The sequence below is a fragment of the Diabrotica virgifera genome, chromosome 2 (genome assembly GCF_917563875.1).
Source record: "Diabrotica virgifera virgifera chromosome 2, PGI_DIABVI_V3a".
NCBI classification, from domain to species: Eukaryota; Metazoa; Arthropoda; class Insecta; order Coleoptera; family Chrysomelidae; genus Diabrotica; species Diabrotica virgifera.
Window position 1 is genome coordinate 2692881 of NC_065444.1, and position 72089 is coordinate 2764969.

Genomic DNA, 72089 nt, shown 5'->3' on the forward strand with positions numbered 1-72089 from the left:
ATTTATTAGTAGAATTGTTTATTATAGTAGTACATATTAGTTTTAGGATAAGATACGAAAAAATGACTAATAAAATAAAAAATAGTAAAATTGGCGAATAGATTTAGTGTCCGCAGTCATATAGTCTAAGAGCTAGTGAACCCTCCGACTAACGGTCGTCCTGTAAGGCTAAAAATTTTTCTAGTGATAACTCATAGCACACCAAGGCTAAAAACCATGACCTGGCAGGCCTCAGCAGTGCACGTGTATCTACCAGGTGAATCGAATAGTGCAAATTTAGGGGGTAAAATAAACTTTCTCCTGTAAGGTTTAAATTTAAGTATGTGTTTGAGTAAGTCATTTAGAAGAAATGTGTACAATGACAGGCGATTCTGAAGAGCATAAGACCTTGCCAGGCGAGGGGAAAGATTATGGGTCTTTCCTAAAATTATTCTTTTTGCATCGAAGAAATTTTTTTTAGGTTTTTTGAATCATTTTAAACAGAAAACGTCTTTTGTGATTTTTCTCTTAAGTTAATGGTTTTTGTTATATGAGCGATTGAAAATGTTCAAAATTGAGAAATCGGCCATTTTTAACCCTAAATCGGACATTTATCTAAAAATTTCAATGTTGCCAAGATACGTAGATATTCTTTAAACATTGATTGATGAAATCTCGAAGAGTTTTTTGCAATAAAATATCGAAAACCCCTTTGTTTTTTTAATGGCTAATCAAGAGTGTGCGACACTGTAGTATAAGTGAGGACGTTTGAGTTTGCATAAATTCATTATCTCGAGAATGGGCAAATTTCAAGAGAAATCCTCAGATAGGTCGATTTTTATTTTTGAATTAGGACTTTTTGGCATATATATAATACTAGTGACGTCATCCATCTGGGCGTGCTGACGTAATCGATGATTTTTTTAAATAAGAGTAGGGGTTGTGTGATAGCTTATTGGAAAGGTTATTTAATTCTCTATTCAGTAATATAAACATTAACATAATTATTTATACAGGGTGTACAAAAAAAATGTTTCTTCTATTTGTCAAATTTAATCAAAGTTAATTTAATAAAAAATTTTTTTGTGCACCCTATATAAATAATTAAGTTAATGTTTATATCAGTGAATAGAAAATTCGATAACCTTTCAAATGAGCTATCACACAACCCCCACTCTCATTTAAAAAATCATCGATTACGTCATCACGCTCAGATGGATGACATCACTAGTATTATATATATGCCAAAAAGTTCTAATTTAAAAATAAAAATCGACCTGTCTGAGGATTTCTTTTGAAATTTTCCCATTCTCGAGATAATGAATTTATGCAAACTCAAACGTCCTCACTTAAACTACAGTGTCGCACCTGCTTGATTAGCAATTAAAAAAACAAAGGGGGTTTTCGATATTTTATTGCAAAAAACTCTTCGGCATTTCATCAATAAATGTTTAAAGAATATCTACGTATCTTGGCAATATGGAAATTTTTAGATAAATGTCCGATTTAGGGTTAAAAATGGCCGATTTCGCAATTTTCAAAATTTTCAATCGCTTATATTACAAAAACTATTAACTTAAGAGAAATATCAATAAAGACGTTTTCTGTTTGGAATGTATCAAAAAACCTAAAAAAAATTGTTCGATGCAAAAAGAATAATTTTAGGAAACACCCCTAATCTTTCCCCTCGCCTGGCAAGGTCTTATGCTCTTCAGAATCGCCTGTCATTGTACACATTTCTTCTAAATGACTTACTCAAACACATACTTAAATTTAAACTTTACAGGAGAAAGTTTATTTTACCCCCTAAATTTGCACTTTTCGATTTACCTGGTAGATACAAGTGCACCACTGAGGCCTGCCAGGTCATGGGTTTTAGTCTTGGTGTGCTATGAATTATCACTATAAAAATTTCTAGCCTTACAGGACGACCGTTAGTCGTTGGGTTCACTAGCTCTTAGACTAATATAAACCCAAACAAACAACAACAATCATTCTCATAAATATACTTAACAGTCACTTCGCATTTTGGTAGATTTACTAAGATTTGTTTGCCATCTTTTTGCCAAGTATGAAATTTTTTACATATTTCGTATAGAGTTTTTACCTTAATAATAGGCTTGTAGAACGGAGATTTGTAAATTAATTCATAGAAAAGGAGTTTTATAAACTTACTGAAAATATTGTTGACAACTTGTGAGTTTTCATATTTTAAAATAAATATTTATTCTTCTTTGCGATATATTTTGTTGGTGTTTCATTAGTGCAGTAAAACCTCGATATAACGGACTAATTGGGGGGACGGGATGTCCGTTAAACCCGAAAGTCCGTTGTATAAAAATAGGTTTAAAATCAATCAAATTTTTTTTTAAAATATGTACTGTATTTAGATAGTGTGTACAAATCTGTATTAAAAAAAGGAATCAAGTTCTTTTACTACTTACTTACTTTTCTACTTCTACTTCATCTAAAAACTTTCTGCAATATACCTACTCGTTTGGTTATTGGTTGCCAAAATTATTCACTGATCCATGGGTTGAATAAACGAAGATTTGTTTGGCAAAAAGATACAATTTAAGTTGCCGTCTTCTGAATGTCGAATATTATCAAGGAGTATTAGCAGGAGCGTTGTCTAATAAACATTTTACCTCTTTAGGTGGTATTTCCAATTTTTTCTCTTGAAATTTCTCACTGCTGGTACAAATTCTTTAAAAAATATTTTTTGAAAATATCTGTGGTGAGCCATGCTTATTAGATTTATATTATGAATCGGACAGATTATGCATTATATCTTTGACAACTCTAGGTTTACGAGATTTGACAACAATTATAACAGTCAATCCATGTGATCCATCGGCGTTAGCACAAAGCAGTGCCGAGATCCTGTCCTTGCTGATTTTTTGTCCGTTATATCCGAAGTCCCTTAAATAGAGGTCCGTTCTATCGAGGTTTTAGTGTACTGTAGAATTCACTCTATAGAATTGATGCACATATTAAAATTTTGTAAATTTTTGTTTTGAAACTATGCGTATAGACTTAGCCTTCCTTTTGTTTCAGCATCCAGTGCCGTGACGTTACTACGGGGTCGTTATAATCGGGAAAGGTAGGAGCAGTAGGAGTATATTTCTGGTGGGGATTTTTGAGATTTATTTTTAATTTAAAATATAGTACTTACGTAAAATAATATTATAAAATTAATTAGAAAATTACTTATATAATAATTTAAGATGAAATATTGAAATATGTATTCTAGTTAGGGGACTCCACAGAGTAAGAGTGAGTGTGATATAATATGTGATTGTTAAATGGGATCACAGATAGTTTCTGAGTGGTCAATAAGCGCAACTAATCCTTGAGGTAAGTTGTTCAAGACTGATGCGAGTTCTTCCTAAAGGTTGTCTAAACAAGGAATTTTAATATGAAAAAAGAAGCGAAAATGAAGAAACTGGAGAAAAGTGATCAATAATGAACATAAGAAGGGGGGTAGCACTAAAGTGCAAGCAAGTTTATTTTTTATTGTTTAGGAAACATTAACATTTTTTCTTTAGACAACCTGAAGGGTGGATTATAGGAACTGTTTTGTGATGGCGTGGACATATGTCAGAATGAGTTGGTCTCCGCCGGGATCAGAAGATGTCCGGAGTGATTCGTCCAATCGCGGGTCGAAAAGGATGCAGAGAAAAATCTGTTTAATGGAAATGGTATATATGGATGCAATTGCCGAGTACCTGAATAGAAGATCGAGCTTCGCCCAGATCTTAATAAAGGTTAGTGTAAATGCCCTTTTTTATATCTTAAACTGATGTTGTATACAGTGGAGGTGTTAAATTTAGCGATAGTAACTTATAGATTGACATTATATTGATTGGTTCCCACCTTTAGACGTATCAGCGGAGTATGTCAACTAAAACTGTCACTGTGACAGTGGCATTTCTCAAACTCGTCTGATACGGTTAAAGGTGGGAAACAATCAATATAATGTCAATCTATGAGTTACTATCGCTAAATTTAACACCTTCACTCGGTTCATCTCGTTTTATCTCACAACTTAATATGTTTTCCATCTTTTGCGCTATTTTGCCAGTTATTAGTGCGCTCATCACTGTATATGCAAGCTATAATTAAATATATACAAGGTGTAACAAAAAGGTAGGTCATAAATTAAATCACATTTTCTGGGACTAAAAATAGTTCGATTGAACCTACCTTGCCTTAGTACAAATGTGGACATAAAAAAAGTTACGGATCTTTGTAGTTACAAAATGAAAATAGTTTTTTTCCAATATATCGAAAACTGTAGAGATTTTATATTGAAAATGGACATCTTTATAACGAAATAACACAGAAATTTGTGCAGCCCATAGGTATTTTATGGGGGTTTGTTCCCTTAACCCCCCCCCCGAAATTATATATGTACCTACATGTACATATTATGTAACATCAGTTAAACACAATTAAAACTTTTTTGCTTTCTAAATTTTGCTTTTGCTAAATTTCTGAATAGGTAAAATTATAGGTGCTACTATAGTATGTGGTCTCCCGTCGCCTTTTTACTATAGCTTGCGGTCTACCAAGGGATGCGGTGTATAACCTGTAGTATATTACAGTGCCGTCAAAACAATCTTTACAAAGTGAATAAAATCCATAAATCATGCGAATTATTATTTTAATTTTATAAATTAATACTTTGTCATATCAATATTCTGTGTTAGTAAGGATTAAGGCAATTTTGTGGCATATTCTCAACTCAAATAGTGAAGTATTAATTTGTAAAATTAAAATAATAATTCTTGTGATTTATGCGTTTTATTCACTTTGGAGTAAATAGTTTTTTTGCCAGCACTGTATACTTGTGGGGCTAAATACCATAATTTTTTTGCACAGGGTTTGCACACAACAATTAAAGGCAACAAACTTTTTCTATCTTAAATTAAAGTTCATGAATTGTTTCTTTAGCTGAATCGTTTTGCAGATAATTAGGTTACATCTAATTTTTTTTTGTAAATAGTTGGGGCGCATTTTTTTGTTAATAATTGTTAGAGTCCTCTTTCATTGGACATTTATTTTCCACCAAATGTTTATTACTTCTGAATAAATATATTTTTTTACAAGTTTACTTACATTTCATTATATTCCGCAAATCCTTCAGGAATTTTCAGATTGCGATCGGTAGACTGAACACTATACTATAATATACAGGTGTTTGGTAAAGAATGGGCCATAGCTTAACCTTAGATTCCCGAGGTTAAAATAGGTCGATTTAAGCTAACTTACTTTAGTACAAAAGTTGATAATAACCGAAATACAGGGTGTCAAAGTTAAACTTTTATTTTATTTATTCTTGAATATTTTCTAACAGGCATGGGATAATAACACGAAAGGTAAGCGGTGGTTTTTTGGGATGAGAAATCTAAATTTGCCACCAAAAATGATGTATTGCCCAGAGGGCGCCACATACGCCTTTCATCGCTCATTAAATAGGTTCAATTTTTTTTATTACCCACTCTATATATACTTCTTGAATAAAAACTTTTATTCTCTTAATATTTTTACTTAAAAAAGGTAAACTACATTCATCTCGTTAAACTCGACGGTTTTTGAGGTAAACGTATTTTAAATCTGCGAGGCAACATAATTTTTTGCATATTATCATTGTAGTTACACCCGAAATAGTTATTTATGATATAAGTGTTAAAAATACAATTTTAAGGCACTCATGTGAAGGTTTGAGTCAGAATAAGCGAAACGAATTCTGCAATTCACATGAGTGCCTTAAAATGTAATTTTAACACGTAGGTATATCATACAATATTTTTTCTGCAAAACGTCTTATACATCAACAATTATAATTTATTCATTCTCAATTACAGGACAATACCTACAAAAACTTTTACTTGAACTTGACTGACATTCCATTTTTATATTTTTCTTGACATTACATCAAAACTGCCTATACTGTCAATACGTAAATCATAACAACTATAGAATAACATCCACTTTTATTGTTGTATATTCTAACAAATTTTAATAGTTTTTTTCTGCAAACATGTTAAAAATGCAATAATGCAGTTTAAATTAAATTTTAAAAAACTTTCTAAAAAACCTTTTTCAAATTGCGCAAGTTGTACTGTTAATATTATTGTTAATAAATGAAACATAAAAAATATGTTGACGTTTGTTTTCAAAATTTGACATTTCAATTTTAACTGCAGTGCCTTAAAATTTTTAAAGCACTATTGCTTTAAAGTAACATTTTTAACGTTCCTGGAGTGCCAAAAGTTGCATTTTTAACACGTTTGTAGAAAAAATAACTTAAAAGCATAAAAATTTATAAAAGTGTATCGCAAATTTCTTCAAATGGAATTTGCGATGTAATGACATAAATATGAGAACTGGCACAATTATTATGGTTTCAAGTTTATCTTTCTGGTCTAATTACAATGATATTATGCACAAAAATATGTTGTATCGCAGATTTAAAATGCGTTTATCTCGAAAACTGTTGAGTTTAGCGAGATGAATATAGTATACCTTTTTTTAAGTAAAAATATTAAGAGAATGTGGGGGATAAAAAAACTGAACGTATTAAATGAGGACTGAAAGACGTATGTGGCGCCCTCTGGGTAATACATAATTTTTGGTGGCGAATTTAGATTTAGCATCCCAAAAAATGCGTTTACCAAATTTCGTGTTGTTATGCCATGCCTGTCAGGAAATATTCAAGAAATAAATAAAATAAAAGTGTAACTTTGATACCCTGTATTTCGGTTATTATCAACTTTTGTACTAAGGTAAGTTAGCTTAAATCGACCTATTTTAACTTCAGGAACCTAAGGTTAAGCTATGGTCCATTCTTTACCAAACACCCTGTATATGCACAGGTAGACCTCATCCTCGGGGTAGACCGTATACTATAGTTTCACCAAATTATGCTATTATAAAATTATAAATTTTTAATGCATCAATAAACGAAAATATATTTTCCCGTTTTTACCTTTATAAAATCTGTCCTGTAACTGTTACAAAAGTTAGATTACATGTACCTAAAAACCTGCACCTCTAATTCCCGTAGAAAATAATGTTAATTTTTCTTCATACAATTATTTATGTACAGCATTACCTGTATCCCTTCATTTCTACCTCAGATTTCAAATACCACTCCATACATACCAAGAAAAAATCAGGGCCTGGATTCCGTGCACTGTAGATATCTACATGTCGCTTTCTATTGGTGTCAATTTTCGTAAAAATATGTGAATTTTAGCTTTAATTGAATTATTTTCTAGTTTTGCTAGGTTATACTCTAATTGATGCTGAAGTGAGACTTAGTAAAACAAGAAAATATTTGAATTAAAACTAAAAATTCAAATATATTGACATTAATAGAAAGCGATATGCGCAGTGTCAATATATTTTAATTTTTAGTTTTAATTCAAATATTTTCTTGTTTTACTAAGTCTCACTTCAGCATCAATTAGCGTATAACCTAGCAAAACTAGAAAATAATTCAATTAAAGCTAAAATTCAAATATTTTTACGAAAATTGACATCGATAGAAAGCGACATGTAGATATCTACAGTGCACGGAATCCTGGCCCAGGCTATACAAACATTTTCTCCTTGGATTATAAACATAATACCCTTCTGCTACTTAGTAAAATAAAAGATACCTGCTCAACGGTATTCCAGTCAGTGTTTAGCTGGTCTGCTGCAAATACCTACCTGTTCTTCTACAGGTAGAGGGACCCCTGCAGTAATCTTTGGGTAAAAATTTTGTGGAACAAGTTATATTGACATACCTGCACTGTACATTGTACATATTCAAGACCATAATAGGCAGTAAAGTGGTTGAAAACCAAATTTTTTAATTTAAATTTTATTGGACATTGATATTTTAATATGTTTTGTGTTTATGTACAAAACATTTTAAAATACTTGTCACTTTTTTCTGTTTTTTTTAACTTTTTGTCAATAGTCAAAAAAAAGCAATTGTTTAGCTCGTTTAATTTTTTTTCTAGATTTAAATTTGACTGGCAGGTATAATATTAACATTTTTTTTGTTTTGTGCAAGATACTTTTAATGCTATTCAAATTTTTGATGTTTTATTGTAAATTCGGAAAATAATTTTAAACAAAAAACCAATTTTTAATTTATATTTGAAAAATTATTTTTTGTTTAAAATTATTTTCTTCATTATAAAAAGGGTTCTGAAGCTATTTTTTTGTGACATCTGAATGTAATTTATTATTTTAGTTGGGAATAAGCCACAATTTTACTTTGAAATTAAGTTTATTTGAAATTTTTTTTCTCACTTAATAAATGATAAATTTCAAAGTAAAATTGTCGCTTATTGCCAAATAAAACAGTAAATGTGTACCTGAAAATTCAAAAAAAAAGAAAAGACAACATGTTACTATTAAAATAAAATTTATTTTTTCTTAAACTCTACTGGAAGACATCATTTTACAATATAAAAAAATCAATTAAAGCTCTCAATCACACTCAGATAAAAAATCTGAAAATATAAACATTTAAAACTACAATATCACATTTGACAATCAGTCAACAATAAAAAAATATAATTTGAGCAAAACCATCACATGAAATGTTTTTAAAGGCACTGGTCAATCACAGAACGAACCATTTAACGTGTAGATTGATTAAGCTTGAGCCCATCTATCATTAGGTACTTGCCTTTGTGGTACTTGGTAGTTTGAGATGGCGTTCTTGTCACCGTGATAGCAGATATCTTGATCGGGAGTGGTGATTGATGTCCAGAAGAATGTGCCCGCTTCAGTTCTTGCGAAATGCACTGGGATGTATCTCTGTCCTCTCGTAACGGGTAGGAAGTCCATTTCGCCGTTCTCGTACACAGGTACAGCGGAGAAATCTTCGCAGTTGTCGATGTCTTCGAAAATCTCGTTCTCGAGGATTTCATTAGCGAGGTTATCGCTAATTTCTTCATCGAAGTAGTAATCGGGCTGCGGATTCTTCACGTAAGTGTGCTTGTTCTTCTTGATTATGCATTTGATCAGCTTCTTGATCTGGTGCATCGTCGACTTGGATTTCTTGTCGTTGACCTTGTTGTCATTGACGGAATTGTTGAAAACTTCGGCGTCGTATAAACTCATGTTGATAATAATAACGTACTAACTTGTCGTTAACGAACTCGAAAAATGAATGAAGTTTCCAAGGTACGTGCGTTTTTATATCTTCGAGCCAGCGACGTCACAGGCCCTTAGGACGTGTATAGAGGGGTTCCACCCTCGACAAATGAAAATCGAGTATAAGGACAGGTGTTTCTTAACGCTGAGATGATGTCGGGCCTCGGTTCGGCGTATGTGGTTTTAGAAAGCAGGACAGAGATGGAAGGTTGTGTGTATAGGGTGTAGGAGCCGTGAGAATCGCGATCTAGTCCAAGTTCCCACGATTTTGACAAAGGCAGATGGTATACGTAGGGGTGTTTGAAAAAGATTTGCGCCTAGCTATATGCGAGGGAGGCATTTAACCCATTTTACTTCTTCTTTTTTCTTTATGAGCGTGTTTGGTCGACTAGAAATGTTTGAAAAGGGTTTTTAAAATATTCCATACAGGTTGATACGGTCAGTTACATTTATATATATGTATAGATATACGCACACATTAGGTCCGAGATGGGTTTTGAGGATATAATGGGGTTGAGGTATTTTTACCTGACATGTTATGTTGATTATTCGACAGAATAGGATATTTTTGTGCAAAATTTGATACTGTACTCTTTACGGTTATTGGTAAGGGTTCTTTCGAAATAACAATCCTTTTTGAAAGGATTTCAGGAAGAGGGAAGGATTTCTTAAAGAAAAACTGTTTTGAAGATATTTTTGACAGCGCAGCTGCTTATGGTTATGATTAATTGAGTAAGATTGTTAAAATATGTATTGAACTAGTTTTTGCTTTTGTAAATACTTTGATTCTGAATATTGCATACCTCAATATGATCAGCATTAAGCATTAAAATTGAAGATGTCGTTAAGTACTTACTACGATTGAGTCATACGATTAGTAATTTAATTAGTTTTTCTTTTTCTTCTTACAAATAAATGCACGAGTGCAAAATACATATCTAAAATATTTATCAATCTAACAATGATAATACTTCCGATTAGAAGATAATTAATGAAAAAGAGAAAAAATGGTGCGAAACAAAAATGTTGTAGCCTTAAGAATGTGTGACACGTGTAGACTGGCAATATACTTCATGAAAAACATTAAATCGTGGAGGCGTTTTGTAGCTTTAAAATTGGGTTAGTTAGTCCTTTTTCTACTTTTACTTTTATTTTGTTTTTCTGGTAGATAAGATATTTATGATGTGTTTTGATTATTCCCAGAGGTATCTCTCTTGCCTATAAAAAGTGGTTAATGTCCTTTAATTTAACGCTGTCAAATTCTTTTTTAAGGTCCACGAAACGACGAAACATAAATATGCCGGTTTGTTGTATTCTAATGATTTCTCTTGAACTTGTCTCATTATAAATGTAGCGTTGGTGCATAATCTTCCAGATTAAAACTTTGTTATTCTTCTGCTAATGCTTGTTACCACTTTGGTTGTTAATTTTAGTGTTTTGGTTAATAAATTAATTTCTCTATAATTCTCCAGGTCCGATTTGCCTCCCTTTTGGAGAGAGGTATTAGGATGCTTGATGTTTGTGAATCTATCACAAAACTAATGAAGCAGCTTAGAATATAACAACAGAATACATGTTGAAAATACAGTAAAAAACACCCAGAAAAACTTCAAATGTTTTGGAGTGACGACATTATAAAAAATGTGCACGATCAAGTGGATTTGACTAACATGCAATAAACATGAATAATGAAACCTGGGAGATGCATTCAAAAAAACGAATAGAGGAGGTACTAAAAATATCTTCTGTGCTTACAGTTGAGTCCACGAGTCTTTACCCGTGCGTCTATTACGGGTTAAATTTTGAGTTATCAAAAATATGTGTTTTATCTCGCTAGGTATTAATGACGAACGGGTAAGGACTCGCGGATTCAACTGTACATAAGTATAGAAATGTGGACTCCGTTCAAATCTGATGGATTATCTTTATTTGCAATTTAACGAAAAATAGAGGATGAATATTTATACATACCTAATTGAGGTAATTTGAATTGCTGAATAAATCTATGACTGTCGAAAATTGAGACCATTGAAACTAAGCTTAACGCTTTTATGGGTACTTAATGGTACCCGTAATATATTAAAAACAATAAACTCAATGTGCAGAGATAGACATTTTGTACCACCTTTTCAAAGGTCTGGAGCAAGCTGTCAAGCAAGTCAAAGATGGCAGAGCTACAGTGGCTATTTGGTATTAAATTTTTTGGTCACAGGCACGTTCTAGATATTCTAGAAAGTACATGACAAGATTTTATTTTTGGAAGAGATTTCAATGCGAAGAACACAGACTAGGGCTCTAGAATAAGTACCACTAGGAGTAAGGAGCTTTTATTAACTATTAAAGAACATGGGTCTGAATCACTATCAACTGGTAGACCAACCTACTGACCTACGGATAGAAATTAGACACCCGATCTAATAAACTTGACCATAAGTGCCAAGGTGATTAAAAAAGAAAGTAACCCTACATTAACAAATTGACAGATTGGGAAAGTTTTAAGTTTAGCGTGAAGAAATAATAAATCTAAGAATTCCACTACCACAGCAGAACAATTAGATAAAGAAGCAGAGTTGTTGATAAATAATATTCAGCAAGCTGCATGGGAAACCATTCCTATACTGAAATCTAGGTTAAAAGGAAAAAATTATCTAAAGGAAGTAAGGAACATGATCATTGAGAAAAGAAAGATGAGAAGAATTTTGCAACTTGTTCTGCTTTTGATATTTACATATTTATATTTGACCTCAATAGACTGATTAAGCTTTTTATTACGTTATTTAAGGAATTAAACGGTTTTAATAGTAATGGAAAAAAATTTAAAGCTGTTTATCATTTACATCTCAGCTTCTCAATTTTTTAACTAAGGAATCGTTAAAGCGTTGTTAAAGAGTATCTACTAACCATTAATGTTCTTTTTCGTATTCATCTCTTCAAGATAACCACTTTTAAATAATACTTAAAACTCTAAAATCCTCCTCTACTAAAAATACATCTTTTCGTCCTTTAAACATATACACATTTTCTTTCCCCTACATCCCCATTATCATGGCATCCACAGTCCTAGCTGAGTGATTGATGCCCTCTTTGGGCTCTTCCGATTCGTTTTTCGTGAGGAATCAATCCGCATTAACATTCTGGTTCTACAATTAAATCTGTAATTTGGAGGCTTTTACAACATTTCTCCATTCGCATCTGTTTTTGCTTATGGTAATCCATTTTCTAACTCCCACCTTCTTAAAGTCGGCAATTATCTGGTTCTCTTATCTCGTTTTCGATCTTCCTCGTGGTGTGCCTGATACTAGTCTCCTTTTAGTAATTTTCTTGATAACTGCTAATGTGTTTGTCCTTTCTATATGCTCCATCCATCTGAGTCTCTGTGCCTTGACAAACCTGACGATATCTTCTCATTTCCAAAAACTGGTGAATCGGCGAATGAGCCTTGAAGGGCCGGTAGTCATACAACTCCAAAGAAAAAAAATCTTTTCATTTCAAAAGCTCTCGTATTGCATAGTTCATCAGTTTTCTAAATTCATTATTATCTAAGTTGATATTCTCCGAATGATTTTTCTCTTTAGGATCCTCAATGTTTCTGTGTCAAGCACATTACTTTTACACCATATCTCTCTTCTTCTTAAAGTGCCTATCCGTTCCGGATGTTGGCGATCATCATGGCTATCTAGACTTTGTTTACCGCAGCGCGGAACAGTTTAGTGGTAGTGGTGTTATACCACTTTCGTAAATTTTTGAAGCCAGGAAATGCGTCTTCTTAGCGGTCCTCTTTTACTATTTACCTTCCCTTAAAGAATCAGTTGGAGAAGGTCGTAACGTTCTTGATTTCTCATTACATGTCCTAGATATTCTAATTTTCCTGTTTTGATGGTTATGAGAATTTCACACTCTTTCCCCATTCTACGCAGGACTTCCACATTAGTAATTCGGTCAACCCAGGATATACGTAAGATTCGCCTATAACACCACATTTCGAAAGCTTCGAGCCGATTCATAGATGCAACAGTTAGTGTACACGCTTCCATTCAGTAGAGCAGAACTGTGAATATGTAGCTTTTCAACAGACGGTATTTTGTTTTTAATGATATGTCTCGACTGTTGGAAGTGGGTCTCATTCTAACGTATGCTGCTTTCACTTTTATTATTCGCTGTTTAATTTCTGTCGAGTGGTCTCATTGGCTATTGAAATTCGTACCCAGATATGTATATTGCTCAACTCTTTCGATATTCTGTTGGTTGACTGTAAGTTAGCGTTTAATATTGGTTTTTTACTAATTGTCATAAATTTGGTCTTCTTTATGTTAAGAGCTAGTCCATATCTGTTGCTGACTTCTGTTATACGACTTGTTAATATTATGTAAATCATTCAGATTATCGGCGAAAACTATGGTGTCATCTGCATATCTAATGTTATTCAACCATTCACCATTTATTAAAACTCCCTTCGCACAACCGTCTAAAGCTTCCTTAAATATCCATTCAGAGTAAATATTTAATAGTAGTGGAGATAAAATACAGCCCTGTCGTACTCCTCGTTCTATTGCAATTTTATCTAGGTCTTCTATTTTGATTTTTGCCGTTTGATTGTAATAAATGTTTCTGATAATTTTTAGATCTTGGTTGTTAATTCCAATTTCTTGCATTAGAGTTAATAATTTGTCATGTTTTACTCTGTCAAATGTTTTCTGGTAATCTATAAAACATACGTATATATCACAATTTACATCCCTGCATCTCTGAAATAGCACTTGCACAGCGAAAAGGGCCTCTCGTGTTCCCAGAGCATCACGAAATCCGAATTGTGTTCTTGTTAGTTGTTCCTCGCACTTTGTATATATTCGTTTGTGAATGACCTTTAGAAATGTTTTAAGTAAATGGCTCATAAGGCTTATAATTCTATAGTCTTCGCACTTTCTCGCGTTGGGTTTTGTGGAAGATTTATAAAAGTTGATTCTAGCCATTTTGGGGAATTATGCCTGTGTCATATATTTTGTTAAATATATTTGTCAACCATTTTATGCCGTCGTAGTCCATAAGTTTTAAGAATTCGGAATGAAAAAATGAAAATGATCAGCGCCTACTGCTTTATCATCTTTGGTACTTTTGATGGCATACGTTACTTCTTCAACTGTAAGTGGAGGTCCATTTTCGCAATTGGTGTTTGTTGTGATGCCAGTGTTTGTTGTTACACCATATAAGTATGCGAATAGCCCGTATAACCAGAAATTCGAAGCCAACAGGCAAGAGACCAATAGGAATGCCCTTTAAAAAGTGGCGAGATAGCTGGCAGTCAACATCACAGATCACAGCTACGAATACAAGCTCAAAATCGGTTAAGAACAGGCCAAGAGGCCTAATATAAGAATAAGAAGTATGTGATTACTGATCTAATTGCTGCTCTGTAAATTTTTAGTTTAATGTTCTGAGTAAGCCTCTTATGTTTGAGGAAGTTGTATTTCCAGTAGGTTCTGTTTTCTGACAGGATTTTTTTGATTGATAATTATAGTTAATTATTATGCTTCAATCATTAGTTCCATTAACTGAGACCCCAAGATATATAAAGTGTTCTACCTTTTCAAACTCATATTCGCAAAAATATAACCTTGTTATACTAACTGTATTTTTTCTTGAGCATATTAGGTATTTGGTTTGATTATTAGGATTAAGTTTTTTATTACGTTATCTAAAGAAATAAATGGTTTTAATCAAAATTTAAAGGCTGCTTATCATTTACATCTTTTTAATCTCAATTTTTTCAACTAAAAATTCGTTAAAGAGCATCCATTAACCCTTAATGCTCTTTTTCGTATTCATTTCTTCAAGATAACCAGATACTTAAAAATCTAAATCCTCCTCTAAAAATACATCTTCTCGTCCTTTAAACATATACATATTTTTTTCTCTCCCTATTATTACACAGACATTAAGTGACTTCCAGTGTTGGAATGTGGGGCCGCTTTAAAAATTTAATGGTTAGATGTTTTTTATGCGCGTGTCTCGTTTCTTTTTTTGGGGCTTTTTTACGGCTCGGGCTCCGTGGGGCTTCCAGAGACGCAAGAACCGAAAACCTGTTGAGTAAGTCCTTTGTCTCCTGCACACGTGCACCATCTTCTTTAATTAACAGTAAGGTCCTTTTTTACGTGGGCCGATGATGATGATATTGATTACTTTTTGAATGAAGAGCTTCTTTTCTTCGTTGAGGTTTTTTTTTGTTGTGAGAAGTTTTGGTGGGAATGCAGTGCAGAGGTGATAATCAGTACACTTTTGATGAGATAATAGCATACGAGTGATTATCAAAGCAAGCGTTGGTATTATTTTAATTTGTTATTCAAAACACTTGTATAGAAATTAGAAATTATAAAATGGATATAGGACAGAGGGTGTAAAGACAAACATAATTATTCCCAGAATAAACTTTTTGTTATTTTTGTAATATATACAATATGAATATATGCTTAACTAAGAATCTATAGGTAAATTATTTGACTGATAATTGAAAATTTGACCTGTAGAGGGAGATCCATTGATCACTCTCTTTAGATAAATTAAAACAATTTTAATTATTGTAGATTATTCGAAGATTCTTGCTAAGTCCACTATTTTGAATCTCTTCAAGCGTTGTACATAATTATGATCATCAGTGACGTTGCTTGCTAAGCAATGCTAACTCGTTTGGATGAGATCCTAGTCCCTTGGAATATTTTTTGTAATATGCTGTTTTTTTTCTGTTTCTATGGATGATACATTGAGGTGTTGCTCTATCACATAATTGGACACATACAAATGGGCATTCAGCATTATTCTAAGAACTTTGTCCTGGAATCTCTGCAGTGTTTCTAGGTTTGTTTGACTGGCTGTCCTCCATATTTAGACACCATAGATTAGTGTTTTTCAATATTTTTGATGTTGCGACCCCTTTACAGGTTGAAATATTCTGGCGACCCCCTAGTGTCATAGAAAGCCAAAGAAATAATTTAATTAAAAACTACATACGTTAGGTAATAATTTTTTCCTATTTTGATACATTTATCTTTTATTCACGAGGGCCAAAATTTAAAAAACAGCCAACATTTTGTTTTGCAGGTTGACGAATCTACAGGTGTTTCCGACTGTGCACATTTTGACATTTTGCAGTATTTGTGCGCTTTGAAGCAGATGACAATATCATGGAAGAAATCTTATTTAGCAAAGCACTTCCTGCAACACTACCGGCCAGTGTTTGTACGATATGTTTTTAGAAAGCACTTGCCACTATAATATTGATTGGGAAAAATATATCGCTATTTGTAGCTATGGCGTTAAAACTATGAATGGCAAAACAACTCATTGCAAAATAAAATCGATAATGCCAAACCTATCCTGGACACACTGTTTTCTTCATCGACAGGCTCTAAGGTAGTACCTTCTGATATAAATAACGTGCTCATGGAGGTATTAAAAATTGTAAATTCTATCAAAGAGTTTTGAAAACCCGGCTATTCAGAATCGTTTGTGAAGATATGGACTCTTTTCATCAAAATCTCCTTTATCACACAGAGGTCAGTTGGCTATCCAAAAGAAAGGTATTGACAAGAGTTCTGGAACTGAGAGCTGAATTAATGTTCTTACAAGATGCAAAATATAAATATGCTTACGGTTTTTCTAACCATATTGGCTCTTGAAATTAGCATTTTGGCAGATCTTTTTAGCCACCTTAACAATTTGAACAAGAACCTTCAAGAAAGAGAATATTTTAACAGCTAAAGATAAAGTAAAAGCATTTCACACAAAACTTCGTTTGTGGTCCACCTCTCTGCAAAACAAAATGTTTGAGTGTTTTTCATGTGTATAGAAGATTTGTGAAGATAATGCAACAGACCAAAGTTTTGCAGTATCGGCTCAAATTCTTTGCATTATACAAAGCTTGCATAGTTTACAAGAGCAACTTTTGACATACCTTCCAGAGTTGCACTCTGAAGCTGACAGTAGGCGTAGATGGATTCTAAAATCTTTGTTGGACACATCAATAGATCTGACTGATGTCAACAAAAAAAAAAAATGAAAGAATGTCTTCTAGATTTAGCCGCTGATGGCATGTTTAAAATGGAATTTTATTCGCAAAGTGTCGACGTATTTTGGATAAAAATAAAACACCAATACCCAGAGCTGGCAAGGGAAGCTCTTAAATTATTAGGGCAATTCGCCACTGCATACTTGTGTGAACTGACATTTTCTTCAATGGTAGACATTAAAGCTAAAAAGAGAAATACACTGCAATTAGAAAATGATTTGATTAAAAATAGTACTTCAGTTTGATAAACTTTAAAAAAGAAACAAGCACATCTTTCCCACTAAAATTGTGTTTTAAGAACCTCAACTTTTTTTTCAGTCGACGACCCCCCGAGTAAGGCTTCGCAACACCCTGGGGGTCGCGACCCACAGATTCAAAAACACTGCCATAGATCAAAGTGGTTTTAATATGGCTTTATATATCAATAGCTTGTTTTCAAGAGATAGTAGTTGAGATTTACGACCGATGATCCAGTACATCTCGGAATTTTATTTCTAGTTATTTTCTTTTTGCGAAAATGTGCTTTTGCCAAGTTAATCTCCTATCAATGTGGATTCATAGGCTAGGTACTTGACAGCATCGGTTTGTGGGAGTTGTTTCGTTCAGAGTTACAGTTGGATATGTTTGTTTTTTTCATGGTGAAAGTAACATGGGTGGATTTACACTCATTCGTCGTTATTTTCCATTTTTAAGTCATCGTTGGATATTTTTAAGGTCGTTTTGAACGGTAGTTTGGATGCTGTGATAGGATCATGGTGAGAGTCTAGTACAGCGGTGTCATCAGCAAAGTTGCACATGTTGTTCTTTTACTTGCCTGTAGGTCATGAAGTATAAAACAAGTACAACATTGGTCCCTGGACACTTCCTTGTGGCACTCCTGCTTTTATTGGTCTTAGCTCAGAGCTATATATGTACATGGAGGCAAAACCACGGTGGAAGGTTGGGTGCGTCGAATAAATAGAAAGCTAGAGTAACAGTATACTGAAACAAGCATCACTCGCTTCATAAAGGCCTAGAGAGTGAGATGGCGGGGGCACGAGACGAGAATGGAAAGGAAGATACTGTCAGCGATAATTCTAAAACAGGCCTCAATCCCAGAAAGAAGGAAATGACGATCCAGACAAAGGTGATTTGATAGCGTAAAAGAAGATCTCATAAAAGAGGGAATTGAGGGTTGGGAAGAAGAGTAACAAATAGGGATGAATGTAGGAGAATAGTAAGTCAATTTGGTACGCAAGGAGCAACAGACCTTCAAGGTCTGTTGAACTTTGTAAATAAATATAGTCTCCCCTAGCTTATGTTCGCGAGTGGGAGGGACAAAGGTAGTCTCCTGAGGTATGACCTCTTTGATCTTCGGACATAAGAACACTCTACTTCGCGAATATCATGTCCCATGAAGCTGATATTTACTTTTGTGCGTGTGTTGATTCCTTGATACTTTTTTTCAGTCAGTTGAGTTATAGTAAAAATATATGAACGAAACATGATCTTCCACATGAAATCCTGATCGTTGTTCGATTTTATACGGTCCATCATCATTATCTTTGCCTTATCCCTATGCGAGGTCGGCTTCCCTAATTGCATTTCTCCACAAAATTCTATCTTGGGTCATATCAATGTTAATCTCCTTTACCAACATGTCCTGCCTTATCGTCTCCCCCCAGGTCTTTTTTGGTCTTCCTCTCCTACTCCTTCCAGGAATCTGCACTTCAGCTATTCTTCGTACTGGCTGATTAACGTCTCGACGTTGAACATGACCAAACCATCTTAACTTATGCTCCCTCATTTTGGCATCAATTATTGCCACATCTACCCTTCCCCTAATATACTCATTTCTAATTTTATCCTTCTTTGTCACTCCACTCATCCATGTAAGCATTCTCATTTCCGCCACATGCATTTGTTGTTCCTCTTTCTTTTTCACTGTCCAACATTCAGTTCCGTACATCATAGCCGGTCTTATGGCTGTTTTATAGAATTTTCCCTTCAGCTTCATTGGAATTTTTCTGTCACACAACACACCACTCGCTTCTTTCCAATTCATCCATTCAGCCCTAATTCTACTGCATGCATCTCCATCTATTTCTCCATTACTCTGTAATACCGATCCTAGGTACTTAAAACTATTGCTTTTCACAATCATTTCACCATCCAAAGATACCATTTTATTTGTAGTAACTCCATCTTTAAATGAACATTCCAAATATGTACTTTGTTTTTGTCCTATTTTATACGGTCCATTCTTACAAATTTAAATTTGATTAAAAATTCAAAATACATCTGAAGCAAAAATAACCTTATCTTCTTATCTTTTTGCAATAAAATGTATAATCCTTTAAATTGACGGTCACCTCCAATTTGCCACTTAAAAAAATATAAAACCACTGTCCCAATACACATCTGCTCGTGCTCGTTCACCTTCCTTCCTAGACGGGTCTCAACAAGTTAAAAACTCGAAAAAACCTCACGTGTTCTACTTCTTACAAGTTTATTTACCTATACATTACACAAAGGACTCGAGGTGCACAGCCTGACGCAATATATTTTCAGATTTCTTTAAGTTAACTATTTAAAACAGGACGACAAAAGGATAATACCGTGAGACTCGGGACGTATCCTTTTGTGTGGGAGGTTTCCGTGCTTCTTTTTTGCTATTGTTAAATAAGTGAAAGATATTGTGTGTGAATTATTTTTACTGAAAATGCGAGAGCAAGTTGAAACTTGTCTTACACATATAAACGCGCCAATTTTGTTATTGGGAATAACATTACCTACAGTCGGAAAAATGAAAGAATACCCATGAACGAACATATAAAACACGCTGTATTTTCCTGTCACCGTGTCACAAAGAAAAGTGCCCAGTGCAAGTACATGTAACAATAATTAGTACATGTACTTGCGCTGACCAATTTTTTGTGCGACACGGTGACAGGAAAATACAGCGTGTTTTATATGTTCGTTCATGGGTATTCTTTCATTTTTCCTACTGTACCTATAATAGCAAAAGATAAGTTTTATCATAATAATTGTAGGCAATAATTATCTACAAAAATTGTTTATATATTTTGTCTCTTAAGAGTCATTGCTTCGGCGATATAAAAACGAACAAAAATATTTGTTCTTCCTACTATCCACACGCTTTGACGCCACCTATTAAGTAGTATACTTGGCGTGTTTTTTAAATGTAGTTTTCTTGTTTAGGCCTATTCCAGGATCTATCGTAATTCTGTTTAATTCAATATTATTCAATAATAAAAAATGACAAAATTGGAAATTACGAAAGAGGTGTGGATTCTAAGAAATTTGGGAAATTGGAAAACATTTCATCTGATCCGTACTCATACTCATATAATACTTCTGGTTCTTTTCTTCTTTTATTGTTCTTGTTCCTCCTGGGTGCAAGTAAATTGTCCTATTAGTAATCCATTAGATGTCTTCACGCTGATGTCGTACGAAGTCTCGTCGAATGGCGATTCAAATTTGGAACACAACTGACCTTGACAACTGATAAATGCTTTTTAATTATTTTAAAATATTTTTTCTATGGATGCTATACAATATGCAACTTCTCTCACTACTTACATACATTCAAAACAAACAATTCCTCACGCAGTGAGAAAAGTCGGCCATTGCAGTGAAAACTATTTTTTCTCACGGGTTCTCGTACGGTCTTCCATACTATGATCGCCGTTTCCATGGTAACATGCACAATACAAACACAATTAATCATCATCATTCTCTTTGCCTTATCCCTATGCGGGGTCGGCTTCCCTAATTGCATTTCTCCACACAATTCTATCTTGGGTCATATCAATGTCAATTCCCTTTACCAACATGTCCTGCCTTATCGTCTCCCCCCAGGTCTTCTTTGGTCTTCCTCTCCTACTCCTTCCAGGAATCTGTACTTCAGCTAATCTTCGTATTGGATGATTAACGTCTCGACGTTGAACATGACCAAACTATCTCAAACTATGCTCTCTCATTTTGGCATCAATTGGTGCCACACCTAGACTTCCCCTAATATACTCATTTTTAATTTTATCCTTTCTTGTCACTCCACTCATCCATCTAAGCATTCTCATTTCCGCCACATGCATTCGTTGTTCCTCTTTCTTCTTACCTGCCCAACATTCAGTTGCGTACATCATGGCCGGTCTTATGGTTGTTTTATAGAATTTTCCCTTCAGCTTCATTGGAATTTTTCTGTCACACAACACACCACTCGCTTCTTTCCACTTCATCCATCCAGCCCTAATTCTACTGCATGCATCTCCATCTATTTCTCCATTACTCTGTAATACCAATCCCAGGTACTTAAAACTATTGCTTTTTACAATCAGTTCACCATCCAAAGATACCATTTTATTTGTAGTAACTCCATCTTTAAATTAACATTCCAAATACTCTGTTTTTGTCCTACTAAGTTTTAAACCTTTTTCCTCCAGAGCTTGCCTCCATTGTTCCAGTTTTTGTTCTAAGTCTCTTTCACTATTTCCTACTAACACGACATCATCAGCATACATGGAATGTTATCCTGTAGTTTCACTGTTATCTGGTCCAAAACTAATGAGAATAAATACGGACTAAGCACAGAGCCTTGGTGCAATCCTACTTTCACATGAAATTTATCAGTCTCTCCCACACCTGTCCTAACACTAGTCGTTACTCCCTCATACATATCCCTCACAATCTTTACATATTCACCAGGGACTCCTTTCTTATTGAGTGCCCACCACAGAATCTCTCGAGGAACTCTATCATATGCTTTCTCAAGATCAATGAATACCATATGAGCGTTTGTTTCTTTACTCCTGTATTTTTCCATCAACTGCCTTATAATGAAAATTGCATCTGTTGTTGATCTGCCCTTTATAAAGCCAAATTGATTCTCGGATATTTCGGTCTCTTCACGTATCCGTCTATCAATTACTCTTTCCCATATTTTCATGGTGTGGCTAAGCAGTTTTATAGCCCTGTAGTTTGTACATTGTTGTATATATCCCTTGTTTTTGTTATACAAACAAATTAATGTTGTCAAATAAATGTGTTAAAGCAAAACCTACCAAGAAACCTTTCAAAACTGTTCAAAAACAACTGTTGATATAAATAGGCTGTTTCCAAATTATAACTATTACATTGACGAAAAAGAGCTGTTTTCAACAAGACCAAGTTTGCAAAAATCGATTAAGCAGAACCGGACTTCAGCGATTTTTTCATAACAAGGTTCCCACTCACCCCCACCTCGTATTTGCACAGGTAGACTTAAACTTGTGAAATAAAATATGCACAGAATTGTATGAAGAATACGATGATTGGATTTCTAGTGCCCATTCATTAGGCAAATTTTGTAAAATTTCGATTTTTTAATTTTTGATATTCAATTACGCCCTTTAGCGGTGGACTTACAATTACGAAAATAATTTCCAGGATTTTCTCGGGGCAACTTTTGTTATAAAATTTTTTTCCCAAAGCTGTAGTATAAACGGTTCCTGAAATATGGCTGAGAGCCATTCTTATTGGGACACCCGGTACATCATAATATATGTTTTATACATATTTTAATAAACATGACGATATACTTTAATGGTTGAAAAGTGTAAGACTAAAAAGTAAAAAATAAAAAATATGAAAAAAATTTTTTCCATAAATGCTTTTTTTTTGGTTACGAGTGAGTAAAATTAAAAATATTATAAAAAATCAACTAAAAAGCAAAAAAATAAAAAAATTGAAAAAATCTAACACATTCGTTAAAGAAAAGCGTGGTGCGAAAACCGTTTATTCGATGAAGACGCTCCACGCTTTTCTTTGGCGAATGTGTTAGATTTTTTCAATTTTTTTTTATTTTTTGCCTTTTGGTTGATTTTTTTATAATATTTTTAATTTTAGTCACTCGTAACTAAAGAAAAGCATTTCTTAAAAATTTTATTTTTTAATATTTTATATACTTTTATTATTTAATTTAGTCGTAGCGTCTGAATTGACCTATATTTCAAGGATTATACTCGTATTTTAACGTTATCATCATCAGTGGGTGTTTCTTTTCCTACCAAAAATTCCTCGTAATAATAGCAATCTGAAGAGCCCTTTATTGCCCATTGATCCACCGAATTTTGGCAAGCGGAAAGGGTTTAGAGCTAGCTAACAATTAAACCGTTTCAAAAAACTCTTTGACAAGTGCTTCTAACCGCTAGGGGTGATAGGAAGCCACCCCACTTAAATTCTATTACCGAAAAAGGGGTATTATTGATAACTGGGTCTTATTGAATCGCTTTTTGAAAAAGTGTAGATCAACAATACCAAATTTTCTTTGAAAGGGTGAATGGGAGCACAAAGGGTGCGTGTCTTGTGTGTGTTAAACACCGCCGATTTGTTGTACAACAAAAAAATAGCTTTTGGAATGAAGAAGCTCGAGTTTCTTCAAAAATATCGGCGGATGAAATGATAAATGATTGGAACTTGATCATCAGCAAATGGGACCGATATTGAATAAGCTATTATTTCGTTGTATTAAACAATTTTGAAATAAAATTGGGTTTTGGAAATATTTTTTAAATTCTATCAATGCAAAGGGTAAATCCTTTTGAGGTCTTTTGTGACAGAAGAAATAAAGACTTTGCGGCGGATATCAGTGATCCAATTCTGAAATTAGAAGTTTATAACAACAAAGGGAAAATTCAATGTCTTTTAGTTCTTTTTGAACATTGTCGTTAATCTAATCCTACTTCTGTTTGGTCATTTGTTGTAGGTCTTACTTGTTAAAAGCACAGCATCGCAGTTGCATATTGAACTAGGCTGTAAGATTTGTTATAATTACATTGCCCAGAGACTCCTGATCCATTACCTACCATGGGCAGTTAGTTATATCAGTGAAGTCCCTATTAATGTTCATCAGTTTTTGTTCTCACGATGGTAAAATTGTGTTAATCTTCTTGTAATTGTGTGACTATTCAATAGATAATTCGTCCTCCAATAATTGTTTTCTTTAAGTCTCATGATTATCACAAAGGTTACAGCTGAAGTATATAATTCTAGCGAGGGTACACCTGTGATAGTCTCTAAAGATTCCGTTCCTGTAATATTCAAGGAACTTCTATATTTAGAATTGGTTATGAATTGATTGTCTTTGTAGGGTGGTGAGCAAGGTTGCACAATATTGCAACTTTTTCCACTGATGTGTATAACGAACAGGTTACCTTTTGTTTCAACATCCAGGTTTTATTTACAACTCGTCTACAGTTCCAGAAGGGTCATTTGATTCCTTTGGGTTATGGTTTAAATATGAGTGCTCCAATTGAGTTTGGAATACAGGTTTACCCATAGATACTTGACTTCAGCTCTTCCTCAGATTCTTTCTAGCTCTACTGTCTAATAATTTTAGGCACACTCAATCCAGTGTGCTTACTCTTATTAGTTAAGATTCTCCTCCGTTTTCTTTAAGCCCTTGTCAGGGCGTGGTAAAATTCTAAATGTTGTTAGCTTCCTGCCTCCATTGGCTACGATCTTGTGCCAGATCGACGGCTCCATGTAGGGATTTTTCCATCAGAGTCTTCATTTAGTCTGCCCAACGTGTTGGAGATTAACGAATAGTGAAGACTATTGGTTAAGTTTTAGAAGGGCCCACAGAAAGATTGTCTTTTAGACAATTCTCTATATAGCAAAGGACACATCCCAGCTGATTCGCAACAATACTGGGAAATAGTTTCCTACCACCCTATGGTATGGTGGTACGGGGGTTGCAACCCCCGATGATGGGGTTGATTAAGTTGAAACACTAATTACCGGAATATATTTATTTATGTCACCATGTACAACAGTAACTAGTTTTTACGGTAACCAATGTCACCCATTTACGAAATCCAAACAATGCATGTAAATAATATTTGCTTAAGACTTTTAAAAATTAAATCGATATGGATTAACTCTTATTTTTTGGATGCTAATATAAAAAAATAATTTTTTTCTCAGAACCTTTATTAACCGCTTAACGTGCTTACCCGAGTTAACTCGGTTTTAAACTACGTTTCTATTTTCGCTTAACCGAGTTAACTCGTGTATAAAATATTTGAACGATATATAAGGCGTCTACGCGTTTTAACTCCTCTAGCGTTAAATAACGGTATTCCCACTTGCATGAGCGCCCATACTTATGGGCAGGGGGGGGGGCGTGGCCCCCCTAGCTCTTCGGGTGCTGTAAACTATATATCAAAATTATACGAAATGTAATCTGCAACATCTTCACGTCTGCCCCCCCTAAAAATTTTTAGCCCGTGCCCACTCGTTTCTAATTTTAAACTTTCTACAATCGACTGCCGACTGGGGTGGGATCACGATGAGTAGAATTCTATTTTGCTGACGTCACGTTCTGCCCTGACTGTGACGTACCTCTGTGTAACCCCTTGTTTTAGAGTGTATCACACTGTTAGCAATATTTAACATTATTATACTTGAATAATTGCGATTTTCTTCTCTTACTTGTAGTATTTTGTATGCAAAAAGTTACGACCGAGTTAACTCGGGTGAGCGCATGAGGGTATTTGTTATTTTATATTTTTCTAATAAAATATGCGTTTTTTTACTTTAGATTATATCTAGTGACAATGGTCTTGTTCGTAGTTTATTTTACTGTAATAAAATAAATAGGTAATTTTTTGACGTATTTTTGCAAATAAATGTGTGCGTTAAGCGGTTAAAAATGAACATAAAACTGTTTACATATTAATATCTAACTCTTAGAAAGTACAAAAAAAATATATCTTTTTTCATTTATGCATGTACACTAATATTGTAGAGGGCGCAAATGTCGAGGCCCCGAAAAATGATGGCGGACAGTTAATCTCAGGATTGGGATATCTGAAACAAAAAAATCGTACTGCATTTGAAAATGGATGGTTTCTTACGTGACAATTTACCACAATTTGACCAAAAAATAAAAAATAAATATTTTTTAACCATGAAAAACTAAAGAAAAACGATTTTTTCACAAAATTTTTTCAAATTTCGGTAAAATCTATTTTTTGCGGAATTTTTCACTAACGGTGATAAATGGTCACGTAAGAAAATGCCTTTTTCAAATGCTGTTCGATTTTATTGTTTCAGATTTCCTAATTCTGAGATTAACTGTCCGCCATCGGAACTACTTTTTTTCGAGGACTCGGCTTTGGCGCCCTCTACAATATTAGTGTACGAGCATAAATGAAAAAAGATATATTTTTTGTACTCTCTTAGACAAGCCGCACACCAACGAAACATGAAACGAAAAACATGAAACATAAAACGTAAAACACGTTTTATGAAAATAAAACACAGGTAAACAAATCTTGAAGTCCGCCTACCAATGAAACGAGTGTGATTCATGCTCATAACACATTTTTATTTTCGGAAAGTTTCATAAATGGCCGGACGTCTATTTGTTTAGCAGTGTTTTATTTCCATGAAACGTGATTTACGTTTCATGTTTCTTTGATGTGCGGCCTGCCTAAGAGTTAGATATTGATATGTAAAAAGTTTTATGTTCATTTTTAACCTTTTTGTATGTTGATTTTTCACCGGAAATTTCTAAGAATCATAGGGTTTATTTTTCTAAAATTTCATTGCTAAATTTATTTAAATTTAATTTCAAAAATTGATGTATAGTCCGTTCTTTAACGGTAAAATATTGCAAAACCTCTAAATTTTAAAGAACCGCTTGGATTGACATGAAATTTGGCATACACATAGCTAACAAGTCAAAGAAAAAAAGTGATATTGTGCCGATATGTGGTTCTGCCCCGGGGGTGGTTTTCACCCCCTCTTGGGGGTGAAAAAATATTCGTCCAAAGTAAGTCCGTAGTTGGATAAACTGACTAATTCTAAGTAACTTTTGTTCTATAGAGTTTTTTCACTAAGTCAATATTTTTCGAGTTATTTTCCAGTGAATATGTTCATTTTTTCAACAAAATAACCACGCTTTTAGACGGTTTTTTGCAAATAACTCAAATAGTAAGTATTTTGTCGAAAAAAGATTCTGAGAAAAAATATAGCCTGTAAAATAGTTAAAAAGATGGTATATACCCATATCACGTCTGTATACCTAGTAGAAGCAGAGTTATAGCTAATTAAAAATAGGTTCATATTCGTAAAATTTAAAATGGAATACTTTAACGTGAAATAACCAAAAATGAAGCACATTCCGGGGAAAACTTATTACAACTTATTTAAAGTGTTTAAAAAAGCTTCATTTTTGTTTTATAGAAAAAGTTTCTAGCATCAAAAGTTACGCTCAAAATAACGTTAGTCCCTTTTTTTTGGTAAAAAAATCGGGAAAATCACCCCCTAATTAGTATCTCAAATGAACTTAATCGTTACGACTTCACAAGTTTCTTGACTCGCGTATGTATTGTTTATATGATCTGTACGTTTCATCGGTTCAAAGTCCTTATTTTTGAAAGGACTGTAGTTAAAAGGGGTTGAACGAGTCACTGATCACGAATGTATGCAAATTTAGAAACACCAAATCTTAGTCAATTTTTGTATAACAGAAAAACAAAAAAATACATGATATTCAGAAAAGCAATGCTGACTTTTTTTGTTTTTCGAGATTTTTGGTATCTCTAACAATTTTTAAGTTATTTTGAAAAAAATCATATTTTTCAAAATTAAAATTTTTAAAAATTTCACTTTAAAACCAAATTTTTTCAAAAATAAGCACTTTGAATCGATGAAACTTACAGATCATATAAACACAACATAAGTAAAATAATTTATGAAGCGGTAACGATTTATTTTATTTAAGTTGCTAATTAGGGGGTGGTCTTCCCGATTTTTTTTTTGCCAAAACAAAAGGGACCAACTTTATTTTGAGCGTAACTTGCTTAAATTTAATGATAAAAACTTTTTATAAAAACAGAAAGAAAACTCTTTTTAAACACTTTAAAAAAGTTATAATAGATTCTCCCCAAAAAGCGCTTATTTTTTTGGATATTTCACTTCAAAATATTCTATTTGAAATTTGGTGAATATAAATCTATTTTTCATTGGCTAAACTCTGGTTTTACGAGGTCCAGAGACCTAACGCGTACACCATTTTTTTACTTTTTTACAGGCCATATTTTTGCTAAGAACGTTTTTTCGACAAATTACTTACTTTTTGAGTTATTTGCGAAAAACCGTCTAAAAATGTAGTTATTTTGTTGAAAAATGAACATATTCACTCGCAAATAACTCGAAGAGTGTTGACTTCGCGAAAAAGTTCTATAGAGCAAAAGTTACTTAAAATTAGTCAGTTTATCCATTTCCGGACTTATTTTGGACTTATATTTTTTCACCCCCAAGAGGGGGTGAAAGTCACCCCCAGGGCAAAAGCACACATCGGCACAATATCACTTTTTTTCTTTGACATGTAAGCTATGCGTATGCCAAATTTCATGTCAATCCAAGCAGTTCTTTAAAATTTAGAGCAAAAACCGTGAAAGAATGCACTAGTAGTGCCTTTTAACTCGGTGAATTATGTATGTAGTTGTTTTTTCTTAGCAATACGTTACAAGTAATCTTATTCAAATTCAAAGTAGACCACATAACGTGATTTTGTCTGTCTTCCATCACGTCCATCATCGTCACGTCAACCTCTCAAAACGCAGTATACACATAAATAGGATATAAAAATCGTATTATTTCCAGCTGTTTGCTCTGTATCAAATTAATTTGGATGCCTTTCTAGAATTTTTTAGTTAATTCCAACAGTCACTCAATAAAAAAAAAACGGTTGATGCCACCCGACAGATTATATAATTCGTGTTTGAGGACTGTCAAAAGTTGTTCTTTTGGGGATATCCCGCCCACCGTGTGAATAATCGTAATATTTTAAAATGTGTAATTTAGGAAAGATTTTGAAAACCATGAGGTTTAAAAGAAAATTATTTTCTTTCAGATTTTTTTTATTTAAAGACAAAGTCGCATCCACCTAATCATTATTGAATAGTAGTAAAAGGTACTAATAGTACTGAATGTGTATATGTATACTCTTCTACCGTTCTTCTTCTTCTTCAAATGCAAATCCACTAATGGATGTCAGCGATCACATTTTCCACTAACTCTCTGTTTCTTGCAATGTATATCAGAGATTGTATGTCGTTAATCCCTTATGTTTCGGAGCCAGGACATTTTCTTGCGTCCTTTTCCTCTCTTGCCTTCAATTTTACCCTGGATTATAAGTTAAAGGAACTGGTATTTTTCGTTTCGCATGATGTGACCCAAATACGCCGTTTTTCTTTTCTTGATGTTTTCGAAAAGCTGGCGTTCTTGGTTTATTCTTTTAAGAACATCTACATTTGTGATTTTCGCCGTCCATGGTATCGTTAGGATACGGCGATAAAGCCACATTTCGAAGGCTTCTAATCTGTTTATATCCCTCGTTTTGAGTGTCCAGCACTATATGCCATATAGCAGCACCGACCACACGTAGCATTTAGTAAACCTTAGTCTCAGTGTAAGGTCGAACTCTGAGCAGGTCAGTACCTTCCTGAATTTTACGAAAGCTCCACTCCAGCAATACTCCATTCACTTTGATTCCCATCTCTGCATCTTCCAAAGACTCTTGAAATATGGCTTCCGAATAAATGTTAAATAAAAGAGGAGAAGCACACATCCCTGCCGAACACCCCTTCTTATATGTATGGGTTTGGATATAGAATTGTCTATTTTTAATTGTGTTGTTGAAAGACTGATAAGTTTGTACACACTTGAATGAATAAGGGAAAATGAAAATGTAGTATGTCAAAGTGTGTAAATAATTATTTACACACTTTGACATACTACATTTTCATTTTCCCTTATTTAATTGTGTTGCCTGATAACAGTACAAGTTTTCAATGCATCTTATGTCTTTTTGGTCTATATCAAGCTTCTTGAGGATCTGCATTAACTTGTGATGTTGGACACGATCAAACGCTTTCTCGTAATCTAAAAGGCACAGGAATACGCCCTTCCTCTGATCGTAACAATTTTGGACCAACACCTGTTGTTAAGTACATTGACTTTGAAATTTATTAGACTCTGCCAATTATTGTACAAGTGCGTATTACCGAAGATTGCCGAACGAAGTGACCCAAGTTCATTTGCCAGGGTTACTGGGTGACGAAAAAGTACATAACGACGAGAATACACACAAAACCAACGCTTCGATGAACGAACATTTTTACTCCTTACATTCAAGTTATTGTAATTTGTTTTAGATCTGTTGTATTAAAATTTACGTGAAATTCTGAAAATTCTTCACCACATCCACATCTATTGGTCCTTCGAACTGCGAATCTACAGTGCCAGCAGAACTACAAAGAAAATAGCAGCTTTACATTCTACGAACCGACGTCGTACTTGACCCGCTGTATCAACCCCAGGAAGCTACATTTACAACACTGAATACTGAATCCTTTTTATAATTTCACATTTTTTCAGTCTCTATTTGATAAATATTTTAAGTACATGAGTTTCAATCTAAATTAATATATTTATTTCGAATAGTGACATATTTGACGTTTTACCTACTCTCGTATTCATTGTGAATGTGCTAGCTGATTTTTTATTTTATTCTGACAGATCGTAACTAAACGTTAATAATAATTCTTACGTACATAATAATTGAATTACAAAACATTTATTTCCGTTTTCTGCACTTGAATAAATCATTTCTTTTTATTTAATTACATTCATCGAAGATCAAATATTTATTTCTTTAAACATCAAACACATTTTGATTGTTTATATCTGTATAATAATATACGCCACATACATACATAATATTTAATTATTTTGCATCCTCATAAATTTTGGTCAAATTGTCAAAAATGTCAAACCAAAACAAAACAAAGAGAATGGCCACTAAAGGTGCTCTTACACGTTTAACAACATATTTTAGAAGTGTAGAAAATAATGAAGTTATCGACCTCGTAGATTTAGAAATGCGATTATCCAAAGCCGAAGAGCTTTTAGATGTTTTTAATGAGGTTCAGCTGCTTATTGAAACTGATGATCCTGACTGCGAGGAAAATTATGACACAATACATGCCATTGAAAGGCAGACTTTTGAGGACAGATATTTTAAAATAATATCTGACATCAAAAAACTTATTTTATCTAGACGACCTACTGACACGTCTGATTCACGTAGTGTCAATGGTTCAATAGCAGCTGGGCCTACAAATACAAGCAACATTAAGTTACCTCCATTGAATCTAGCTACATTTGATGGATCGTTTGATCAATTCCTCTTCTTTCGCGACAGTTTTAATTCTATTATTAATGATGATACTTCACTTTCCAATGTACAAAAGTTTCATTACTTACGTCTGTCATTACGTGGCATAGCTGCCGACACTATTAAATCTTTGCAAGTCTGCGATGCAAACTACGACATTGCTTGGAGTTTATTGATCGAAAGATTTGAAAATAAACAGTTACTTGTAAACAATCACATTAAAGCTCTCTTTAACCTACCACTAGTCACAAAAGAATCAAATGAAGGTCTCAGACAACTTCTAGACAATACACAAAAACATTTACGTGCTTTAGAAGTTTTAAAACGCCCCACTAAACACTGGGATGATTTGATTATTTATTTGTTAACAACTAAATTTGATAACTCAACAAGACGCTCTTGGGAGTCACAAAATTGTAAAGACAACCTACCAGTTTTAGATGATTTACTGAAATTTTTAAAAGAACGATGTCGTATCTTAGAGTCATTAGATAACTACAATGATAATAAACAGGATCAAAATTCACCACGATACAAAGGTAATAAGTCTGAAACAAGAGCCTTTGTTTCTAACACAGAGAATAGGTTTAAATGCAACTTTTGTAACAAGGAACATAAAATATATTATTGTCCTGACTTCTTAAAACTAAATCCTACTAATAGGTTAAACAATGCAAAACGTCTACGTTTATGCCTTAATTGTCTTGGCACATGCCATCGTACTAAGGATTGTCGTTCTACTGGTTGTAGAAAATGTGGAAAGATCCATCACACTCTGTTACACTTCGAGAATTCACAATCCTCAAATTCAGTTTCCACAGAAAACAATTCTTCTCAATCTTCATTACCTTCCAATGTTCCAAACACTGGGCTGCAGTCAAATGAATCTACCTCTACCTCTAACTTCTCTTCAACACATCATATAAGCTCAAGTGTTCACACTGCTATTAAACCGTATATTCTACTTTCAACTGCTGTTGTTAACGTTTTTGACAAGTTCGGCAACTCACATAAATGCAGAGTACTCTTGGACAACGGAAGTCAATCCAACTTTATATCTGAGAAATTTTGTGATATTTTACAACTTTCAAAGGAAAAAATCAACTCTTCGATCTCGGGAATTAATCAATTAACTCACAATATTAACTTCCGGACATCACTAACATTTAAATCAGATATTAACAATTTCTCGAAAAAAATATCTTGTCTAATTTTGCCCAACATAACAAGTAATTTACCTTACATACAGATCAATCGTTCCCAGCTCAATATTCCAACAAAATTACTTCTAGCTGACCAGAATTTTGAAAAACCTGGTCCAGTAGACCTTCTTATTGGAGCTGACACATTTTGGGATATTTTAAGCGTGGGACAAATCAAACTTGGTCCTGGGTTACCGATCATTCAAAAAACCACTCTTGGTTGGATAATTTCTGGCCCAATCCCAATTCCAACAAATATTCAACACCACCCCCAACATAATTGTTACTTTTCTTCTACCAGTGAATTAGATTCACAGCTCACAAAGTTTTGGGAACTAGAGGAGTGTCCTAAAACTAAGTTTGTTTCCGAAGAAGACATCTATTGTGAAAATCATTTTAAGCAGCATATTTCTCGCCATTGTGATGGTCGTTTTATCACTACTCTTCCACTAAAGGAATCTCCATCAGTTTTAGGGGATTCTCTAACTACTGCCAAAAAACGTTTTTTAAACTTAGAGAGAAAACTTGAAAATAACATTCAATTGAAATTAGAATATCATGACTTCATACGTGAGTACATTAAACTTGGTCACATGTCCCTAATAAATGACACTAATGATAATTCTGGATTCTTCTTACCTCATCACTGCGTTTTAAAGGAAACTTCAACCACTACAAAGTTAAGAGTTGTATTTGATGGTAGTGCGAAAACTACCACAGGCTACTCATTAAATGACATCATGTATGTCGGCCCTCATTTACAAGATAATTTATTTTACATTTTACTTAGATTTCGTCAACATAAATTCGTACTGGGTGCAGATATAACTAAAATGTATCGTCAGGTTTTCCTTACTCCTGAACAACGTTACCTTCAAAAGATCTTTTGGAGATTTAATAAAAATGATGAAATTTCTGCTTATACACTGAATACTGTTACCTACGGTACTGCATCAGCAGCGTTTCTTGCCATTAGGTCTCTTCATGAAATTGCTCATCGACATATTTCCGAATACCCAAAAATTTCCTCTATAATTTTGCACGATTTTTATGTAGATGATCTATTAACTGGTTGTGACACATAGGAAGAACTCCGAGAAATCAAGGAAACTATTTCATATTTATTATCTTCCTACGGTTTTCCTCTGAGAAAATGGACTACCAATGATTCGTCTCTACAAAATCATTCTGATCCTGATTTTTTGCATTTTGGTTCTGACGAACATAACAAAACACTAGGATTACTTTGGAATCCGTCTTGTGATTCCCTACAATATTCTATAAATATCTCCACAATTAACTTAAAGATTAGCAAAAGACAGATTTTATCCTGTACAGCACAAATATTTGATCCTTTGGGGTTACTTTCACCCGTAACAGTTATATCGAAAATTATTCTTAAAGAGCTCTGGAAACTCAAGATAAGTTGGGATGAATCTGTTCCTGAAAGTATTTACACACTTTGGTCGAAATACTACTTCGAACTTACAAAATTAAACACTTTAAAAATACCTAGACATGTACTTTCTTCTAACCCAGTTTCTGTTCAACTTCATGGGTTTTCTGACGCCTCGGAGGCGGCTTACGGTGCATGTATTTACATATGCTGCACAGATACATTTGGAAATTACACTTCAAATCTTTATTGTGCTAAAACTCGAGTTTCTCCTATGAAACTTGTAACCATTCCAAGACTCGAACTTTGTGGGGCATCACTACTTTCTGAACTTGTCGAAAAGGTCACTTCATCTGTAAATGTCTCCTTTAAAAACATTACGTATTGGACTGACTCTAAAATTGTTATTTCATGGATAAACACCTCTCCCCATTTACTTAAGACTTTTATAGCAAATCGAGTCTCACAAATACATAAACTGACCAACCCTGAATTTTGGAAATATATTAATACTTATGATAATCCAGCAGATCTACTGTCACGAGGTATAAGTCCTTCTTCGCTCAGTAATTCCCACATATGGTTTCATGGCCCTTCTTGGCTCACTTTGCCTCAAGAAGAATGGCCTCAATATACAAAACATCAAGAAGTTTGTATAACTTCTGAATTACCTGAACTGCGTAACAAAACTCTTGTGTTTCATCACATCAACAACGAATTTACCTTTTACTACAAATATTCTTCATTAAATAAACTAACACGCGTCTTTGCTTATGTCTTAAGATTTAAAGACAATCTGTCGATTCATAAACATTTACGAATAACAGGTCCCTTGACCACAATAGAACTCAATAATTCCCTTTTAACCTTAATTAGGTTCGTACAACGTCAGTCATTTCCATATGATTATGATGCACTTTCCAATTCCAACCAAATTGACAAAAGAAGTAAACTTCTTGGCCTAACTCCATTCTTTGATACAACAACAAAATTAATACGCGTTGGCGGTCGTTTACATCATTCGTCATTTGATTTTAACAAGAAACACCCCATAGTCCTACCTCAGAAAGACCACCTCACGATACTCATTGCTCGCCATGAGCATTTGAAACTTTTACATATTGGTCCTCAAGCACTTCTTGCTTCCTTAAGAGAAAATTACTGGCCAATATCAGGGCGCAATTTGGTTCGAAAAATTGTTCGTGATTGTGTCCGATGTTTTAGATTTAACAATAAACCCGAACAGTATCTTATGGGCAATCTTCCGGAGTCACGAGTTACCCCTTCACGTCCCTTCACGGTTTCTGGTGTCGATTATGCTGGTCCCGTTTTATTACGAGATAGAAAGGGTCGTAATTACAAAACTTCTAAAGCTTATATTGCTCTCTTCATTTGCTTCGCCAGTAAGGCTATACATTTAGAAGTTGTCAGTGATCTCACGACAGAATGCTTCTTAGCGGCATTACGCCGATTCACGGCCCGACGCGGTAAATGCTCCGAAATATTTTCAGATAACGGCAGCACTTTCGTGGGAGCAAATAATGAACTCAGACAATTTTTTAACACAAATGCTGATCACATTATTACAGACCTCTCAATCGACGGTATTCAATGGCATTTCATTACTCCACGTGCTCCCCACTTCGGTGGATTATGGGAGTCAAACATTAAATCAGTTAAGCACCACATGAAACGTGTAGTAGGTAATGCAATTTTAACATTTGAAGAATTTACCACGGTTTTATATCAAATAGAGGCTTGTCTCAATTCTAGACCACTCTATCCTCTTTCTAATGACCCAAATGACCCTAACCCTCTTACTCCTGCACACTTATTAATTGGATCTTCATTGACGAGTATACCACAACAAAACTTAATGGACATTAATGAAAATCGTCTTTCAAGATTCCAAAGGGTGCAACAGATATTACAGCACTTTTGGACAAGATGGTCCAAAGAATATGTATCCCATCTTCAGCAGCGGGTCAAGTGGAAGGAGAATTGCCAACAGCTGATCCAGCCTGGACGCATGGTTCTAGTAAAGGATGATGGACTTCCTCCCTTGAAGTGGCAGTTAGGCAGAATTTTAAAAACTTACACCGGAAGTGACAATATTGTGCGGTCGGTTGTGATAAAGACAAACTCTGGTGAGATTAAACGACCGGTTGTGAAATTATGTGTTCTGCCTAACCAAGATCAATAACTTTTGTTTGAAAACTATAATTAATATGATCTTTGACTTTTTCTTTAAGACTTTTTATTGAAACCCGGTCTTTGGGGTTTCAAGGTGGGGGAGTATATGTTAAGTACATTGACTTTGAAATTTATTAGACTCTGCCAATTATTGTACAAGTGCGTATTACCGAAGATTGCCGAACGAAGTGACCCAAGTTCATTTGCCAGGGTTACTGGGTGACGAAAAAGTACATAACGACGAGAATACACACAAAACCAACGCTTCGATGAACGAACATTTTTACTCCTTACATTCAAGTTATTGTAATTTGTTTTAGATCTGTTGTATTAAAATTTACGTGAAATTCTGAAAATTCTTCACCACATCCACATCTACCTGTGTTGCTACTATTGCTACTTTTGTTCCTAAACCTTGCCTAAACCCAAACTGAGAATCACTGATGTCCCATTCACATTTTTTGTATAATCTTGGATGTAGTATTTTTAAGAATATTTTTAAGGTGTGACTCATCAGGCTAATGAGTCTGTGATCCTCACATCTTTTTGCATTGACTTTTTTGGGTAGGGGAATAAATGTAGAGAGCAATCACTGTTGAGGATAGCAACCAGTTTCATAAATAAAATTAAATATTTTATGTAGTGCTGAAATTCCCCTTTCATCCAGTAGTTTGAGTATTTCTGAAGGGATTTCATCTGGTCCAGGTGCCTTATTGTTTTTGAAGTTATACTTCTTTAGGCGCGATTGAGATTGAGGGTGAATTTATATTAATCTGCGCGCATGCGCACACCGACAGTATGGTATTAGTCGTTATACGGGCTCTGATTGGGTGTTGAAATGATCTGTCAATAATAAATAATTGTTCAATATGAAGGTAAACAAATGTATAATGTATTAGTTTTATTGTTGTGAGGACAGAAACAAAAAAGTTTATAATTGTAGTGATTTTTAAATAGTTTTTAAATCAACAGGTACGTAATAATTGTAAATGTATCATAGGTACCTACCTATTTGGACCTACCAAAATACATAGTATGTAATACTTTTATTTACATAATTTGATTACCATCAAAATTTCTATCAATGTTCACCTAATATATTGTTTTCTTACTCTATGTTTTGTTGTATTTTTCAATTCTAAATCATTTCAATTCAAAATCAAAATAATTTGATTTAATTCAAAAATGTCAAAAGTTTAATCCGTTTAGTTAGTCGATCTTCGCACATAATGACACATTGTCTCCGTGGCGAAGCGTTTAATGCGAATGAACCCCAATACAACGCCAATACCAACCGCGCTGATAAGTTGGTTCGAATCCCAATAGAAACTTTTATTTTTTTATTTTTTTTATACATTTTATGATTGTAAGTATATTTTATATAATTTTATTTTCAGAAAATACGTATTTAGTTAAAAAATTTTCCGACAATTAATGTTCAGAAATCATTTGTGGCATTTTTAATGTGTTTGTGTGTGTTTCATTCTTTTATTATTTTAATTTTTGGCACTGTTTTAATAAAAATGTTTGAGAAGTAGTAAGTATAAATTAGTTTAATATTTAAATAAAATATAAATAAAAAGTATATTAATTTCGTTTATAATCATATAATCATATTATAATAGAAGTATAACTTCTTACGTGCGTACAAAGTACACACACATTCTTTTTTTGAATATAATATTGCCTTTTCTATTTCCTCTTTAGTGATTGAAGGGCCAGTCAGCTGGTCGTCTGTATAAACTCATGGGTCTTTCGTCGTGAAAGAGATCCTGGATATAGTTTTCCCATATATAAATTTTCTCTTTTCACCTAGCACTATCTGGTTATCCTGATTACCTATGGTAGTTGGTCTTCGTTTTCTGTATATTCCAGCAGTCTCTTTAAGCTTTTCATGTAAATTCCGGTCGTCGTGCTGTCGTTGTAAATGTTCTATAGATCGATACATTGTTGCTGAAGCCATTCATTTTTTGCTATTCTTATCTTTGCTTTTATTTGCCTGCTAATGTTTTTACCGTTAGGTACCGAGAAAGGTGCGTCTAGCTTGTGATGATTTTTCTCCATTCTTTTCTGTTTTTCGCTATTTGTGTTGCGTCTTGCAAAGACTTGCAAGTACATTTTGTAATATATCTGCTATGTTGTTGTTCTACTCTATTATTGGTCTGCCTCTTTTGTTTTTTTCCTATTTTTTAGCTTCCCACGCTCTTTTCGCAAGCCTGTTACTGTCCATTCGTGTTAAATAACCTAACCATGCTAAAATTTTCTCATTTATTGTATCAAGTAACGGTTTAATTTTAGGTCTGTTTCTTATTTCTTCATTTTTGGATCTATCTGCCCTTTTAGCTCCTATCGTTCTTCGGAGGTATTTAATCTCTGCTTCTTGTATCCTAATCTGGTGCGTTCTGTTTAAGATCCAGTTTTTTGATCCACTATATGTTGGTAAATACTTATATTGTTTCATATGTTGTCATATTCATTTTTTTTGATATTTATTTGTAACCTAATTGAGAAATAATTCCCTTTTTAGTGCCCTGGAATACTTATCCTCTACTCTCTAGTCCAGTGATGGGCAAAGTACGGCCCGCGGGCCAACTACGGCCCGCGAAAGTATTTAATCCGGCCCGCCGAGGGTCCATCGACATGGATAGTATACATATAGCTTTAACACAAAATGCATTTTTTCTATAATTCTAGCCCCCCTATAGAATTTCTTGAACTTTGAGCCCCCCTATTGAAAAAGTTTGTCCACCACTGCTATAGTCTGTTGTTGAGATCGTCCTCTGCTTTCTCTGATGTCTCTGTTATTTATTACTGTTAATATTTCTTTGTTGTGCTTCACTTTTCCTTGTGTTTCGGCGAATCATACTTTATATCATTTGCAAGTACTCATATCTCTGTATTTATGATTTGGATTATATTCTTTTCTTTACAGTATTTTCAAAGGTTTACTTGCATTCTTCCACCTATTACATTTATAAACATTCTATTATAAACATCTATTACATTTATAAAACTTCTTGTTTAACTCCTTGTGTTGTTTCAAATGGTTGCAATTACATATTTTGTATGCTTATTGTATTTACTGTTTTCATAAAATATTAAATCCTTTTAGGTCTTCGCTTAAGTATTTGATTCTTTTTCAGGCTCTCTCATATAGTTTTCCTTTTGATTGAGTCAAATGCTTTTTCCATGTCTATAAAAATGCTTCAGTATTCTATAAAACGAGGTTTTTCAGTATTCTATAAAACAATTATACATTTTCTTTGCTTTTTCGAATTTTAATTATTTCCTTGTGTTTGTTATTCTTTTTTGTCCTCTCCGTATGTTCTTATAACATCGTGCAATTTTTCTACTTCTTTTCCTACTCGAGCATTCATATTTCTTGTTATTATGTTCGTTGTACAATCATTTATTACTTTTTGCAGTTTGTCCCAGAAATCATTCATTTCGTTTTTTGTTGCATCTTCATCAGGTTCATAGCATATAATTAGGTTCGTAATTGCTTCCTTTGTGTCTATCTTTATATCTATTCTATGTATGTAAATGCTGATTTAAATATGTATCCAATTCTTTATACTTTATTGATGATATTTCTCTTTAGCAAGCATGCTAAGCCTGCCTAGCTCGTTTTTTCTTTTCAACCCCACTATACATTAGTAAGTTTTCATTTTCCCATATCGTGGTTCCACTTTTTTCTCTTTGTTTCTCTTATAGCTAGTTCTATTTCGTCTCCTTTATGCCTCTTACTTATTATGTTGACCTTTTTAAAAATGATGTTTTTATTTTTACTTGAATCTTTTTATTTTCAGTATTGTAAATCTCATACACAGGCCTCACCATTAATTTATTTCATTTTAATTTCAAATTCAGCCCCTTTTCTGACAGCTTTGTGATTCCACCCTGACACGTTATGTAAATCACATTTTTCAAAAACTGTCAAGACATTTCTCCCAACCATAAAAATCATTAACATAACTTTTAGGTATAACAAATTGACACAAATAAAAATCCCGGCATTCATAATTAAAAATATTTGTGCCTATTTTGTTACCACCTACTGATTTTTGGCCATTATATCAAGCATTAAAATGTAAAATAATGCCTTTTTTACCGCTAACCCTCCATCATCGATATAATCTACGAAAGCAATTTGAACACGTGCAAAAGATCCAGGTAAATATACACTGAGAAAAATTGTTACGTCGATGATGATTCATCATCAAGATTTATTGTTTGTATAAAAGTGTATATACACTTTATGTTTCACCGATGACAAAATTCTGATTGCTCAGGATCATGACGACTTGAGTTACATGACGCAGAAGCCAATAGAAGAATATAACAAATGGGGTAGAAATAAAACACTGTCATGAATACAAGTACCTACCTGGGCATTAAGTAACTCAAGATGGAACACTCGATGCTGCTATAAAAGATAGAAATATACAGGATAGACAGAAAAGCCATATCCATGATAAACGGCTCTCTGTGGGACCAAATGATATCTAAAGCGAACAAACAGCTCATATATACAATACCATACTTAAAAGTGTAATCACATATGGCAGTGAAGTTTGGTCACTGAAACACAGAACAGAGAAAATGTTACTAGTAACAGAAATGGACTTCTGGAGAAGAGCAGCAGGCAAATCAAGAAGATATCGGATACCAAATGAGAGAATATAATGATGGGAGTCACACATACAATAATTGATGACCTAAAAATGAAACAACTAGTATGGTACGTGTACGTGTCCATGTACAGAGAATGCCAGATGACAGGATCCCTAAACAGATTTTCACGTGGACACCACAAGAGAGAAGGAAAAGAGGGAGGCCGATAAGAAGTTGGAAGGAGGGAATTGAAAAAGAACTAGGAAAAATATGTTTTACGCCTAATTCTAAAATAAATATTATTAACCTCATTTAAAGAAACTGACCATAAGTAAACATCAAATATTACTTGACTGTGAAAATATTCGTGCGGTTGCAATGTTTTCGTGTATATAAAACATTGACCAGAATCAGGTGTAAGACTTGTAAGGTGTATTTGTTAGTAGATGTGAGTATTTCGAAATATTGTTAGATAGATAAGTGCTGTTATTGTTTATAGTTGTGCTTCCAACCTTCTGCCTTTATTTATCACACATCAAACGTCTGAAAATCTTTTCAGATCATAATAATGAAAAGCCATTACGTTGTATTGCCTTTCAATGTTTCGACGATTACTGCCTCATTGGAGCGATATCTCTTTATCACGGCGCATTTTTTTTTATCTTAAAGAGGTGCTAATCGCTGGGAGCCAGATCTGGACTATATGGTGGATGCGGAAGCAATTCAAAGCCCAATTAGTGCATCTTTGTCATCGTTTTCTCTTGAATTCTGCAACAATCGATGGAGCAAGTCCTGGTAACACGGTTTTGGTGGCATTTTTCACCTTGCAAAACAATGAAAAATCAACCCACGAAATTGCTATGAATCCATTGTCTATAAAATACACAAAGGTAGCGTTACTACAAGCACTGTAACCCGATAAATAATCTTCTTCTTTTTTTTTTATTTATTGGCCTCCACCTATTTGGGTATTTGGCCAGCTCATCGTCGCGGAATAAAAGAAAATTCCTTGTTTACCCACAATTTGGAGTTTTTATGGGAGAAAACAAAGGTAAAAACTTTTCTCGGTCAGGGACAACCACCGACTAGTACACAATCCTCTTCTTTTTCTTCTTGTTCTTTGTGGCCTCCACAATTTTGAAAATAATAATCCGAATTACACGAATTTTTGACAGTATGGTTTTGAAAGTTTTATAAAAATAAATAAAAGTGACCACAAGGACATCAGGGAATTTTTTACATAAAGCCTTCAGTAAGAAGCACACTGCCAGAAAAACCATATTGAGTCTATACAAAGTTTTTCAGTGTACATCAAATCTCAGGACGCACAACTAAAACAGGTAGAAAGACATTTGAAACCCTTATTTAGGGGCAGTTTTTGTCAAGATTTTTATAGTGTTCTTGACAGGTAGGTTTTGAGATTCGGATAGGTTTATGCTTCACTTGTTGTGTAGACTCCTTATTAGATAATAGGTGGAAAGGGCCTGTAAAGTTTTGGTCATTTCGTTCGGTGATGTCATTGTAGTACTGCAAAAAAATTTATTGGGTTTGCGATGAACATTATTGCCAATTAGAGTTTATAGTTTCTATATTTTCTAGTTATTACACAAAAATATCGTATTATTCCTCTCTTCTTCTTCATGTATCATGTTCTTTCAGAACGTTAGTCACCATCATAGTTATCTTAATTTTATTCACTGCCACCCTAAATAACATGCTTGATCAACACCATACCAATCTCGCAAGTTCTTCAACCATGATGTTCTTCTTCGTCCTGGAGTGCGTTTGCCTGCTATTTTTCCTTGCATAATAAATATTTTGCAGCAACCTATATTTGGGACCTCTCATTACATGTCCGAAATACTCCAGCTTTCTCTGCTTGATGCTTTTTATAATCTCAGTAGTCTTGCTGAGACGTTCTAGTATACAATAATTGTGGAGTTTCGATTTTATTCACAGTCCAGGACTCGACACCATAAAGTAAGACCGAGAACACGTAGCAGCGAAGTAGGTGGATTCTCAATGCCAATTTTAGGTCTCTGTTACATAACACCTTGGACATCCTTCTAAAAGCGGCTTTGGCCTGCTCTATCCTAGATCTAATTTCACCGTGACTTTCTGCGTTACACTTTAATTGCTGTCCAAGGTAAACGATTTTATCAACTTGCTTAATTTTGATATTACATATTTACATATATAGACTGCCGCATATGAAATGCCTCCCGAAAAAGGGTTTCTTACCTGTCGCTAAAAAGGTCACATACGAATTGCCTCCCAAGCTTTAAATAAATTACATGCTTCTAATCTTTATGTGAAGGTGAAACGTTGCCACATCTTCGTCCCTTTGTAAATGTTTGGCAAAATTGGTATTTTGTTATTTAATTTATTTTATTTTCAATCTTTATTGTATGTATTAAACATTATTGACACTAGGCGGTATTTATAAATTTCAACTAACTTCATATATAATTAGTTTTATAACCATTATAATATATTTTATAATAACCATTATTTTTTGTTATTAATAATTTAACAAAAAAAGTAAAAACATAATAAGTATTTTATAGATTTATTAAAAATAACATCACAAAAAACTTATTTGTAAAATATTACAAAATGTGTATAGAAATATAAAATTACAAAATATTTTTCCTAAATTAATATGATACTACTTTGACAAATTCTAATCTATTTATTTTACATTCTCTTAATTCTAAAATTTTTTCATTTAGAAAATTTATTTGTGCTGACTTTCCGCAACAATTTTTTTTGGTGTCGAAACAGAATTCATTTTAATATAGATATGTATTTGAAATTGTAAGATTATGTATATCAATAAAATTATTAATGTTACGCTGAGGGCAGTACAAAGAAGAATTATACTTGGAATGAAAACTTTCGCATGGGTTTGTTGTTCTTTGTAAGGATGAAGAGTTGAAGAGTGTTCAGCCCAAAGATGTGGAAGAAAAATGTCGAATTTTCAGATATGTAATTATCAACAAGATAATCACAAAACTGGGTGACTCTTTCATCGACTGGTTTAATTTCTGCCAAATCTATAGCAAAAAAATCGCTAACATATTCAGGATGTAAGAATGAAAGACCAAAAATATAAATAAAAAATACGTAATTTCGGTTGAGTCAACACCTTTTTTCTGGTATTTTGGAGCCAATCCCAGTGCTTAAACCTTTCTAGACCATGCCTGACTCAAATGAAAATGACATCCATGAAGATATGCTTCAGGAAATGCCATAAGAATACCATTATGAATAAAAATTTCAAAGTCTAAAGTTATTACTTTAGGGGATACAGGACAATTAATTTTAAAACATTCTTCTATGATATGTATATTTAAAAGCGAAATAATATGAAGATGATTTTTTATCTTGAAGTAAACAAAAGACAAGAGGAATATAATATCCATTTTTCAAGCCATGTATACTAAAAACAATTGAGTGAAAAAACGAGGACAGTATTCAAAGGTTCCGTCAACAACATACCGATTGGAGACAGTCGAAAGAAATCAAAGATTTGAAAAACATGTCAATATAACAATATGATTATCGTTTGTCATTTTTAATTATAAAATTTTCATTTCTATTTGTAATAATAGAAGATGAATCAAGAGCTTTATGAAATTCAGATATCCGCATGTAAAACCATCAACTGATAGTAAAGGTTTGACCTTTTGACTGGCATTTATCGTTGATTCCATTATTTCGGATGTTATGACTTAAACACAATTTGATCTTGAAATCGACGAACTGACAATCTTGAAATAGACAAACTGACTGATGCAGGAACTAATAAAATTTCAAGTATTTATACAACATTTAGCCCATTAGCACAATTTACAAAAGAGAATATAAACAAACAAATAGATTAAGGTAAAAGTACCTATTTATGGAATTATAAAATGGAATTATAAAATATGGGAGAGATTAGAATCGGAATTGGAATTACCCAGAAAAGGTGGATATTAGATTGTCGGGTAACAACTTTATATTCTAAAAAGAAATATGTCGTACTGTGAAATATTTATGTGAAACAAATTTTATGTACACTGCATTAAGAAAAATCAAAATAGATATCTACCTATTTAAATTATGATTTGGCAACATTGTGTCATTATACAGAGATTAAATAGACAAAATATCAGCTTAAATGATTAACGAAACGGAGGCATTTCGATTGTACCTGGGAGGCATTTCATGTATGAAAATATTTACCTGAAAAAGTGGGAGGCATTTCGATAACGCCGATATAGACGGTTTTATGTTCTGTTGTTTACTTATTACTGCTCGATACAATATTAATCCTTTGTTGTAAGTGCCTTATCTATAATTCTGTTCTATTAATTTTGATCTTCTTCAAATATGGAGTTTCCTATGATTCTACGCTATGACTCGACGTTATTTCCTCTTTTTGTAAATTTATAGGTTATGACTCCTTCAGTCAATCCAAATTTGCCACTAATGTCTTTTTATTCTTGACTTCCTAGATACCTAGATGTCTTTTGTAAAATTTAATCTTCTCGTGCTTTTGTCGAAATGGGCTCGACTAGGTCAACTAGATACTTGACGACTGGATCCCGATCCCAATCCTGACTGGATTCTATATCCTCTCATCGTTAGTTCTTCTCTGGTTGATATGGACTCATGTGTTTATCTTTTGTTTGTCTATGTATTCTGCAATTCTCTCTAGATGTTTTTCAAGTCTTTCGACCATCCTCCTGTTGTCTTTGCGGTGTAGATTGCTGTATCGTCTACGTATATGTAAGAATGTAGGGCTGTGTTTGTTTTGGCATGAGAGGGAAAATCTGAAATACAAATATTGTATTTATAGTATCGGTGACAAAATGCTGCCATGAGGAATCCCTTCTTGAACTGCTTGTATCATGGACATCTTTTTGTCAGCGTCAGCTGAATCCTGAAAATTTCTATTAGTTGAATATGTATCCCATACCGTGGTAGGTAACTACAAATATCTGTTAACAGACTTAACAAGTGGACTAAACGCTGGCGAATTAAATTAAACGAAATGAAGTCAGTGCATATAAATTTTACAAACAAGAAAAATCAATACATTCCTGTTAACGTAAATAATACTCAGATACCATATGCCGATACCGCAAAGTATTTGGGTATTACACTAGACGCTAGGCTACGCTGGAGGGCCCATGTTAAAAAGAAACGAGAACAGCTTAACATGAAGTATAAAAAATGTATTGGCTATTGGGAAGACAATCCACTCTCTCGATCTACAATAAAATACTTTTGTATAAACAGATTATAAAACCTATATGGACATATGGCATCCAGCTATGGGGCTGCGCTAGCAATACAAATTTAATTATCATTCAACGATTCCAAAACAAAGTGCTAAGGAGCATTGTCAACGCTCCATGGTACTATAGGAACAATGACCTCCATAGGGACTTAGACATGGATACTGTTAACAAGACCATAGAAGAATTTGCCAAGAGTAACGAACAACGACTTCTTCAACACGTCAATGTTGAGGCCATCCAGCTCCTCGACAACACGGATCTAGCTAGAAGACTCAAGAGGAAGAAACCCTTCGAGTTAGTTAAGTGAAAAGTAGTGCACGGTGCAAGTGATGGTAGGTACAAGTTAACATTGTGCAATATATTAACAGAACCTAAGGGGTACTATCGAGTTTGTTCTTAGTCTTAAGTTTTTTAGTAGTAATTTAGGTTAGAAATAAGTTGCTCATTGATCACATTATTTGATCGGATTGTAATGCTCTTAAGCATCTTATTGGTGTTTAATAAATAAAAAAAATATCGTGGTAGGTAATGAGGCATTTAAGAGGCAAGACCTAGACATGAGACCAGCGCTTTCCGTTTCTTAGATTAGGACGTTTTTCAAAACGTGTCGTAGGCTGTTTCAATGTCCAATATGGCCATTCCACTTCTTTTCTTTCTGTTGAAGATTTTTGCTTTACTAATCGGTCTTGCTAGTTGCACTCCACAATTTCTTCCGTTCCTGAAACGAAGTTGATATTCCTGGATTTTGATAATCATCCTTGCCAATATTTGACCAAGTGATTCCAGTAGTGATATTGGTCTGTAACTTTCTGTCTTTTTCTCATCCTTATAACTCTGGTTTTAGACACAATCTGTGTATGTATGTATCATTTTCTTCGAGAGTTCCTTTAGTGCAATATTGTGGAACTCTTACATTCCTGGTGCTCTATGTTCCTTTAGTTTTCTGATTATTTTTACCACTTCTGCAGGACTTAGGTTGTCTTATTTCTCTACTACGAATTCTTTTCTGTTCTTTATTCTTTCGTAGTTGTTCTTTTTTTTAGTCTTGTAGTTTTGTAGTCTTTTTGCTATTGCGTCCACTTTTGCTTGAGTTTCGAAGTGCGTCCCTTCATTGTCGATCATTTGTGGCATTTTTAGTTTCACTCTTCTTTTGGTTTTGAGCAATTTCCATACGTCGCTGCTTTTTTGATTCCGCTCTTCTTCAGTATAAGTATTACCTTTAGCTTTTCTGACAGTTCTCCTCCCTAGATATTGCAATCGATCCTTCTTGTTCTCTGACATGCTCTTCTAGTTATATTTCTTTTCTTTAAGATGATTTCGTTTAGTTCTTTTGGAATTACAAGTCCTCTGTTATTCGTATTTTCTTTTGGGATATTATTTTCCATTGCATGTTGAATTCTTCTTGTAATATCTTCTATGTTTCTGTTCAGTTCTTCTTTGGCTCCGAATTCTCTTTTAATCTCCCTTTTAAGCTATTATAGGTCAGTTTGTGTCTTTCCATTTCCATCTCTCGATTGCTTCCACTTTGTGTATATCTACTCTTGATATCATGATTTCTGTAATTGTGGTCGGACCTGGTTTCGAAATGTGTGTCCTCACGTCCTCCATTATTATTCTTTTTGTAATAAATAGGTCGATTTTTGAGTTATTTACTCTTAGATTGAGACTTATTCTAGTTGATTCATCTGATGCGAATATCAACTTGTCTCTATCCTCACAGTATCTTAGAAGTGTTTCTCCGTCGTATCTCGTGTCTTTACAGCCTTAGGCTATATATATATATATATATATATATATATATATGTTGTCCCTTGAAATATCCTGTTAATACCACAGTTTCTGCGTAGTCTATCATCTCTTCTATTTCTTCTAGACCGTTGGCAACTATCCAACTATGTTGGAATATATGTTTCCTCTTCTTTCTCTTAATTATTCCTATCATAAGTAGTTTATACTATTTTTTAGGTGTTTTCTGAAATCATTTATCCATTGTGATGTTCTTTTTGTGGATCAGTGAATCTATGGCCTCTAAAATTTATCATTTGACTATACATATACAATGTATATATTTCAGTTGCAAAATATTTTATCCCTACACCCTGAATCATTCTGTTGCGCCTTCGCCTACGCCTTTGAGCCTTTGAGCGGTAAGTCCTTAATTTTGAGGGCTGCAGAGGGTTGAATTCGATTTTGGTTTCTTTTATGTAACACGTACGGCTCTATTGTGTGTGTGAAAGATTATTTGCTATTCACGGGAGTTTTCTATAAGGAATAAATTGTGTTTTTGTATAATTGTAACGGCTCGGTTTACAGATATTTGGAGATTTTGTACCGCTTTTTAAGTAAGGGTATTAGAAATCGCTATCTTTCGTGTTTTAAACACTATGGAATTTAAGAATGCATTTTTGTGGATTTTTATTGATAAGAAGATAAGGCGAAAAAAAAATAACACATATCCGTAAAACAAAGTCGAGAAAGCGTAGCACATAGCCAACCTTACTCTTAGCTCTAACTTCAGATCTCTTGTGCAGAGGACATTTCTCAGTTTGTTAAAATTAGCTCTATCTAGCCTTTTCTATTCTAATTTTAATTTTCTGAAATTAATCAGTAATACTAGTTCAAAGAATAGAGGTGGTGGAGTTTTAATTTTAGTTAATAGTAAGTTTAAATCAACGCATCTTACCACTCACTTTATTAATGTTGAACATCCTGTTTGTTTCTTTGTCAAGCCATAACGAAACTGTTATTATTGGAGCTGTTTACATTCCACCATCATCAAATCAGGATATTTATGTGGGTCATATTGCTCTGCAGTAGAGTTTATTGTTGAAAACAACTCTAATAGTAGCTTATATCTTTTTGGAGACTATAATCTTCCACAAGCAACTTATTCTACTGAGGATGGGAATAGTTTTATTACCCCTGTATTCAAAAATGGTCTGAAAAATGATATTGCTAATTATCGTCCCGTAGTATTACTTTCTGCAATACCTAAAATTATTTGAACTGTTATATAAACCCTTGTCATGGTATTGTAAAAATATTCTGATCGAACAACAGCATGGTTTTACGAGTGGTAAGTCTATCAACACAAACTTACTGCTTTATCAACATTGTATCACTTCTGCCTTTGAAAGGAGGTGCCAAGTTGATTCGATTTACACTGACTTTTCGAAGGCATTTGATACAGTGAACCACGATTTACTCTTACAAAAACTCGTTAAAATCGGATTTCCACACTATTTAGTGAATTGGTTGGAAAGTTACCTACAATGCAGGATTCAGTGTGTGAAAATAAAAAATTTTACTTCGATTCCTATAAACGCAAGTTCTAGCGTCCCACAGGGATCACATTTGGGACCCTTACTATTTAATATTTTCATTAACGATGTAGCTTCATGTTTTAAATATTGTAAGTTTTTATTATTTTGCTAATGACCTGAAATTATTTATGGAAATTTTTGAATTATCTGACTGTTTCAAGTTACAAGATGATTTAAATTACTTTATTAATTGGGCTACCAATAATGCCATGTCTTTAAATCCACGCAAATGTTTTACAATAACTTTCTCGAGATCAACAAATCCTGTAAATTTTGTTTATAATATTAATTCTGTCCCTTTAGAGAAAATTAGTGAAATCAAGGATCTAGAAGTAATTTTTGACAGTTCTTTGACATTTGTCTCACACTTAAGATCTATTACTAGTAGAGCATTGAAAACTTTAGGATTTATAACTAGAAACTCTAGAGAATTTTCTGTTTCTACATTCAGGACTTTGTATTTATCTTTAGTACGCAGCATCCTATTGTATGTTTCACCAGTGTGGTCACCTCATTATCTATCACATATTTTATCTTTGGAAGCAGTCCAGAATAGGTTTTTGAGAACTTGTCGGTGGGGATTACATATGCCTCAATTTTCTTCTTATCAGAGAATAAATAATCATTTAAAGTTGTTTATTGAAAAAACTTTAATTATTAGTGATCTTTTATTTCTTCATAAAATCTTGGAGGGTAATATAACTTGCCGGATTTGTTGGAGCTAATCAACTTTAAATTAAACACTATAAATCGACGCTGCCAAGCCAAAACGGCATAAACGCCAATATGACCACTTTTTAGTTAGCTGCACTAAAAAATAGGATTTTAATTTCCGCACCAGACAGTCAACGCGGAATAACCGCAGAAAAAGTGAAATAGGTGTAATATAGGTTTAAATTTTTTATAAACGCCAGTCTAGTCACGCACGTGAACACCGACGTGAACACCGATTGACATAATCGCCAGTGCCCGTAAGATTATCATTGTGTACATTTCGGTCCAGTAATAATAGTAAAGGTATGTATTTTTACAATTATTATGGATAAGTAACATGGTATTATCTACTTTTGCAATATTTTCAATTTGTATTGATTTTTGAAGCGTAAACACACTGAATTTCTTTAAAAAGTATGAGGCGTTTATGCCAAAACCACATATTTACATCGTGGTTGACACAAGTGCCATTCCTAAATGGTATTCTTATGCAGGTTTCTTATTTAAAAATTGCGCAAATAAAAAGTTTATTTTAAAATATTCTATTGTAACTTTGTACTAGTGTGATGAACAATTCATTTTGTATTACAGCATAGAGTTCAAATCAATTTTATATATCTAAAAATGGCGATCGATTTTTGGCGTTTATGCCATTTTTTTGTTGCACATGAATAGCAGAAGTAAAAAAATAATGGCCTTACTAAATGAAAATAAAACATATACCGAATCAGTAAAAAATGATATACTGACTGACAATAATCCCCCTATATTTCCCTTAGAGATTTATGACATTTATAATGCAAACATTGCAGAAGCTTTTAGCAATGACATTATCATCTTTGAGGAACCACCAGACGTTGCAGTAGAAGAAGAAATATTTAGTCACGATCTCACATCATGTTTCAACTTAGCAGCAGATAATGGTTTGGATGCCGGTATAAGTAGTGATCAAAATAAGGAAAATACAAGCAATCAAATCAATACGGATGTTGAACCAAATATTGACAGTGATTATTAATTAGAATCCACTACTTATTATTAGATATCCACTTTTAAGTCTTTCATGTTTACTTTTAAGTATTTCATCCTAGCACCAAAACATGTTTAAAGAATTTAAGGTTTTGTTTTTAACTTAGAATGTATTTTTGATTAATAAAAAATAAACCCTATCAAAAATCTTCGTAATTTCATCATTTTTCTTGTTGGCATAAACGACAATTTTTGATTTTCGTTTCTTTTTTCATTAATGGCATATATCCCTTTTAAGCGCCATATTGACTAACCTTACAACGATGCGATCGACACAAACGCCAGAGGTAAGTTTGGCATATTCACCAATGTTCTATCTTGATTGGACATAAGCGCCATTTTATAGTTTTTAATTTATTTCGGACAGTATTTTCAGCCACAGTAATGTTCACAATATATTAAAATTTGAAAAAAAAAATCACCAATTTTTTTGAATCATTTTGCAGATAAGCAGAATTGGTAAAAATAAAAATAATCAGTTTTTTGTGTTTCCTGAAAAATCAAGTTAATGTCGTTTATGCCGTTTTGGCTTGACAGCGTCGAAATATTAGAGATAAACCATTATTCTCAATTAGTTTTCATTATACTAACTACGGATATAATAGTCCTACCTAGATTTCATAGACTGGGTAATGAAATTAATAAAACTACAGATCTGCTGGGAGTTAGTCAAACCAGGTTTAAGAACCAACTGAGGGAGTATTATTTAATGAAATATGTTATTGTGATATATCTATTGGTTAGGAACCAACAGAGGGAGTATTTATGTAATTTATGTATTTTATATATTTTAAGTATTTTATGTAGGTTATATGTTATTGTGATATATTTACTTGTTAGTAGGTTAGTGTTAAAAATGTCTATATATCTTTATATTGTAAAAAGGAGATTTTCCGTTAAATAAATAAATAAATAAATAATCATTTGTGGAGTTCATCATTGTTCAAACAGATGCATATTGGTCTACTCTTTCGACATTGGTTCCGTTTATGAGGAGATTTATGTTATATTTTTGCGATTTAGATATTCTCATAAATTTTGTCTGATTCATAAAAATACTTAGTGGTAATATTGTCCGATAAATTTTTTAAGGTACTCCAGTTGCTGTCGGACGCTCCAAAGTTGACGATTTCATGCATTTTCTCTCTGCTCCCTTCCGAAAATTTTCCGTATTAGAAAAGTTGTCTGACTCGACATGAGTAAAATTTTTGTTTAAATTAGTTTATAATTAAAAGATTAGAAAGTAAAATACTTGTAAAACCGATTTTCTTTAAGGGGGTACACGCAAAATCTTGGACCAATGTGTTTTAAATGTATTAATTTTTTTCGAACTTCTATAATGTTTATTTTAATAAGTTAGAGGGTGAAAAAAAAAGAGAAGTGTGATTTTTAATTTCAAATACCCCATTCAAAAGAAACTATTTGTTTATTCTAAGGGACTTCGACCCTGGCAATAATGTATTCTTTGATTCTGCGCTTAAATTTTTCAAAAATGTTTATTAGTTTTCTCAGGATTCGAAAAAAATGAATGCATTAACATGTAACTATTTTTTTATTACAAAATTGTACGAGATGTTAATTGATTTTGTTCTTTAACGAGGAGAAATAGTGATTAGTCTGCCACCCGAAATCCCAGGATTTCAAATATATCTAATAACGAAAGTAAAGTTACCTGCCCCTGCCCTAAATCATTAAAAAAGCGATTATGCTAGAATAAAAAAACTATCGAGAAATCCAAACTTCCTTCATCCTTAATTAGGCTCCAAAAATGCCAATTTAAAACCAAAACTCAAATATTTGCGTGCTTTTCACGGATCAAAAGGTAATCTGTTCGCATCATTCACGACCTATTAACTTTTTTAAAAACGACAGCTGCAACACTGACGTTGCTGACTCACAAGACTGAACTTGCATATTCTCGCAAGAACCTTTACTTAATTCTTATTTAATTCTTAGACTTTTTTATTGTGCTCTTTTATTTTTTTAATGGGACACACCACCTTATATGGCACAATGCGATGTTTAGTATAAAAAAATGCTTTGCTGGTAAATGAGCTTAATTTATATTATGTTCAACACTTGCGGTGTATTTTTACAACCTATTAATTGGTTATTTAACCTTGTGTAAAGAAAATGTGACTGCCACAAAGTCATACGATAACAAATTAAGTGTTTTAAATTATTACAAGATTAATTTTATTTACAATTTACAATGCTCAAGAAATCCTATAAATTTAGTATGTTTGGTGGGAATAAGCCACAATTTTACTATAGAATTAAGTTTATTTGAGATTTCCATTTTCATTTCTGAAATCGTTATCAAAATCATTTTCTTATTTAAGTGCCATCTCCGAGGTCGGCAATTATCATAGCTATTCGGATTTTAGAGAAAGCTTCTCTGAAAGTTCATTTGATGTACATCCGTACCATTCTCTCAGGTTGCGTAGCCACGATATTATGCGTCTCCCTATGCTTCTTTTTCCTTGAATCTTTTCCTGCATAATCAATTAAAGCAAGTTTTATCTCTCTCCACGTGTAATATGCCCGAGATATTCAAATTTTCTTGTTTTGATATAGTCAACTCAAATGCTACCAATTTTCTGCACATATCTTCGTTCAAACTCCAGGATTTCAAAAAAGGACAGAGAAGACGAAGGAGAAGAGTACGAATTAATTAATAAATTAAATTTTTTTCAAGTAAAATATAAGCAGAGGAGAATAATTCGAGAATATTTTGTATTTTTACTATTCTGGGTATATAATAGCTGGATTTATTGACATATCTATTTCCTGTGTTGGTGTTGAACCATCAGCAAGTAGGTAACTATAATATCTTTATTTTCACCCCACAATATTTGCTTAGAATTATAGGTATAATTTTAAATAAATCTTTACGTCTATGTGGTGTCACGAATGTTTACATATTAGATAAACGTGCTGTGCCAAAACACCTTTTTGTATACAGGCTCTTTAAAAGGATTTAAAAAATACCTGACTATCTGGAATTTTGCCTATTTAGGAAACTTAAAATTTATTATTTTTTGACTGTAAACATTCTCGTCTTTATCTTTACTTAATAGACATTGGTCTGCCTTTGGTTTCAGCTTTGGTGTTTTATAAAAAATGATTTTTTTCAGTTTTATTCCTTCAAACGCGTAATGAATGATGAACGTAGATGATAAATGAGTTTCTTTATTGCCCTCTCTATCTCTTGTCGTTTCCCCATTACTCAGGATGGTGATTTCCTCCAAAATTTCTAACAACATTTTTTCATTGATCTCTATTTTCAGCTACTCTAAGCATTTCGCAGAATTAATTCTGACATTGGTTTGACCATCAGGTTGGTGACTGTCCTCTTGGTCCTAGCGATGATAATATATTCTCTTGTATAGTATTACCGTCTACCTAAGATACTCATTAATATTCAGTTCAGAGGAATACTATTGTTCGAGGTGTGAAATTATATAAACAAGGGAACATTTCATAAAACAGGTAGATCCCGCTCAGCTAAATATTAATAAGTCTCTTAGAAAGTTGGTAGTACTATATTGGTATGTCCATTGTTCCACATTTTCTATACCAGCTTTTCGAAGCCTATAATCTATGTACCTATGTGTTAAAAAGTGTAGTTGTTTGAGGCCTTTATAATTGACATGATTGTTTTTGTTATTTCATTGCCTTACTTTATTTGTACCTGTGTTTCTTTATACAGTTTTTATGTTGTATTCACTCATTTCCCTCTATCCTGCTTCCCACAGGTGTTTCTTGGGTCTTTTATCATTATGCCTTCTTCAAGTCGATAAAGGTCATTCATATAATGTTTCAATATTGTTCTCTTTGTTAGTTCGATTAAATCGAGTATAGATAGTTTGCTGCCAATTACAAAATTATACAAAAGAAGAATGTGTAAAAATACAATAAACGTTCATCAATCTTTATCAGCCCATTCGTTTTTTGACTAATAATTGAATTGTCAGTTATTTTTGAATATCGGGATTGCTGATATCGACGTATTGTTGAGTATAAGAAGGATAGAAACGTGATCCCGAGTTTCTTCTTAAAAAAAAAATTGAAGAAAAAAATCTTCTGTGTAAAAGGTATATTTATTTGAAAACCCCAATAGAGGGCTACATTAAATAACACAACGTTTTCGCTCTAAAGAGAGCATTATCAGTGTTCTAGGCAAGCTCTACATGCTAAGCCACCAAAAATACATGGGTTAAAACCCTTAAAATGTTCGAAAACGTTCTGTTTTTTAATGTAGCCCTTTATTGGGGTTTTCAAATAAATATACCTACCTTTTACACAGAAGATTTTTTTCTTGAATTTTTTTAATTAATGGTATACAGGCTACAGGGAATTTTTTCCTTATTGATTTCTTCTTTTTGATTTTTGAGTAAACTGTTAATGTTTACTTATTTTTGATAAAATCCAAATAATTTATATCAAGCTTTATACACGATGGAGATTATGGTGAACATGTTTCCAACACAATTAGTTCTTTGCTCTCAACATATTCCTTAGCATCAGTTGTTAAATCTATTTGTAATCTTGTTTTCAACAATACACAAACAAATCTCCCAAATTCAAAGCCCCTTCGTCGAGAAATCCAACTTATCATATAATAACATCATAGTGTTTGCACAATATTTCCTCAATTATCTGGTTCAACCATCTTGGCCTGAATAAAATATCTATTTTCTTCGTATCTTAAAAATATTTGTACTATAAATTCCACAAATACATCTCTTTATACCTGACAGCCATCCCTTCTTCAGGAAAAGATCAAGAACGCTCGAGTGCGTCTTATCTCAAAAATTTTTGACAATTTTCAAAATAAAGATGACACATGTTTATCTTGTGTACACAAAGGCACCAGTAACATAATATTTTGTGTAATATTACCGTCTCTATGGGGGTGGTATTATGGTTAGGTCCTAAGATTACCAGATATGTTTGTAGTAGCATTATTTTTTAAAAAAGTTCATCTATGCGCAAGGAATGGGATTTGATATCTTTACAAAAACCCCAAAGAAACATAGTTTCGAGGTTTTGTAACGGTATAAGGCCTCCGTGATGTACTACGTTGCCAATGTGGATTAAAATATTGAATTACGATTTTTCGCTCGGATTATTTCTGAGCAAATGAGTAAACAAATTATAGGGATCGTGTTTTTGATATAAAATGCATCTTGACAAGAGATGCCATGCAGAAGTTCAACAAATAACATGTCTTAATGTCTTCATGTTTCATTTAAGGACTGTGCGTGTTATGTCGTTGCAGATTTTGCGAGGGTATTGTGAAATATGATTATTTTTAGTAGCTGCACAATATTATAGGCCTGGATCCCGCGTACCAAAAAAGTTGATTAATCTTCTTCTTCAGGTGCCATCTCCGCTACGGAGTTTGGCAATCATCATAGATATTTTAATTTTTGAGGCAATAGCTCTGAATAGTTGTTTTGAGTTGCATCCAAACCATTCTCTCAGGTTCTTCAGCCATAAAATTCGTCTTCTTCCGATGCTTCTTCTGCCATCTATCTTTCCTTGCATTATGAGTCGCAGGATGCCATACTTCTCACCCCGCATCACATGTCCGAGATACTGTAGCTTTCTTTCTTTAATTGTAAGTTCAACTTCCTTCTCTTTACCTATTCTTTTTAGTACTTCGTTGTTCGTAACTCTATCTACCCAGGAAACCCTCATAATTCTTCTATAGGTCCACATTTCAAAGGCGTTAAGTCGTCTCATTGCCTCTACATTTAACGTCCGTGATTCCACTCCATAGTATAGTACACTGTATACGTAACATTTTGTTAGGCGTACTTTAAGAGCTAATGTTAAATCTTTGCTACATAGGACCTTTTGCATTTTCATAAAATTAGAAAGTGCTTTTTCGATTCTGACTTTGATTTCTGCAGTGTAGTCATTATTTTCTGTTATAAGTGTTTCTAGCTAAGTGTACTTTTTTACTCTTTCGATCTGCTGGCCCTCTACTATTAAGATTTCGTTAGTATTATGGTTGTTTTTACTAATTTTCATAAACTTCGTCTTTTTGATATTAAGAGAGAGTCCGTACTCCCTACTACACCTTACTAATTTACTCATGAGTCTTTGCAGGTTTTGTAAACTATCGGCTATTATTACTGTATCATCTGCATCTCTGATGTTGTTAACTAGGACTCCATTTACTCTTATGCCGACTGTTTCATCTTCCAGAATTTCTCGCGTTACCTCTTCAGAATAAGCGTTAAATAATAGAGGTGATAGTATGCAGCCTTGCCTGACTCCTCTCTTTATTTCCATTTCTTCAGATGTTTCTTTATCAATTCTTACTATTGCTCGCTGATTGTAATAGAGGTGTGTTATTAGTCTTAAATGTCTTTCATCTAGGTTTTTAGTTTTCAGAATTTCCATGAGTCGATCATGTTTTACTTTATCAAACGCTTTATTGTAGTCTATAAAACAGACGTAAAGAGGACGTTTAACATCCAAACATCCCTGTGTCAGCACGTTGAAGGAGAATAATGCCTCTCTGGTACCCATACCATTGCGGAACCCATATTGAGTGTCACTAATATCTAGCTCCAGTTTAGAGTGTATTCTGGCGTGGATAATTTTCAGCAGAATTTTCAAGGTATGTGACATTAAGCTTATGGTTCGGTAGTCACTGCATTCTTTGGCATTGATTTTCTTTGGCAAACACACAAATGCTAATGTCAACATTTCTCTAGGGATGATTTCCGTAGTATAGATAGCGTTGAACAGTTCCACTATTATGTCCAGCTTTTTCTCGTTGACCAACTTTATCAGCTCGCTAGGTAATTCATCTGGACCAGCAGATTTATTGGTTTTCATAGAATCTATTGCCTGACTAACCTCTGATTTGGTTATCTCTGGGCCCACATCTCCGGTTTGGCTATCTACGGATGTACTAGCTTCTCTCTGGTCATAAAATAGTTCCTCGATGTACTCTTTCCATCGTCGTAGTTTTCGTTCTGTCTCCATTATAATATTTCCATTTTTGTCGAGCAATATATTTGAGGTTCTTCTATTTCCTATTCCGGCTAGTTCTTTGACTTTTTTATGTAGGTTGAAGTTTTCATATCTGTTTTGCAATTCTTCTATTGCTTTACATTTTTCAGAGAAGTAGGTTTCCTTAGCCTCCCTAATTTTTCTTCTCATTTGGTTTTGAAGCTGTTTATAGCGGGTCTTATTGATGGTTTTGTTTTTTCTTCCTTCATTCATCAACTCTAGAATTTCCTCCGTCGTCCATTCTTCTTTGTTACATTTGGTTGATTAATAGCAAGCTGAAAATTTGTAAATAGCTTAACGGTGTCTAGTCGGATAAACTTTGATGTTCGGGAACACTGGAACAGGGGAAGTTTTAATTGTGGAACACGTTACAGGTTTCGAACGTCAGACTACGAAAAGTCCCATGTATTTTGTCGGATAGAACTTCCAATTGATTTGTTACCCTTTCATTAAGCTCCCATGCTTTTATCACCAACATAATTCCTGCCATTTAACATGTTCTACGTGTCGGACTTATTAAAATGCCCAAGTGTTGATAAATAGCAGTCTAATTTTTGCATGAGAGTTTAATGAAAGGGTAAAAAATCAATTGAAAGTTCTGTCCGACAAAATACATGGCACGTTTTCGTAGTCTGACGTTCCCAATGTATAACCTGTTCCACAATTAAAACTTCCTCTGTTCCAGTGTTCCCATACATTAAAGTTTGTTCGACTAAACACCGTTAACCTATTAACAAATTTTCAGCTTGCTGTTAATCAACTTTTTTTTGGTACGCGGGATCCAGGCCTATTATAGTGAGTTGTAGTAAGAGAAAAATAAAGAAAATTGAATTGTGTTTTATCTATCACCAAAAATATTCCGACATTTTCTTTTATTTATTTACATAAAGTACCTCGACAACTATTGCCATTGGTATGTACAAGAACACTAACATTAATGTTAAATAACGAAAACAAAAAATAATAATTATATGACTTTAACTCATGTTTATTATATTAAATCTTGTAGATCTGAGAAGTTTTTAAAAAGAATATAGTTTTCATGGTCTCTGTAGGGTTGTTGAGCATTTCTTTAACAGTAGGTTTCATATCAAGTGTTGCACACAAGTTGGTGAATGAATTACAGTTGGTGACAGAGGATGTGTTTCATAGTCAGGTAAACATTGCAATGGAGGCAAGTTAGACGAGTATCGGACATCAAGAAATTATGAGTAAGTTTGGTGTGGTTAATTGGGAGTCTTCTAATAATCGATGCTTCTTTTCTAGTTAGAAGGTCCACGAAGAAATGACCAACAAAGGGTTGGAGTTCATATAGAGTAGTTTTACTCTGTTACTATAAGTTTTGCCAGGCATCATTTACTGACTTTTTGAAAACGAGTTTGAGATCGCTAGCTAATTGAAAATTGTAGTTATTCCAGTATTGTGGTTGGCAGCTTCTTTGGCAAAATGATCTCCTGTTTCATTACCAGTAATTCCAGTATGATAATGTAGCCATATGAGAGACTGTTACATCTTTAACAGAGAGATTTTGGTAAATATCATGAATGGTGTGAACCAATAGGTGGTCAGTGAAGATTGTATTGATTGAATGGATAGATGAAAGGGAATCTGTACGAATGACACTGACTGTATATCTGTTTTGATGGGAGATGCATTTAAATACAGTTCACCTGTGTAAATGCTACATATTGAGGGTAACCGAGAAGATCTTACAAGTTCATGTTTAGTGGTAACACCAGTGGTAGTTTTAGAAGCATATGTAAACAAAATTAAATCATTATGATTTTTTGGTATAATTTCTAAAAATGCTATGTTTATAAGACTGTTGGGAGATTCATGTTTTTTAAAGATAGCTAGTGAGATGTCTAAACAAGGATAAAATCAATCACAATTCCAATGTATCACAAGAATGTTATTAATTTGGAGAAAGAATAAGAGACAAGAAAGAAAAACTATTGAGAAGGGTATATAATCTAAAATCTAAGTATATCATATACCTTTTATGAAGGATTTTAATTAACAATTTTTTTTTAATTCTATAATCAATTCTTTATCTATTTTCCTAGTACAAAACTCTTTGTTTCTGTGTTTAGACATATTCTTTGCATTATTCCAACTAAACTGTTGAATATAATATTACAGGTCTTTTACAGTTATCTGTGACTAATGTAGGGGTATGACAAAAGAAGGTCAGTACCGTTCACTAACCCCTAATACCAACACAAGAAATAGCCACCTGTTCCAACTATAAACTTTTTAACGTTCCAAGAATAATGTATTCCTTCCTATTGAAGATTCTCCGTGACAAGACCAGTCAGCCCATTACCCTACAGTACTTTAAAAATAAAAATACGGACCCTACGAGGTATACCAGTCAGCCATTTTTAAAGACCACAGCACCTGCTCAGCGAGGAGATTTAAATGCCTTCATGCAGGATAAGGAAATAAACGAAGGATTTAAAAAGTGAACTAACAACGCTGTGTACGGTTTTTATGTACCCTAAAGATAATGGACGGAGAATGTATCAAGGCATTATAAAAGTTTTTTTATTTGTGTCGTGATACGTTATAAAAAGGAATAAATAATTGTTTGATTAATATTACCTGAGAGCGGCAGTTCTCGCCAGTGGCGCACACCTACACCCCCTACACGCGACACTATATTATACACGAAATTTTCGATTTTTCAAATCTGACTGAATTGAAAATTGGGCCAACTTCCATCTTAAAGTTCAGGAAAAGACTCACCCATTCATATGTCAACCATCCATTTTGATCCAAGGGTGTGGATTTTACGGCCCTTCCTATTTAGGGTCTGTTTTTCATTCTCGTCTCCAAAACTCCCAAAAACTTCGAAAATTTAACTCCGACCTTTGCGGTATCTAATAGAAGCGATCAGTGGCGACGCGTGTTTTTTTCTAAAGTGTTACCAAAACGAGATGCAAAAAATCTTATTTAAAAAAATGAAGATATGGCTAAATGTATATATAGCTTCAATAATATCATTTTATATATCACTTGGAACTCTCGAAAAAACAGTTGATGTTTCTAAAGGTTGGCAAAATTTTTGATCTTTTTTGGCAATTAATGTTAACAATTCCCTGTAATTGCCTCGAATGTCAGAGCCGTCGCCCTCAAAATGACCACGAAACGCTAATTCTTGTTTGGCCAAAAAACATACGGTATCTATTATAACTGAGCTAAGGATATACCTATCTTTTTTTTAACAAACTCATTATGTTTAGCAATATTTGCTTTAAAAGCTTGGTTAAGAGAACTTTCGATTCTTGTTTTGCCAAACTGAATCAAATTGGGTATACATCTTACATGTAGGTAACGGAGAAATTTCATGTCTCTTGTTTAAAACAATCGTGAATCTGGTCCACCCATTTTTCTGTAAAAACCAGAAGACATGGCCAACAATACAGTCTATTTTTCTTGCAACCACATAACCAAGAATTTTCACTGTACCAACTAAATTTAAAATATCGAACTACTTTTTTTGATTCATTTTTTAAATTGTTTAAAATAAGTCTTTCATTTTCAATAATTTCATTTTTTTTTTCAATCAGAATTACTTTTCAAGTATTTGATCGATTACGCAGTGACACTCATCCATGGTGAACTACACGCACACTTTTTATAGGTACTGTAACCAAATTTAAATCTGGTAACAGCCCTACTGATATACACACCGCGCTTACGCCCGTCGCTCCTTCAAAATTTTCAGACACTAGCCAGTCCCGAGCCGCCCTAGCGACAGCGAGATAACCATTCATTGTAACCACAAATGAGACTGGTAACAGAATATAATAAAGTGCAACTGAGTCACATAAACTCGCCAATATTTTCGTGTGTCTACGAGTAGTTGGCTATTTACTGAATTAGGTACTATTAACACATAATATAATAATATACATATTTCTATTGTTAAAAATATAGATAACTGGAATTATTCATCGTTATAAAATATTTATTTGCAAGATTTTTAACTGTTACCAATGGTAACAGTGGTTACATGAACGCTTCGCCAGTGGAAGCGATCATTACCTTCCCAACGCATGTCTAATTTTGAAAATCGGTTATACCGTTAAAAAGTTACCGAGCTCAGAAATATAACTCAATTTTTATTTAAAAAAGGGAAAATGTTTGTGGATGTGTATGTATGTATGTATGTATGTGTGTGAAAAATTTAAACCGATCTGAATTTTTTTTCTGTGTTTGAAGAAGGTGTGAGGGCCGATTCAGAACCGGTGTAGTTTGTGAGTTTTGACTACCCATAAGCCAGCTATATTATATTACTTGGTAGGTACAAAACTGCATATTTTTGGCGGTATATATCTTCGGTTCAAGAAGAGACAGGAGAACAGTAAATACACCAAATCAATATCAAATGGTGTCTAAGCTGTCAGGATCAGACATACACACGGCTCAGTATAGCCGAAAAACTGAAAAACTAAACTTTGAAAATTTTGGTTTTTCGACAATTACTCAAAATTTCAACCTACGAATTACGCCAATAACTGAGCGTTTGTAGAAGGACTCTAGACGAAACTAACGGTGTATACTTTATATCCGGGAAATAATTCCTGTAATAGCTTCAGTTATCATACTTGACCTTAGATGCATAAGATACTACTTGTCAATACGTTTCAAACTCATGTTTAGTGAACAAAATCGGTTAAGCCGTTTACAACCGTTTACAGCCGTTTATTTTCATTTTGATGCAAAACAAAATTCCAGTTTTATTTTAAAATACTTTTTCATAATATTTGCTAAATTTGAAGTAAACGCGCCACAAAAGAGTTTCAAAATTCAAACTGTATCAAAGTTACTCTTTTGTGGCGCGTTTTACTTCAAATTGGGCAAATATAATGAAAAAATATTTTAAAATAAAACTAGAATTTTGTTTTGCATCAAAATGAAAATACATTTTCGCTCCACGTAATATTCATATCAGATCTTTTGTAGCTGGAATATTGTATGCGCCACTCATTATTACGGCGTTTAGCGGTTTTTTATTCTTGTTCTATGTATACAATAAAAAAATATAATAAAAACGTTGTACTTATGAAGTTGGTGGTTAGTTGGTAGAAATGCATTAAATGGTAGAAATGCAGAAATCAATTAATTACAAAACAAAATAAAAATTAAAAAAAAACACTTTTTTAATTCCCCCAGAATACAGTTTAGGTACTCGATATGTTTCGTTGATATTTATATTATCCACAACAATCAAAAATATATTATGTTTATATTAAACCAACAATGTTCCATTTATTCCGCAGAACTGTTTGCAATATATCAAGCTTTGGAAAGAAAATGTCTCATCCACAAACAGTAATCCTGTCAGATTCAAAATCTGTGTTGTCTACTTTAGATAAGTCCAATAAGCATACCCCGCTCCTCTTCTTCTTCTTTATAAGCAATTCTGCTTGTTCATTAGCGGATTGATACCTTTATGGAAGGTTATCACTCCATCTTTTGAGCGGTCATCCGATATTTCTTCTGCTGATTGTTGATTTATCTCTTGGTATTTTTGACCACGTGGGTCTGCCCCATTATGCCTATGTGGTTATTCTATTTTATTTTTCTATTTAGTGTCCATTCGTTTGTAGACTGTACTTTAGATTTTCTTCTAATGTCTTCACTCCTCTTTCTATCTCTCGGCGTATTTCCTGTAATTCTTCTAAGTACTCTCATCTCTGCCGTTTCCAGTGGACTTTGTGTTGTGTTTTTTTGGGTCTTGTTTTTTATGCATATGTCATTATTGGTCTTACATTGGCTTTATAAATTGTTGACTTCATCTCAGTGTTAATATTTCGATTTCGCCATATAGTGTTATTATACATCCTGTCAGTCTATTTGCTTTTTGTACTCGATATTTCACTTATTTGTCCAGGTATCCATAGCTGGAATATTGCGTCGTTTATGAAACAGAGTATTTTTACTTCTTTGTTTCCCTTTGTGTATCCTCTTTCTTTGTTCACACTTTTAATGATTTCATCCATGATTCAAATGAAGAGCATAGGGCTCAAAGAATCTCCCTGTCTTACAGCGCTGCCTATGTCTACTTGTTCTGTAAGTTGTCCATTTATTCTGGCTTCCATTTTGTTGTTTTGGTACAGGTGCTGTCAATAGTTTTTATGATATTTAGGGGAACATCTTTACTATACAAGAAAATGGGTTATATCTTTGAGTCTTTAAGCTGAAATGCTTTCTTTAAGTCAATTAGCTATAGAAATGCTGGTCACTCTAGTGATTTTTCAGTAATTTGCTTTGTGATGAATATTGCATCTGTACATGATTTTCCAGTACGAAAACTTCTGCTAAACTTATCCTTTGATTCATTACTTCTTGTAATATTTTAGTTGTAAGTTTAAGGGTAGTATTTAACAAGTTTATACTTCTGTAGTTTTTTGGATGTTGTTTATCTCAGTTTTTTGAATAGTATAATTAGTTTCCTCGTTCTGCATTGCTGTCATTACTGCTTCACAGTGTTTCAGCACTTGGTTTGGTATTTCGTCTTTACCTACAACTTTTTTGTGTTTTTCGAAGTACCTGTGTTTGGGGATGGCCCGTTTCGGCGCCGGCGATTCGGCGCCAGCGATTCGGCGTCGGCGTTTCGGCGCCTGCCGGTTCGGCGCCCGCCGATTCGGCGCCCGCCGATTCGGCGCCGGCTGATTCGGCGACAGATACTTTGGCAAAGTGAGAGAGAAAAAAAATAGTTGTTAATGTATGATAGTCTGAAATTTTCTTTAACAAAAAATGTAGAGTCAGGAGAACAATTTTCGACATTTTAATTTTAGAAGATGTAAAATAATACCCGAAAGTTAGGTTTGGACCGAAGGGTTAGGTCTTCCTCCTTTGAAAATTGTACTGTATAATATATAATATATATAATATATTAATTTTTTAATTAATTATGTGCAATTAAATAGCTTACATTTACAAAAGTTGGAAAAAATAACATTTAATATATTTTTTTAGTGTGGTATAGATATAAATCAAGAGCCTCTTAAATTTCTAAAAAAGTAACGTAGGTATAATCTGGCGCCAAAACAGCCGACGCCGAATCGGCCGGCGCCGAACCGGCCGGCGCCGAACCGGCCGAAGCCGAATCGGCGGCGCCGAACCGGCCGCGCCGAACCGGCGGCGCCGAATAGTACTAGACCCCCTGTGTTTCTGGTGTTTCCATTTCTAGGATCCAGGGTCTTGTTCTTCCCTTGCATAGAAATTTTTTACAAAGGAAAATGCACCGATCTAAAATAAAAGAAACAAAGAAATAACTACATTCCATTTCAGTAAAAATTAATTTTTTCACTAAAATAAAAATGTATATCATTTTTATTCAGTTGCAATGCGAAGGCACAACAATCTTATTTTTCACTTTAAATACGGAGCGCAGTCCAGCACTCTGAATCGATGGTTTTCGACTCTTATTGGAGTCATCATCGGAGAGGCGTAGGCCTGCTGCTCATAGGCGTAACCAGGGGGGGTTTTGGGGGTTATAACCCCCCACCATTGGAATGTACTTTGAGCTCTATACGCTTAACACCACACCTCTCAAGAGACCTTCCAGTAGTTGTAACCCCCCCTTAGGATTATCCTGGTTACGCCTATGCTGCTGCTCTCTGCTCGAAGTGACCAAACCTTGAAAGTTTATCCCCGCATTGCAACTGACGTGTATGGATTAGGTGACTAGCGTCATCTGGCGATTGAAAGGTGAACTTTTCAATCCTAATAGCAACATTAATAATATTGAAAAATATTAAAAATATTACTAAAAGATTTTTAAATTGAAAACTTATTGGTCCATTTCCTTGGTAACACCTCCATGGCTTCTAAAATTTGCAAGCCAGATATGGATGCTGCAGTGAAGACAAAGGGAAGGAATTCTAAAAAGTTCCAATTCACAACCATAATGAAACTAGGGTTAGAACCTAGGGTTAGGGACCCTAGGTCCCTAGAAAATGGACCTAGTTACTCTTATAGGAGTAGTACTAATATTACTAATAATCAGGGGCGTGCAGTCCATGGAAGCAAGGGAAGCATTGCTTCCCTTGGTTTCCGTAGTAATGCCGTACCAACTGAGTAACTGAGATAATTTAAAAAAAATTGAACAAACACATAATAAGCAGGATTTTAAGTTGCATACGAGAATATTTAATTATGTAGTACAAGCAGCAAGTACCTACCTAATAAGAAAAGACAAACGTATTTTACTCTATTTTTGTCATACAGTAAATAACAAAGCAATGAAATAGGTACTCATACTCGTATAAGCAGCGCTGCATGCTGCATCCTTCCGTACTCGGACCATGATCGTATTTCTACGGTGGTATTCGGAGTTAATATCGGCATAATAATCTGATTTTTAAGTTGCTTCTCTCCAGCGACTCCAGCCTATGTAAAAATCATCGGGGTTACACGGTGAGCGGTGAGTTCAAATTTGGGGTATATCTTTAGCTTATAAGCAGTTTTGTCAGTTGCATACGAAGATGTTTTTGGTGAATTTAAATGGGATTTACCAGCATTTGACAATGACGGGCTTCGTTGACTGATTTTTTGAAAGTATGAAGATGGATTTTATTGAATTATTTATATAAATAAATACATAGAATTATTTATATTATAAATACTAAATATAAATATTATTTATATAAATAAATTATAAAATATGTATTAGTGTTTTGGAAAATGGTGAAAATGTGAAAAGTGGGATACAGAAACTATAAATAGCTCGAGAGGATTTTTGGATAGTTTAGATTATTTGAATTTTATTTTATAACTTAGCTTTTTTCAGAAATATTTCTATTCTCAGATAATTTATTTAATGTATTGCAATGCAAGATAAACGAGATAGGTTTCTGTGTAAAAAAATTAGCGTATTTAAAGATATTATTAACAAAAAGAGATGACTTTGACAAATGCTCAAATAATATGATGGCAAGAAGTTTTGAGCCTAAAAGGAAACGATTAGGTACGCACTGATAATGTTTGAGATGTCGAATCGTGCTACCGCCGACTCGCCGACTATACTATTTACCAGATTTTAGATCAAATGTGCCAATGAATGGAAAATAGGTTTTAAGAATTTCGATGACCGAGACTTTCTTTAGCTGTGCAATTTTAATACATTAAGAAAAACACATTTTCCTGAAAAACAAACAAAATCTTTGATGCGTCTTTATGGACAATATTTTGACTTGATTTCATTACCTTCAGAACAGCTTTATATGAGACTGAGGATATTGAGTATTGACACAAAAAATATTGCCAGTGAGTTACTAATATTTTTTTCCACCTACCTCTACCGAAAGTATACATTTCCTGACCTGATTGTAGGGAGGAAAGTCGTACCTACTTTTCGTCCCTAGGGAGACAAAGTACTTTTACTCCCTAGGGAGTATACAGTATACCTAGTAGTATGTATACCTTTTATAAAGGATTTTTCTTGTTTTCTTTTTCAATTAAATATAATCTGATTAAAGAAATGTCACAATATCCACGTCTGTACAAGGAAGTTATAGACAAGTTTTCGAAAAATGGTAGAAGAATTGAATTACATTATAAATTATAAATAGATGTTTTTACAATTTTTTTATAAATTGCTTCCCCTGTTTCAAATTTCACCGCACGCCCCTGCTAATAATATAATATTACTAATATTAGTATTACTCCTTTAGAGTAACTAGGTCCATTTTCCGTTGGAACTTTACCATGCTGCAGACGGGGGTTGTGAATTGCAACTTTTTAGAATTCCCTCTTGTCTTCACTGCAGCATCCATCTGGCTTGCAAACTTTAGAAGCCATGGAGGTGTTACCAGGGAAATGGGCCAATGAGTTTTCAATTAAAAATCTTTTAGTAATATTTTTGATATTTTTCAATATTCTTAATGTTGCTATTAGGATTGAAAACTTTACCTTTTAATTTTTTCAATTTTTACTGTCAGAATTTTTTGCGCCCTTATATACGCTCACACAGGGTAGCAAAATAACTCATTCAGTAGAGAATAAACAAATTATCTGAGAGGGATATAATAAGAGGCATTTAAAAGACTCGTTCCAATACACTTTTAAGGTATGAGCACCATCATATATATTTTATCTCCCATAAAAAAGATTATTTATAAATCCCATACCATACGCACCAAAGAAACAACAAAAAAAAAATAAAGAAGTTTTGTATCTTGTGTCGAACAATGAACCTGTAGGGGGGTACGGTTGTAACAGGGTACGGTTGTAACAACTCGAATATTATCGAAACTGTGTATGGTAGGCGAGGGGCACAAGGGAAGGAATACGCAGACAACGTGTCCCGACACGATTGTCAGTGCTGCATCACCTTTCGCGCGGTAATTACACTTACAGTGAGACCTATTGTGTTTTGTCAACGAAAAGTAAGTATTTTTGACGAATTTCTTTCTGTTATAACTTAAATATTAATATTATCACGTATTTCAAAATATGCTTATATAATCGTCGCAGTTTAGAGATTATAATAAGCATATATGTTTTTCTATAGGTTATGCTACTTCGTGCTTGCGACAGTATTATTATCAAAATGGGGGGGTGGGGACGGTTGTAACGATTTTCATGGGGACGGTTGTAACAGTAATTTTAATTGTAAACCGGCGTTACTACAGTACATAAGCCTGACAGGGTTGTTGCAAGACGTGGCACAAGGCAGGTGGGCGCAATTACTTCTGCTGAACGAGGCTCTTTGGTCAAACTAGCATTTGCAGCTAACGCATTAGGCAACGCCATTCCACCTATGTTCGTGTTTCCTCGAATTAGATATAAAGAGCATTTCATTAGAGACGGACCAGTGGGATCAATCGGTGCCGGTAATCCATCAGGGTGGATGCAAGAAAAGTCATTCATTATAATTCTTAAACATTTTCAAAAACATACGAATGCCTCTTTGTCGCATAAGATATTATTAGTGCTAGACAATCATTCGCCCCATATACATATCAACTCCTTAAATTTTTGCAAAGATAATGGGATAGTATTACTGTCATTTCCGCCCCACTGCTCTCACAAGCTACAGCCCTTAGATAGATCCGTTTATGAGCCTTTCAAAAAAGCCATTAATACTGCCTGTGATGCCTGGATGCGAAATCACCCAGGAAAAGTCATGACTATTTACGACATACCGGGTATTGTAACTATCGCAATGCCACTTGTTTTCACTCAGGTGAATATCCAGGCCGGATTTCGAAAGACAGGGATCTTCCCATTCAACCGCGATTTGTTTCAAGTAATTGATTTTGCGCCATCGTTCGCGACAGACAGGCCTAATCCAAATGCTACTGAAGAGGTGGGCATTTCTAATCAACATAGCATTAGACTTGCACCTGATGACGAATCACTATCACCTTCGTTACTGAAGGAGGATTCACCTTCATCCAGCGCAGTAGCCCCACTGAGCCCGAAACTAGAGCTTCAACTAAAGAATTTACTAACAGTGATCCTAAAAAGGAAACATCTATTGACCATCAAATGCTCACACCAATTGAAATATCCGAGCTCGAAGCAACAATAACACCGCCTAGACAAACATCTCTAGAACCTAGCCAAGAATGGCAAGCTGGTACAGTGAATCTGGAATCAGACATCTCTCCTCGTGATGCTGTTTTGTGTCAGCCATCAGAACCGTCTACAAGCAAGCGGTCTGTCTTCTCGCCTGAGACTTTACGGCCTTACCCTAAAGCTCCACCTAGAAAACTAGGAAACAGGGGTCGAACAGCCAAAAAGTCTGCTATCTACACAGATACTCCAGAAAAGGAAGCTGCTAGAAAGGAGTATGAAGAGCGACAAAAACGGTTGAAAAATAGACGAACAAAGAAAAAAGTACTCGAATCATCTACTGGAAAGGTAATCAAAAACAAAGGGAAAGGAAAAGCGAAGAAAATGAAGATTAATACACCATCAGAAGAAGAATATTATTGTCTTATTTGCTTAGAGACCTATTCAGTGAGTCGATCTGGAGACAGTTGGATTCAGTGCCAAGGTAGCTGCAAACAATGGTCTCACGTGCCCTGTATACTGATGGAAGTAGATATTATATATGCCACAACTGTGACGAGTCTGATTAAATATAGGAAATTATAATTTGTTTAAACTCAGATTTTGTTTGATATTTTTTATTAATAAATTTGATTTTGATCTTGTTTGGTATTTTTGATTAATAAATATGATTAAAAATAATAAAACTGATTTTATATGTGTGATTTATGTATTATTTTTGATTGTTACAACTGTCCCCTATTCGTGTTACAACCGTCCCTGGTATGGGGTCGGTTGTAACAATCGCACACACTTATTTAAGTGACATATTCCCTCCGTACTATTTTACTTGAGCTATAGGTTTTGACATTAATTTAAAGACAAATGAATATTACTTCACATCAAAGACTTTGATCGTTGCTTACAGCTATAATAGCTGTGCTATGAAGCACTAAAGAAAAATTGTTACAACCGTACCCAGTCTACCCTACATAAATGCCAGTAAATCTCTCTCTAGCAGGTGTTCTGGGCTTTTAAAAATGGCTGCTTGATTAAAAACCTCTATCTAGTATCTAGTCATAGAAAAAATATCAAATGGCCGCTAAGCTAAGGGTCGATGGACTGGAGACTAGAAATATTTTCTCGAGGGAAGCTATTAGAATATTCTCTTGGATTTGATTAAAAACAACTTGTTTTTTTATATATAAAAAAGGGGAGTGATTTAAATGGTCGGCATTTTCTTCAAAGCAAGATAGCATCACTCAAACAAATTGGTTTGTTTTAAGTTTTTTTGGATATCTTCTGGGAAAATACCACAAAAATTATAAAACAAATTCTTTCTGATGTAAACTTACTAATGATTGAACTGGGGAGACAAAATATTTGTTCAGGTAGGTAGTACTTTAAAATGTTGTTATGGACGAGGCAACGAAACATTAAACCTACATAGGAATTTTGTGCAGTAAGATGAATCGTCATGCAACATTTGCATTCGATTCGTGAGAGTGTCAGGCAATTTTGTGAACTAAACTACTACATCGATATTCTTAGAGAATAAGGCTATAACATATTAAAAAAATTACTAAAATCGGACAACAGGTTTAGGCGACTCGCGACATTAAAAATGACCCGTTTTTAAGGTTTCCCGATTTTTTTGGCCAGGAGTGTACATTAAGAACAATAAGATCCAAAAGAAAAAGCAATTACAGAGTGGTGTAAACTAACTGACATGTAGTGACTTAATGGCTGTCCGAAAACTTATATCGGTCAAACTGGCAGAACCTTTGATAAACGTATAGTAAAACATAAAAGGGCTTTCAATAATATAAAAACAGGTTCTTCTACGTACTTCACCTTCTACATCATAATTCTTTTAACGAATAGTTTCAAATATCAGTTTCTTCACATTCAAAAATAAAGGCCTTAAGCTATATTCATTAGAATTTATGGAAATTAATAAATTTTTAATTAATAGCTCAAAATTAATAAATTTTTATTAAAGAGCAGACACATAGTAAAATATACAGGGTGTAACGAAAATACAGGTCATAAATTTAATCACATATTCTGGGACCAAAAATAGTTCGATTGAACCTAACTTACCTTAGTACAAATTTGCACATAAAAAAAGTTACAGCCCTTTGAAGTTACAAAATGAAAATCGATTTTTTCGAATATATCGAAAACTATTAGCGATTTTTTTATTGAAAATGGACATGTGGCATTTTTATGGCATTAGTATCTTAAGAAAAAATTATAGTGAAATTTAGACACCCCATAAAAACTTTATAGGGGTTTTGTTCCTTTAATCCCCCCCAAACTTTTGTGTACGTTCCAATTTAATT

The 72089-nt window shown here is 33.7% G+C and overlaps 2 protein-coding genes across 2 annotated transcripts; one reads left to right on the top strand and one right to left on the bottom strand.

Annotated features, from left to right (window-relative positions):
• Window positions 1-8390: 8390 nt before the first annotated feature.
• Window positions 8391-9168, bottom strand: LOC114328073 (enhancer of split malpha protein). The gene has a single exon (XM_028276825.2). The coding sequence runs from the start codon at window positions 9109-9111 to the stop codon at window positions 8641-8643; it is 471 nt and encodes a 156-aa protein (XP_028132626.1). The 5' UTR covers window positions 9112-9168; the 3' UTR covers window positions 8391-8640.
• Window positions 9169-31023: 21855 nt separating this feature from the next.
• On the top strand, window positions 31024-38912 carry LOC126880373 (uncharacterized). The gene is made up of 2 exons (XM_050644198.1): window positions 31024-32854; window positions 38752-38912. Exons 1-2 carry the CDS (start codon window positions 31024-31026, stop codon window positions 38910-38912), a joined length of 1992 nt encoding a protein of 663 aa, XP_050500155.1.
• Window positions 38913-72089: the final 33177 nt, after the last annotated feature.

Bases quoted from the DNA above. Each gene is read 5' to 3' on its own strand.
- LOC126880373 (XM_050644198.1), top strand. From the start codon at position 31,024: ATGTCAAACCAAAACAAAACAAAGAGAATGGCCACTAAAGGTGCTCTT. The intron at 32,855-38,751 runs GTTGGATAATTT...TTCCCTTTTTAG, and splicing joins CATTCAAAAAACCACTCTTG to TGCCCTGGAATACTTATCCT.
- LOC114328073 (XM_028276825.2), bottom strand. From the start codon at position 9,111: ATGAGTTTATACGACGCCGAAGTTTTCAACAATTCCGTCAATGACAAC.